Source organism: Anopheles stephensi, unplaced genomic scaffold, assembly GCF_013141755.1.
Source record: "Anopheles stephensi strain Indian unplaced genomic scaffold, UCI_ANSTEP_V1.0 ucontig336, whole genome shotgun sequence".
NCBI classification, from domain to species: Eukaryota; Metazoa; Arthropoda; class Insecta; order Diptera; family Culicidae; genus Anopheles; species Anopheles stephensi.
Window position 1 is genome coordinate 33,743 of NW_023405276.1, and position 72,089 is coordinate 105,831.

At 37.3% G+C, this 72,089-nt stretch overlaps 1 protein-coding gene and 4 long non-coding RNA genes across 22 annotated transcripts; 1 reads left to right on the forward strand and 4 right to left on the reverse strand.

Annotated features, from left to right (window-relative positions):
- Nucleotides 1-8,747: 8,747 nt before the first annotated feature.
- On the reverse strand, nucleotides 8,748-13,530 carry LOC118516580. 4 transcript variants are annotated; one of them, XR_004907930.1, is made up of 7 exons: nucleotides 13,330-13,530; nucleotides 10,976-11,143; nucleotides 9,638-9,754; nucleotides 9,476-9,561; nucleotides 9,206-9,259; nucleotides 8,909-9,111; nucleotides 8,748-8,833 (listed from the first exon to the last, which is right to left on the reverse strand). It is a non-coding gene; the product is annotated as an uncharacterized LOC118516580 (long non-coding RNA). The 4 variants fall into 4 exon arrangements; XR_004907931.1 differs by lacking the exon at nucleotides 9,476-9,561 and having other exon boundaries at nucleotides 9,168-9,259; XR_004907929.1 differs by lacking the exon at nucleotides 9,206-9,259 and having other exon boundaries at nucleotides 13,330-13,529.
- On the forward strand, nucleotides 8,822-28,324 carry LOC118516576 (uncharacterized protein DKFZp434B061-like). Of its 9 annotated transcripts, XM_036062541.1 has the most exons (9): nucleotides 8,822-8,858; nucleotides 8,923-9,105; nucleotides 9,188-9,253; nucleotides 9,339-9,404; nucleotides 9,490-9,555; nucleotides 27,019-27,084; nucleotides 27,170-27,235; nucleotides 27,321-27,386; nucleotides 27,484-28,324. In XM_036062541.1, the coding sequence occupies exons 2-9, from the start codon at nucleotides 8,928-8,930 to the stop codon at nucleotides 28,314-28,316; spliced, it is 1,407 nt and encodes a 468-aa protein (XP_035918434.1). In that variant the 5' UTR covers nucleotides 8,822-8,858; nucleotides 8,923-8,927; the 3' UTR covers nucleotides 28,317-28,324. The 9 variants fall into 9 exon arrangements, with proteins under 9 accessions (XP_035918434.1, XP_035918433.1, XP_035918435.1 ...); XM_036062540.1 differs by lacking the exon at nucleotides 8,822-8,858 and having other exon boundaries at nucleotides 8,865-9,105; XM_036062542.1 differs by lacking the exons at nucleotides 8,822-8,858; nucleotides 27,321-27,386 and having other exon boundaries at nucleotides 8,865-9,105.
- Nucleotides 17,966-18,842, reverse strand: LOC118516577. The gene is made up of 2 exons (XR_004907920.1): nucleotides 18,504-18,842; nucleotides 17,966-18,431 (listed from the first exon to the last, which is right to left on the reverse strand). It is a non-coding gene; the product is annotated as an uncharacterized LOC118516577 (long non-coding RNA).
- Nucleotides 26,579-31,361, reverse strand: LOC118516579. Of its 7 annotated transcripts, none has more exons than XR_004907925.1 (8): nucleotides 31,161-31,361; nucleotides 28,807-28,974; nucleotides 27,469-27,585; nucleotides 27,307-27,392; nucleotides 27,188-27,241; nucleotides 27,037-27,090; nucleotides 26,740-26,942; nucleotides 26,579-26,664 (listed from the first exon to the last, which is right to left on the reverse strand). It is a non-coding gene; the product is annotated as an uncharacterized LOC118516579 (long non-coding RNA). The 7 variants fall into 7 exon arrangements; XR_004907922.1 differs by having other exon boundaries at nucleotides 27,156-27,241; XR_004907927.1 differs by having other exon boundaries at nucleotides 26,999-27,090; nucleotides 27,156-27,241.
- A 4,435-nt stretch (nucleotides 31,362-35,796) lies between these two features.
- Nucleotides 35,797-36,673, reverse strand: LOC118516578. The gene is made up of 2 exons (XR_004907921.1): nucleotides 36,335-36,673; nucleotides 35,797-36,262 (listed from the first exon to the last, which is right to left on the reverse strand). It is a non-coding gene; the product is annotated as an uncharacterized LOC118516578 (long non-coding RNA).
- Between the last annotated feature and the right edge of the window lie 35,416 nt (nucleotides 36,674-72,089).

Genomic DNA, 72,089 nt, shown 5'->3' on the forward strand with positions numbered 1-72,089 from the left:
CTCGGTTTCCATACTGGCCATAGGCCATAGGGCACCGAACGGCCAACTTTTGGTCCGGGGTTAAAATTTTTTTTCACGTGATTTTGATGAAAATGGCTTCGGAACGCGTTTCTAATAATGAAAAGCGAAACCAAACAGTATTTGCGAAGAAAAAATTGTCCTATGAAAAAATCAATTTTTCATAGGGTACAGGTCAAAAATTTTCCAAGTCCCAAAAAATCACATTTTCTCGAATATCTCGAAAACTACGTATCGGACAGGGGTCAACCAAGGTGGTTTAGAAAGCTCTTTACAAGCTCTAATTTATGAGCCATAGCAACTTTCAAGTGATTTTTGACACTTTTTCGCACATCGGCATCCTTGGTTCCCATACTGGCCATAGGCCATAGGGCACCGAACGGCCAACTTTTGGTCCGGGGAAAAAATTTTTTTTTCACGAGATTTTGATGAAAATGGCTTCGGAACGCGTTTCTAATAATGAAAAGTGAAACCAAACAGTATTTGCGAAGAAAAAATTGTCCTATGAAAAAATCAATTTTTCTTAGGGTACAGGTCAAAAATTTTCCAAGTCCCAAAAAATCACATTTTCTCGAATATCTCGAAAACTACGTATCGGACAGGGGTCAACCAAGGTGTTTTAGAAAGGTCTCAACAAGCTCTAATTTATGAGCCATAGCGACTTTCAAGTGATTTTTTGACACTTTTTCGCATATCGGCATCCTTGGTTCCCATACTGGCCATAGGCCATAGGGCACCGAACGGCCAACTTTTGGTCCGGGGGTAAAATTTTTTTTTCACGAGATTTTGATGAAAATGGCTTCGGAACGCGTTTCTAATAATGAAAAGTGAAATCAAACAGTATTTGCGAAGAAAAAATTGTCCTATGAAAAAATCAATTTTTCATAGGGTACAGGTCAAAAATTTTCCAAGTCCCAAAAAATCCCATTTTCTCGAATATCTCGAAAACTACTTATCGGACAGGGGTCAACTGAGGTGTTTTAGAAAGGTCTCAACAAGCTCTAATTTATGAGCCATAGCGACTTTCAAGTGATTTTTTGACACTTTTTCGCATATCGGCATCCTTGGTTCCCATACTGGCCATAGGCCATAGAGCACCGAACGGCCAACTTTTGGTCCGGGGGTAAAATTTTTTTTTTACGAGATTTTGATGAAAATGGCTTCGGAACGCGTTTCCAATAATGAAAAGCGAAACCAAACAGTATTTGCGAAGAAAAAATTGTCCTATGAAAAAATCAATTTTTCTTAGGGTACGGGTCAAAAATTTTCCAAGTCCCAAAAAATCACATTTTCTCGAATATCTAGAAAACTACGTATCGGACAAGGGTCAACCAAGGTGGTTTAGAAAGAACTTTACAAGCTCTAATTTATGAGCCATAGCGACTTTCAAGTGATTTTTTGACACTTTTTCGCACATCGGCATCCTTGGTTCCCATACTGGCCATAGCCCATAGGGCACCGAACGGCCAACTTTTGGTCCGGGGGTAAAATTTTTTTTCTCGAAATTTTGATGAAAATGGCTTCGGAACGCGTTTCTAATAATGAAAAGTGAAATCAAACAGTGACACCTATCGCCAACCAAATTAACCATCAGTCGATAAATATATCGATCGATATAACGACTATCATGGCGGAATGGTATCGCAACGCAACAAATTTGTCAACCCGTAAAACGATGGTAACAACTGTCATGCCCGTCATACAAATCGTGAGGAAAAAGTCGAGCAGTGGTTAAAAAAGTCGTTAATTTGCATCGCGAACGACACAGTTTGGCACTACCGATCGATATATTTATCTACTGCCACGAACCAGTTGATAAACGGTACGGAGTCGGATTTGAGAGCTTACGTTGGATTTAGGAAAAAAAATTGTACTATTTATGTGCTATGTCAAAATTTTTCTAGTAAATTTAACGATTTTATTAGGTCGTAAAAGGAAAAAAAATGCTGAAAATTATATTTATCATGATTTTGCCGAGAATTTCAATGAATTTCGAATTTTGAATAAATCTAAACAATCAACATGTATTGTAATAATATTGAAAAACTTAAAATCATGAACACTTATAAAAATAGGCAACGGCTGTTCATCCAACAAGGATTAGTACACAACACGCATAATTTAAGTTGCTGGCAAACTACCAGTAACATAATGACCAACGGAACACTCAATCTCCTAATACCGGGCCACGCGCGCACCCGACATACGACACGCGCTCTGCGACACCCTTCGGAAGGCTCTTCATCAAAGTTCAGTGTGCGCTTCTCCGGGAACTAGAGCCAGTAACCACCTGACTAGCCATACTGTAAACCACTGCCCGTCTTCAGGGTGTACACCTCCTAGCATCCTTCCACGTATCAATGCAATCGATGGTCACTTCCACCACACATGTTTTCCCTTACGTTTTATCAGGTAATTCAAAATGCCTGATAACAAATGCCTTCGTTATGCTGCAAGATTTGTATGATCATCATCACCATCATCCGTTAAAAATAATGCATTAAACATTTTTAACCAAACTTTTCCCACTAGCAATAACAATCTTGTGTTGCTATTTGTAAACAAACAAGAGATTTTACAGCCAATTTGACAGATAGCGTAACTACTCGATCAGTATTTATAACGATCGTTATCTTTTTATCGACTCGTGAGCGGTAGGCGTTCGCGATGCCAATTCGAGTAGATAAATTTATTGGTCGATATAACCAAACCAGTGGTTTATTTTTATCGTTGGCTTCGCGATAGATGTCAGTATTTGCGAAGAAAAAATTGTCCTATGAAAAAATCAATTTTTCTTAGGGTACAGGTCAAAAATTTTCTAAGTCCCAAAAAATCACATTTTCTCGAATATCTCCAAAACTACGTATCGGACAGGGGTCAACCAAGGTGTTTTAGAAAGGTCTCAACAAGCTCTAATTTATGAGCCATAGCGACTTTCAAGTGATTTTTTGACACTTTTTCGCATAGATAGATAGATATATCAATATAGATATATCTCGTTGTCTAAAATGTCAATAACAAGCATCAAACCATAGTCTCCTCAAGAAATCGCCATAGTAATACAACTTTTAGCAGATCAAGGAGTTAAGACAGATGTTCCCGACGAAGCCATTACTTTCGTTACACCTAAAATCGCAGTTAATCGTGAGAAGCTGTTGTTCATCCTTAAGGTCCCTGAGTTACAAAAGGATGAATCAAAAATAATTGAAATCTTTGCGCTAGTTAACACATCTGTCGAACATCCGGTGACCCAGTAATTCCTGCGACGTCAGCTTATGTTTCGTACGGGACCACCAACAGCGTCGTCAGCTTATGCTTCGCACCGAACTTGCACCAACATCGTTTGCATCAAATGGCTTAGCAACCGAGATGCTGAATCAGCACCACCTCCGTTTCCTGTTCCAATCCAATTCTCCCAATCCACATACATGTATCAATAGTTCAAATAAATCACTCTTAATTTGACCAGCAGTAAAACCAGACGTCTTAAGTGTATATCCGCGTCCGAACCTTTATAAGTGTAAAGTACAATTTTTAACTGGCGCCCGATTAGGGACCTCTACGTTCAAAGTGAGGTGACAAGTTATCAAAGAAAGCCTACACAATAACGTTTAGAGGTACTAGCTGATTGTTCTACGTATACCTAAAAACGAAAGTGAGACGAAAAACAATACAAAAACTCTGCACAAAGTTTTAAGTGTCGTGACAAGCTAGTGAAATCAATTTAAGACGTGGACGTACAAGTACCAAAAAGTGAGGTGAACCAAGTGAATATAAAACCTGCACAAGTGTACGAGAAGTTGCTGTATTCGAGACTCTCATCCCGAACGACACCGAAGACCCCTAGTAGAAAGACATCCCAAAAGGACCACCTGAAGTGTTACATCAGCCTTCTATCTCGAGACGTTACGAAGACATCGCTACGAGTACAACGCTACGGGGACATCTCTTCGTAGACATCACTTCGTTAGCATCGCTACGTGGACAACGATGAGCTGCACTCGCTTCAAAGTCTTCATGGTTCTACTGTAAGTCATTTTGAGTCAATTGTTATTATTAGTTGCCGTATTTTTTTTTTCCTTCGTAAAATTTTAAGTTTTGAATAAGGGAATAATTAGAACTATTAGTGAACAATTAGGAAAAGTTAGAGAAGTGAGAATCTTGTCTGTTTCCATCATTTAAATTTTTAAATCACTAAATCGTTTAAGGCGACGAATTTGTCAAAATTTTCCGTAAAATCAAACGTTTTGAAATACAATCTAGAAACCGAAAAATGAATCCATCAGAACAGTCTCATATTGTGCCACCAGCACAAACTATGACTCATCACGAATACGTTGAATTAGGTAAAGTGCCAGATTTTGTGAAAGATCTTCCAGAATTTCACGGTCACCGAGCAAGCCTTCCTAGATGGTTTTTAGAAGTCGAAAATGTATTGAAAATCTATGAACGCTTGCCTTGAGATTCAATTGAATACCACATTATCGAGTCAACCATCAGAAGAAAAATGAAAGGTGAAGCTGCTGACGTTTTAGATTCCAATTGTATCGCCCCCGTTTGGCATACCATAAAAAGGACTCTTCTCCTTATTATAAGGATAAAAGAGACCTGAAAACATTTCATTATAAGGATAAAAAAGACCTGATCATAAATTAACCATGATACGAAAAAAATCGTCAGAGTCACTTAGTTGCTATTTTAGTAGGGTAAATGATCTACTTACAGCGATCGTGACGCATATTCAGTCAGATCCAAAGTATGCCGAAAATCATATAGTACACATCAATTATTTTAGAAAAAAGGCGTAGGACAGTTTTATACGAGGTCTTGAAAAACCATTAAGTAGCCTTTTAAAAAATTATAACCCAAAAACGCTGAGTAGTGCATTTCAATATTGCCTTGACTTCTACAATATGGACATGAGATTTGCTCCAATTAACGATAAACCCAACAACAATATTCCTAAACCTAGGGATTTACCCACAGTGCCAATAACACATAGGCAACAGCCCATACACCAACAAAATTTCTACCAACCTAGACATTATGTTCAACCTAGACCAATTTTCACACCGAACAGAAATCAATTTGTGACAAGGCATGGACATTATCAAAGAAATAATTATCCAACCCCACCACATCCACAGAAATTTCATCTCCCTCAAAATTACAACAGAGTGAATAATAATCTCCCAGTTCCTATGGAGGTTGATCAATCATTGCAGTCAAATGTTAGATCAAATTATAATGCTAAACGCCCCCGTTACGAACATGCAAATGCTATGGATAAAGCAACTACTAACAATACGAACACCCCTCTAGAGTATGTAGAAGGTTCACAACCATTAAACGAATCTTATCTAGATAGAAATGAGCAATCCTCTCAAAATCAAAAGCTTTACACAATTTCACAAAGTGTAAATTATCAATATCAAGCTTACGAGAGCCATTTTTTCGAATGGAACGCGGATTGGTGAGTTCATTCCTCCCTTTCGTCAATTTGCCAACCACACAGGGAGAGTACCCATTTTTGATCGATACAGGCGCTGATATTAATGTCGTATCATCAAAATTAGCAGCCAGTTATGGAGGTAACCGACCTTACAAAATATGTGCAAAAAATATAAGTTCAGTATGTGGAAAATTCAATACCACTCTTGCAATAGATATCAAATTTTTTGCTCCAAAATGCATGACCCCATTTCAATTTCTGGTACACGATTTTCATCCGTTCTTTGCTGGAATAATAGGCACCAACATTCTTGATAGCATTTGTGCTGATATATCATTTAAAAACTGTGCAATGACATTTAATACTGACGATAGCATACCGCTTACGATACCCCTCAGACGATACGAAAATGGAAAAGCAAGTGACCATATGACCGATTTTCGTACTGACCATTTAAGCAACGATGTGAAAAAAAGGTTATGCAAAATTCTCCACATGAACAAATCAGTTTTTTATGAACCCGACGCGAAGCTAACCTGTGCAACAAATGTTAAATGTTTTATAAATACCACTGACGAAATTCCAGTACACCAACGAGTTTACCCTTAACCCGCTGCTTATGTTGAAGAAGTAAATCTTCAAATAAAAAAATTTTTGAAAGATGGTATAATTAGACCATCGAGATCAGCTTGGACATCTCATCTTGAATCTTACAAATCTTAAAGTGCAGCTTAATAAATCGGAATTTGTTCCCCAAGAAGTAGAATTCCTTGGTCACATTTTTTCCCATGAAGGAGTAATACCTAATCCGCAAAAAATCGAAACGAATAAAAAGTTTCTGGAAGAAGGCAATAGTCCGGACGATAAGGAGTCTTATTTTTATGAAAACAAATCAGTTTAATATCGTGAAACATAACCGTTACAACGTAAAAAAAAAGGTAGAGAAAATGAAATTATTAGGGTTTATTTTCATTTTGATATTATGTAATACAAATGCACAAGAACTAAAATAACAAATTTAATAGATCAACCAATTCTCATACTAGAAAAACATCCATGTAAAATGCAAAAATGTAGTCCATGAAATCAACTTCGAACATCGAAAATACTATAAATCAGTTAACTCAAGTTGTTTACAGACCAACCAATAGTTCCCTATCCATAATCGCGAAACATAAAATCAGTAATTTGCATTCAAGTTTAATTCACATAAAACCAAGGAAACGTTTAACAAGGAGCATAGAAGCTATAGGGTCGGCTTGGAAATGGATCGGAGGAAGCCCAGGTGCTCATGACCTGCAGATTATTAATATTACAATGAACGAACTCATTGAAAGCAACAACATGCAATTTCCCGTCAACGAACAACTCGGAAACAAAATTAAAGCACTTACAAGCGAGATGGAGCAACTCATACTACGGAAAAACGACATCGTTCTGAATGAATTTGACATGTTGATGGTATTGATCAATATAGATACGATCAAAATATCGTTATATCTCGTTGTCTAAAATGTCAATAACAAGCATCAAACCATAGTCTCCTCAAGAAATCGGCATAGTAATACAACTTTTAGCAGATCAAGGAGTTAAGACAGATGTTCCCGACGAAGCCATTACTTTCGTTACACCTAAAATCGCAGTTAATCGTGAGAAGCTGTTGTTCATCCTTAAGGTCCCTGAGTTACAAAAGGATGAATCAAAAATAATTGAAATCTTTGCGCTAGTTAACACATCCGTCGAACATCCGGTGACCCAGTAATTCCTGCGACGTCAGCTTATGTTTCGTACGGGACCACCAACAGCGTCGTCAGCTTATGCTTCGCACCGAACTTGCACCAACATCGTTTGCATCAAATGGCTTAGCAACCGAGATGCTGAATCAGCACCACCTCCGTTTCCTGTTCCAATCCAATTCTCCTAATCCACATACATGTATCAATAGTTCAAATAAATCACTCTTAATTTGACCAGCAGTAAAACCAGACGTCTTAAGTGTATATCCGCGTCCGAACCTTTATAAGTGTAAAGTACAATTTTTAACTGGCGCCCGATTAGGGACCTCTACGTTCAAAGTGAGGTGACAAGTTATCAAAGAAAGCCTACACAATAACGTTTAGAGGTACTAGCTGATTGTTCTACGTATACCTAAAAACGAAAGTGAGACGAAAAACAATACAAAAACTCTGCACAAAGTTTTAAGTGTCGTGACAAGCTAGTGAAATCAATTTAAGACGTGGACGTACAAGTACCAAAAAGTGAGGTGAACCAAGTGAATATAAAACCTGCACAAGTGTACGAGAAGTTGCTGTATTCGAGACTCTCATCCCGAACGACACCGAAGACCCCTAGTAGAAAGACATCCCAAAAGGACCACCTGAAGTGTTACATCAGCCTTCTATCTCGAGACGTTACGAAGACATCGCTACGAGTACAACGCTACGGGGACATCTCTTCGTAGACATCACTTCGTTAGCATCGCAACGTGGACAACGATGAGCTGCACTCGCTTCAAAGTCTTCATGGTTCTACTGTAAGTCATTTTGAGTCAATTGTTATTATTAGCGGCCGTATTTTTTTTTTCCTTCGTAAAATTTTAAGTTTTGAATAAGGGAATAATTAGAACTATTAGTGAACAATTAGGAAAAGTTAGAGAAGTGAGAATCTTGTCTGTTTCCATCATTTAAATTTTCAAATCACTAAATCGTTTAAGGCGACGAATTTGTCAAAATTTTCCGTAAAATCAAACGTTTTGAAATACAATCTAGAAACCGAAAAATGAATCCATCAGAACAGTCTCATATTGTGCCACCAGCACAAACTATGACTCATCACGAATACGTTGAATTAGGTAAAGTGCCAGATTTTGTGAAAGATCTTCCAGAATTTCACGGTCACCGAGCAAGCCTTCCTAGATGGTTTTTAGAAGTCGAAAATGTATTGAAAATCTATGAACGCTTGCCTTGAGATTCAATTGAATACCACATTATCGAGTCAACCATCAGAAGAAAAATGAAAGGTGAAGCTGCTGACGTTTTAGATTCCAATCCCAACTGACATTTTATAGCAGGCTTATAGCGTTTTTCGAGTTCTTTTAGCTAAATCTCGATGCTTAATCTTGCCTTAGAGAGCAGCAGATTTAGCTAATTATAACAGTTCGAACACGTGGTTTCACGTAGTTTTTTCACCCATTTTCTTCGGATCCAAGCTGTCAAAGGCCAAAGGCGCAATGACAGCGCAAATCAAAACAAAATCAAACAATAACGCTCAAGCTTCCTTGTGATATTACGTCGGTGAATTTGGATTTATTATTTAAAATTAGTGTCCCATTGTTCCTCTGCCAGTGTGTGTGCGCCAGTGTTCCTTTAGAGAAGAAAACAATCGGAAGGTAAGTTGGAAAATGGTGCTGTACGTTGTAAATAAAGTGCTAAACCATACCTCATCTTTCGTAGAAAACATGTTTCGAGAAGCGGCAAACACGAATCGATCGTTAAAAAGTTGCACGTTGTCAGCTTTAAGGTCCAGATTGCCGCAGCTTACCATCAGGCCCAACAAAGTTGTGATACAGGCAGCTTCGATTACTCCAACCAGCAAAACATCACCCAGAATCAATGTTACTGCAGCACCGACTAAAGGTATACCTGAAAACAACAAAACATGATACAATTCAATTTTTTTAACAAAACTTTCAACTAACTCTTGCCATTTATGTTTCAGCAACAACCAGTGCAATACCTTCACGATTGTTAACACCAAACAGTTTTAACGCAGCTCCAGCCAAAGGTATACCTGAGAACAACAAAACATGATACAATTCAATATTTTGTAACAACACTATATCAACTAACTCTTACCATTTATGTTTCAGCAACAACCAGTGCAATACCTTCACGATTGTTACCACCAAACAGTTTTAAAGCAGCTCCAGCCAAAGGTATACCTGAGAACAACAAAACATGATACAATGCAATATTTTGTAACAACACTATATCAACTAACTCTTACCATTTATGTTTCAGCAACAACCAGTGCAATACCTTCACGATTGTTACCACCAAACAGTTTTAAAGCAGCTCCAGCCAAAGGTATACCTGAGAACAACAAAACATGATACAATGCAATATTTTGTAACAACACTATATCAACTAACTCTTACCATTTACTTACATTTACCGGATCCAGCAACAACCGCACAGTACAATCCTATGCTCCTCAATACATGTAAAATATATCGACCAACACCCACCGTTAAAAAGCCGGCACCATCCATCATCGATGCAACTTCTGAGAAAGAAAAACGAAATGTGTTAAATTTGAAAACGGGAAAATTGTACCGACCAAAACTTCTTATAAATACATCTCCTGAGACAGTGTCTGTAGCATCACGCAGTACACAAACATCTATGCTGGATGCCGCGCAGACAAATCCAGCTACAAGCTCAGCATTTGAAAGTCAAACCAGCGAGCAACTAACTGTACTGAATAAGTCTGTTGCACTGATCTGGGCTGAGCTGAATTATTTGACTGATCACCGTAACAAAACAACTTATGGAGCAGGTACGATGCAGGGGCCGGGGCATCCAATAACAACATCGATTATGACACTACCGTTCCTTACATCGGAAGCAGAGCTAACTGCTTTCAACGAAAACTTAGGTAATGATGACTTTTTTGAAAGCGTCCTTCTTCTTATTAATGATAAAGTATCGGGAAAGCCGTATGCTAAAAATCGCATGCATGACACATTCATGATGCTGTTCGATAGAACATTTTTAGCGACATGCAGTTGGCGTGGTGGCGGTAAAAACGGCCCTAAAACAAGACTGGACGATAAAGCCAATATTTGGCGATTATTAAAAACTGTAGGAGAACAGTTTGAAATAGTTACAATTGAAGACGTAGAACGTTTGGCAAAAACTAAAATTAGCAATGCGTCAAGCTTAAAAAAATATAAAGGTTTGGTTAAAAGCTCCACCAAGTGCTCGCACAAACGAGACAAAAATAATAATAAATAAAATTATTAAACGAATAAATTACATTAGTTTTCTTTTCGGTCAAACAACTTATATGAAACATAGCTATTCGGCCTGGTCGTTCATCGGTGATTAGAACAAAACATTATTAAAACAAAAGGTTATTATGTACGGCGTGGAAAAATGAAACCATCATCGAGTTGGCCATCATCGCAAGCTACCTAAATTCTCTTCGACAACATCGACTGTCTGATGCTTGTGATAACGAAGGGAAGTTCATATGAAATCCTACTTTATGCACATACATCTTATTCTAATCCCACGCAATTATATCAGGGTTTATATATGCTCGCTATTACTTTTCAATTTCGTAAAGTTTATCTTCATTTGTCCCTAACCACTTTCCATTCCTGTCATTGTCTATCACTGCCTAACGTGTCTTGTTTTAATTCCCTTAGTTCCTTCTTATTTGCTTGGTTAATGCTTTCACCTAACCGTTGACGCAAACTACTATGAAATATATTTTAATTACCCTAGCTTAATCGGTCCGGCTACGCATGGAAACTCCGGGATGCTTGGCAGGCATACTGCAATATGCTGACATGCTCCAATGTATGATGTTACTCCGCTAGCAATTTGGAGAATGAAGGAAGGAAGGAGCCAAGCCTCTCGTTATGTTTTCTGGCCGATCCGATGCACACTGAAAGAATGTAAAATTAAATGTTAGCATAAACGCATTGAGACACTTTTTCTCCGCGGCATACTTCCCCACTTTTCCTCTCCTCGATTAGATTCATGCTGGCAACGCTCCGTCATCGCAGTGTGTCCATTAAATGATATTTAAGAGCATGTAAGAGAAGGAGAAAGAAGAGAAAAACCATTTAGTGGGCTGTGACATGGTACTATTATTCAAGTGTAGATTTACCACAGAAGTCAGAATTAGTAAATGAACGATGACTCACTAAGAAATAGCTAATATAACCCAGAATCTGCAAACATCAAACGATACCTTCCGCAACACGGTACCGTATATTTCGCAAATCGCGACACAATGAGTAGTTAGTTGGATGATGGTTTATGAAAGAAATCCACCCGTACACCCAACAACAATTACAACTTTAACGCGTTTTTTGCCACAGGTTTAAATACCAACAATCAGTTGTAAAATTGTTCCAGATTTGGAAAACCAAACCCCAACTGAAAATGAAGAAGGAGGAAATAGGGCACTGATTGTACTCTCATATAACCATATGCATGTTTTTCATTGAGTGTGAAAGAATGCAAAATATTATCTGTTACGTAACATGTAATTACTTCTGAAATTGCTACAAAAATGAATATTACAAGTTTGTTTTAAATACATTGATTTGTATTATTTTTCTTTCCGTACCTAATATTAGAAACAGGTGGAAGAAAAAGTGCACCGAGTACAACCGATTTAATACAATCAAATGCTAGTTTAACAACTAAGATAAAACATTAATACAATTTTAATTCAAAAAGAGATAGATATAGCATTGTTCTGTCAGTATTTCTGGTAATATAGGTTGTTACGGTAGCGCTGGTCTTTAATATGACAGGAACGGTAACAAATTCTATATTTGATACTCCCCATTCGTTGAAATGACTATCTTGTTGGAGGTAGATAGAGTTCCGGCAAGCCAAATATAGTTAGAGCACAGTTGAAACCATGCAACAATCAGCGTCTCACAGTATCATTTACATGATAGGTGAGAGCCTATGCGCAAGAACTGATTGGCATCTTGCACTAATATCAGGATGATAGGCAAGAGCCGGTATCGCACCATTCAGTTCTGCGAAAATGAAGGTATGCGTTCCATATGTTTTGGCGTACCCGAACTTTATGTACACGCCCAGGATAATCGATATAACGTATGGGCAAATGGTACGGATTAGATTTGAATTTGGTAACGGTCGTGTCATGTGAAAGGTCGGCGCTAGCAATACCAATTCGATTATGAAATCAAATATGGAGAAAAAGACCTGGAGACCGAGTGCACTAATCGATCGGCGTCTCACACTATCATTTGCATTATAGGTGAGAGCCCTTGCTCGACACGGCAAGGCACACATTAAGTGGCATCTTGCACTATCATCCAAATTATGATAGGCAAGTGCCGGCGCCTATCATCCAGTCTCCAGGTCTCGGCAAACGTGCTATATTTGAAGCAAAAAATCATAATTAAAAAATAATTGATTATAGCTCCAGTTGTATGCCGATTGCAACCACAACCGGAATGGACAGCCAGAAATACTGACAGAACAATGCTATATCTATCTCTTTTTGAATTAAAATTGTATTAATGTTTTATCTTAGTTGTTAAACTAGCATTTGATTGTATTAAATCGGTTGTACTCGGTGCACTTTTTCTTCCACCTGTTTCTAATATTAGGTACGGAAAGAAAAATAATACAAATCAATGTATTTAAAACAAACTTGTAATATTCATTTTTGTAGCAATTTCAGAAGTAATTACATGTTACGTAACAGATAATATTTTGCATTCTTTCACACTCAATGAAAAACATGCATATGGTTATATGAGAGTACAATCAGTGCCCTATTTCCTCCTTCTTCATTTTCAGTTGGGGTTTGGTTTTCCAAATCTGGAACAATTTTACAACTGATTGTTGGTATTTAAACCTGTGGCAAAAAACGCGTTAAAGTTGTAATTGTTGTTGGGTGTACGGGTGGATTTCTTTCATAAACCATCATCCAACTAACTACTCATTGTGTCACGATTTGCGAAATATACGGTACCGTGTTGCGGAAGGTATCGTTTGAATTTTGCTGTTACCAGGTCATGTTGACTATGATGGTACAACATATAAGAAGCTCGAAGTATACATTGCAAATGTGCTTACCTTGTATCATGCGCGTGTTCCCTAAGGATGTGAATGCAAGCTCGATGTGGTTTACCTAAAAGTACAATACGTGTGTGGTTTGAGAATTGCATGTGGTGTTTGTTTAATTGTTTAAATACTTATCAATTTGTACGGCCAAATGAGAGGAGCAAATTTTACGTGTTTCCATCGAATGGTATGGTAGTGTACGGTTGAAGTTCAATTTTCTTCAAGAGCATTAAAAATGGCCACGATCCGCATCTGTGTTGACAATAAACGGAAAAGAAAGCAAAAGTAATTAAAGCAAAACAAAAATAGTCAAACAAATTCGGTTGCACGCTTGCTTTGTAAATAGATAACAATAGTTGTTACTGCTCTAGCAAAATAGAATCAAACATACGCACGTGAAGATGATGTTAGAGTGTGTTAACATGAAGTGTGAAGTGTGTTAACATAAACTTGGTTTCATACGTAGGAAATCAAAATTAACATAATTAGAGTGATCACAACTGTTAATTGAATTACTATACACATGTATTAGTTACATGTGCTATATATATGTATGTATTAATACAACTCCAAGAAACCAATTAAAACCTATTTCTAATAATAGAAATATTATTCGAATACTTATTACTTTGAGTGGGGATAATGTTGTTACGATCGGAAGCTCATAAAACTGTAATCTTTCATGAGCTTTGTTTGAAAACCGTTTATCTTTCTATCTGTAAAGAAAATATTAACATTAAACATGAGCAACAGTTTATAACATGCTCAGAGAGATAAACTCACTCAATCGGATCGAAGGGTGTGCAAAAGAGGTAGAAATACCGTTATTCCGGGTCTAGATGCTGGTTTAATGGCCACAAGTTTGCATCGAATACAGTCCAAATCCACTTCTACGGTTTGTGTCGGAACATCTTCGGGTATTTCGTAAATGAGAATGTCCGATGATGAAAATACTGATTCAGGATCATCCTCGTTGAAAAGAAACGAAAATAAATTAAAGTTATATTCATATTGTGTCCCTGTAATAGAAAAGGTATCATCATTTTGTGTAACATTTAAAAATTTTACTATCCCATTACCCTTTGTAAGAAACCATTCGTCTCTGGGTAATGGGCGCAAAACAAAATCAGAGGATAAAAAAATTCCTTTGCCGTTTGTAGTAAAGCGAGGGTAGCGACGATTTGAGCTTGTACTTGCGACTTCAATAGCAGATCGTTCTTCTGCGCGTGCCGCCACTTGAACACCGCACCGAAAGCCTGATCGAACTGAGCGTTTAATGAGTTGCAGGTGATTTTCAAAGCAGTACGTTGAAAATTCATCTAGAGGCCCGTACTGATAAACATCCTGTGCAATGTGTTGTAGATTATGGACGTTACTGGAAAGATGCTCCCGACCATAAATCTCCCCAAATTTTTTAACAAAAGAATTTAAAAAACCAGCTGCAATTTCCCAATGACGTCGATGAAATGAAGAAGAAAATATTGTCAGGGCACAAAAGTACAGCAAAAAATGACAATATGCTTCCCCGCTTAAAATTTCCTCCATCAGCACTGGACTGACGTAGTGCAAGTACGTGCGAAATTCTGTACCCTTCCAAAAACGGATTGCATTCAACCCTCTGAGTTTACGATGAATCTCAGAGGGAAGCTGCACTTTGGTTAGGAATTTTGTTATCCACTGTTTTGCTGCAAAAGATAATCTAATTATACGAAACTTATTTTCAACTAAATTCAACAAATGTTGGCGAGTAACCCCTAGATCACATGTATGAAGGCGATCACTCGTAGGTACGTTTTCAACCAAGTCGAAATCCGGTAATTCTTCTAACGGAGTCCGCCATGCTTGATGATGGCCAGGACATTCCCTCGCTCGAAATCCTGTATCAGTTCTTAGGGGAGCACCAACTGTGTCGAAAATTATTTTGTTTGCCACATATACTCCCACACAGGTACATCTCATACAGCCATGGTATCCGTTAAAGTAGGTTGTTGCTGCAAAAAATGCATCATTAGATTGATTTCTATACATTTCCAATTGTTCTACATTATATTACATACCTTTTATGAAAGCCCGCGCAGGTGAATCTGCAATTATAGCGCGAATTTTTAATTGCCGTACTTCCTCACCAATAAGCAATCCTCTTTCATGGATTTGTTTGCCCTCTTCTACCAACGGCCTTAGGAAAACTTCCAAACTTTCAGGTTTCGCCGGCCCACAGAACATTCCGATCATCATAATCGGAGCATTGGGCATCTGTTCAACTTTCATTAAGATGGGCCAAACTTGCATTGGTCCCCCTCTATGAAGAGGAAGCCCATCTATGGAAAGCTGAATGGAAATAATATGTGTTGACGGAGCTTTTGACCTAAAATATAATAAGATAAATACATAATTAAAGATATATTATTTTTCATCGTCTTACACATACTTACTGAAAGTAACTGTTGAGCTTATTTTCAATTCCTTTGTACCAAAACTCTCCTCCTGGTACGGTTCGTATCTCCTGGCCGATGGTTGTTGATGTTTTCAACAACGTACGCGAGTCCTTGGGAAGCGGTAGAGCGGTCCATTTTCTGAAAATATCTAAAATTTCATTTACTGATGAACGTGGTTGATTATGCACGATTGCCCAATCTCTTAAGCAATCACCAATATTTGAATGGTTTTTGCAGATATGGGCAGCCGTGGATTCGTCAACCCGTTCGTCAACTTCACTGTCAACGCTATTATCACTTTCGTGAACATCGTCGTTATCAACTTCTACACTACCTTCTAAATCTATTATCCCACCACCTTGCTCTACCGTACTACTGTCATCTATTTCTTCTACATCTAAATCCCCTTCTGAACCACCACCAAAAATATTAAAACTATTTTCGCCGAATGCTGCGTCGGTGCGATTAGCCAGCTGGAAAGAATCTTCCATCTCCTGGGGTTGATTTTCACCCTGGATAGTTGAATCTGCAAAAACGAAAAAAAATCTATTACTGGCTATACAATGCACCATATAATAATCTGTTTGGAAAGCAACTATTATTTAAAAAAAATATTCACAATTTCGAATGTTATGTACTCACTGGTACGTTTATTAATTCCAAAACTAACCTACTCTACTGCCTTGCTGGTTGGCTGTGCCTACAAGTTTAAATTGCTGATTTAGTAGCTCTCCTGGTGATCGAAGTCGATCGATTCGGTTGGGTGTGATTTGGGGTTGTCCTGGTTCGTTCCGAAGAGGGTGGATGTGAATAACCCGCTGTTCTGATTCGGCTGTTCTGCTGTCGCGTAGTCCTGGAGGTTATGTGCTTTTGGCTGGTTCGGGAGGTTCGGATGTAGGTCCGTGCATAACTATATATTAATACATAACAACACTAAGAGCAACTAATTTCCGGTCACTTGAATCCTTTGTACCTCCCACGATTGTTGTAACGTTGTTCCTAATGTTATCACTTTTTCCTGTACAATAAAGGCCATAACGATTTGAAGGGCTGTAAATCTGCTGGGATTAAATAGTTACCGGTGGCACCAAGCTTGCACTGCAATCAATCAACAAACTAGATGTTTGTTTTGCTGTGACTCTCTATTTCTTCACTATTACTTTGCCCTATAACCTTCACTGGCCAACCATTTATGGCTGTTTGTGGCTTAATTCTATACGTTGCTGAATACAAATCCCAGTGAACGGTACGGCACGCAGACGGTCCGGATTCAATACACGGTGCTACCGTAGGAAGACCCGGCCTGCTACCGCATCGGCCACAGGACCGCCAAACATTCACGGAGCGGAGTGTCACTTATTTTTCACTTATGATTAATCCCACAAATTTATTCACAGAAAGTACTATCGTTTGGCCCAACACGAGGGGAACACAACGCCGATCCGGTCTTTGTACGATTCTGCACCGGAACATTTTACGGCACACACAAACGTAAACAAAAGAAAAACATTACGCGCACAGGATATCACTTTTTTTCCTTATCACGATTTTTGTTCACAACTTCACAAACCTATATCTAGTATTAGTAAGCAATTATTGAAAAACTTACCAATGAGTCGAGGGACAATCCGGCTCGGTCCCGGCACTTCCTCATCCCGGTTTTGCTGGCGGACCTCCGAATGTAAGACCGCTAGCATCTTATTCGCCCGATTCATCACTTTTCGGCTTCTCTTTACCGGTGGCGTAGACATTGCGAACTTTTTACTTTCTTACCTTTTTACGTTCAATACTTTTCTGCTTTTTTACCCAAACACTTGAGCTAAGCTGGACGCTAGATTGAATTGACGCCAAAGTACAAAATGTCTAAATCAACAAATAAAAACATGGCAGGCCGAGTTGAATGCTTCATAAATCCGTTGCTCACGCACACATACACATTTTTTATTGATTCGAGTATGACGCGAGCAGTTATGGCGAAGATTATTCAATTTTTTTTTTAATTTTAAGCGTTTTTGTATAACAGATGTCAGTTGGGATTGTATCGCCCCCGATTGGCATACCATAAAAAGGACTCTTCTCCTTTTAGGATTATAGGATTATAACAAACAAACCATAAATGTGAAATGTTTCATACACGGTCCCGAAATTTTTCAGCTGAGTTTTGAAACGTTTCATCCAACCACTTTTGAAATGAAATAAATCAACAATTTAAATTATTCGTTCAATTTTTTTTAGACTTTTATTCGTTGACTTTCGATGAGTTTTTTGACACAACAATCGAACACATCGAAGCTATGCTTTTTCTCCTTCTTACACACGTTGCGCGGGCAAGACACCGTCGAAAGAATAAAAAACAATACCTACATTTCATGGTAATTTTCACCGACTAGAACCAGAAGAAGAAGCGATATGGTCTTCTACGTCGATGGCAGATGTATCGTCGATGGCAGATTCAACCGCATCTAAAAATTAATGAGAATATCAGCACATGAATCACAATTTCATCTAATCCTAGAGGACAAATAGAAGATGGACTAAAACTTCCCATGAACAGTGTGGTCAAAGGTTGACACTCCGACAGAATCGCACTGTTCTCTGAGTGCTGCTAATTGCCTTTTCCTTCTATACAAAATGCCACTCTTTTTCCAGTAACGTGCGTAATTTTCGTGTGACATTTCACTACAACCAATTGAAAAACATGATCATAGTTAATTAAGTCAAAAATGCACTTTTATAAACAACAAAACCTACACCACGCAATATGCACCAAAGCACGCCTACAATTGTCAATTGACGAAGCAAAATTTGTCAAAGCATTCTTCGATAAATCAAAAAGGCAACTGAACGAATTGGGAAAAAAAATCGAAGCTGATGAAATCATTCAAAAATCAGTTAAAAGGTGAAACATTTCCAGTCATTTCAGAAATATTTCAACAATTTATTTTTCTCCCATAATTTTTTTTTGCCGACATGAGATAAAATAGCACGTCTCGGAACCAATTTTCCTTTAAGACCACAAAGTCGGATAGTCAGTACAAGCTAAAATCTACCGACTTATATCAGACTTTGTGGTCGTAAGGAGGTTATGTGGGAATAACACATAGGCAACAACCCATACACCAACAAAATTTCTACCAACCTAGACATTATGTTCAACCTAGACCAATTTTCACACCGAACAGAAATCAATTTGTGACAAGGCATGGACATTATCAAAGAAATAATTATCCAACCCCACCACATTCACAGAAATTTCATCTCCCTCAAAATTACAACAGAGTGAATAATAATCTCCCAGTTCCTATGGAGGTTGATCAATCATTGCAGTCAAATGTTAGATCAAATTATAATGCTAAACGCCCCCGTTACGAACATGCAAATGCTATGGATAAAGCAACTACTAACAATACGAACACCCCTCTAGAGTATGTAGAAGGTTCACAACCATTAAACGAATCTTATCTAGATAGAAATGAGCAATCCTCTCAAAATCAAAAGCTTTACACAATTTCACAAAGTGTAAATTATCAATATCAAGCTTACGAGAGCCATTTTTTCGAATGGAACGCGAATTGGTGAGTTCACTCCTCCCTTTCGTCAATTTGCCAACCACACAGGGAGAGTACCCATTTTTGATCGATACAGGCACTGATATTAATGTCGTATCATCAAAATTAGCAGCCAGTTATGGAGGTAACCGACCTTACAAAATATGTTCAAAAAATATAAGTTCAGTATGTGGAAAATTCAATACCACTCTTGCAATAGATATCAAATTTTTTGCTCCAAAATGCATGGCCCCATTTCAATTTCTGGTACACGATTTTCATCCGTTCTTTGCTGGAATAATAGGCACCAACATTCTTGATAGCATTTGTGCTGATATATCATTTAAAAACTGTGCAATGACAATTAATACTGACGATAGCATACCGTTTACGATACCCCTCAGACGATACGAAAATGGAAAAGCAAGTGACCATATGACCGATTTTCGTACTGACCATTTAAGCAACGATGTGAAAAAAAGGTTATGCAAAATTCTCCACATGAACAAATCAGTTTTTTATGAACCCGACGCGAAGCTAACCTGTGCAACAAATGTTAAATGTTTTATATATACCACTGACGAAATTCCAGTACACCAACGAGTTTACCCTTAACCCGCTGCTTATGTTGAAGAAGTAAATCTTCAAATAAAAAAATTTTTGAAAGATGGTATAATTAGACCATCGAGATCAGCTTGGACATCTCATCTTGAATCTTACAAATCTTAAAGTGCAGCTTAATAAATCGGAATTTGTTCCCCAAGAAGTAGAATTCCTTGGTCACATTTTTTCCCATGAAGGAGTAATACCTAATCCGCAAAAAATCGAAACGAATAAAAAGTTTCTGGAAGTAGGCAATAGTCCGGACGATAAGGAGTCTTATTTTTATGAAAACAAATCAGTTTAATATCGTGAAACATAACCGTTACAAAGTAAAAAAAAAGGTAGAGAAAATGAAATTATTAGGGTTTATTTTCATTTTGATACTATGTAATACAAATGCACAAGAACTAAAATAACAAATTTAATAGATCAACCAATTCTCATACTAGAAAAACATCCATGTAAAATGCAAAAATGTAGTCCATGAAATCAACTTCGAACATCGAAAATACTATAAATCAGTTAACTCAAGTTGTTTACAGACCAACCAATAGTTCCCTATCCATAATCGCGAAACATAAAATCAGTAATTTGCATTCAAGTTTAATTCACATAAAACCAAGGAAACGTTTAACAAGGAGCATAGAAGCTATAGGGTCGGCTTGGAAATGGATCGGAGGAAGCCCAGGTGCTCATGACCTGCAGATTATTAATATTACAATGAACGAACTCATTGAAAGCAACAACATGCAATTTCCCGTCAACGAACAACTCGGAAACAAAATTAAAGCACTTACAAGCGAGATGGAGCAACTCATACTACGGAAAAACGACATCGTTCTGAATGAATTTGACATGTTGATGGTATTGATCAATATAGATACGATCAAAATATCGTTATATCTCGTTGTCTAAAATGTCAATAACAAGCATCAAACCATAGTCTCCTCAAGAAATCGGCATAGTAATACAACTTTTAGCAGATCAAGGAGTTAAGACAGATGTTCCCGATGAAGCCATTACTTTCGTTACACCTAAAATCGCAGTTAATCGTGAGAAGCTGTTGTTCATCCTTAAGGTCCCTGAGTTACAAAAGGATGAATCAAAAATAATTGAAATCTTTGCGCTAGTTAACCCGTCGAACCCGTCGAACATCCGGTGACCCAGTAATTCCTGCGACGTCAGCTTATGTTTCGTACGGGACCACCAACAGCGTCGTCAGCTTATGCTTCGCACCGAACTTGCACCAACATCGTTTGCATCAAATGGCTTAGCAACCGAGATGCTGAATCAGCACCACCTCCGTTTCCTGTTCCAATCCAATTCTCCCAATCCACATACATGTATCAATAGTTCAAATAAATCACTCTTAATTTGACCAGCAGTAAAACCAGACGTCTTAAGTGTATATCCGCGTCCGAACCTTTATAAGTGTAAAGTACAATTTTTAACTGGCGCCCGATTAGGGACCTCTACGTTCAAAGTGAGGTGACAAGTTATCAAAGAAAGCCTACACAATAACGTTTAGAGGTACTAGCTGATTGTTCTACGTATACCTAAAAACGAAAGTGAGACGAAAAACAATACAAAAACTCTGCACAAAGTTTTAAGTGTCGTGACAAGCTAGTGAAATCAATTTAAGACGTGGACGTACAAGTACCAAAAAGTGAGGTGAACCAAGTGAATATAAAACCTGCACAAGTGTACGAGAAGTTGCTGTATTCGAGACTCTCATCCCGAACGACACCGAAGACCCCTAGTAGAAAGACATCCCAAAAGGACCACCTGAAGTGTTACATCAGCCTTCTATCTCGAGACGTTACGAAGACATCGCTACGAGTACAACGCTACGGGGACATCTCTTCGTAGACATCACTTCGTTAGCATCGCTACGTGGACAACGATGAGCTGCACTCGCTTCAAAGTCTTCATGGTTCTACTGTAAGTCATTTTGAGTCAATTGTTATTATTAGTTGCCGTATTTTTTTTTTTCCTTCGTAAAATTTTAAGTTTTGAATAAGGGAATAATTAGAACTATTAGTGAACAATTAGGAAAAGTTAGAGAAGTGAGAATCTTGTCTGTTTCCATCATTTAAATTTTCAAATCACTAAATCGTTTAAGGCGACGAATTTGTCAAAATTTTCCGTAAAATCAAACGTTTTGAAATACAATCTAGAAACCGAAAAATGAATCCATCAGAACAGTCTCATATTGTGCCACCAGCACAAACTATGACTCATCACGAATACGTTGAATTAGGTAAAGTGCCAGATTTTGTGAAAGATCTTCCAGAATTTCACGGTCACCGAGCAAGCCTTCCTAGATGGTTTTTAGAAGTCGAAAATGTATTGAAAATCTATGAACGCTTGCCTTGAGATTCAATTGAATACCACATTATCGAGTCAACCATCAGAAGAAAAATGAAAGGTGAAGCTGCTGACGTTTTAGATTCCAATTGTATCGCCCCCGATTGGCATACCATAAAAAGGACTCTTCTCCTTATTATAAGGATAAAAGAGACCTGAAAACATTTCATTATAAGGATAAAAAAGACCTGATCATAAATTAACCATGATACGAAAAAAATCGTCAGAGTCACTTAGTTGCTATTTTAGTAGAGTAAATGATCTACTTACAGCGATCGTGACGCATATTCAGTCAGATCCAAAGTATGCCGAAAATCATATAGTACACATCAATTATTTTAGAAAAAAGGCGTAGGACAGTTTTATACGAGGACTTGAAAAACCATTAAGTAGCCTTTTAAAAAATTATAACCCAAAAACGCTGAGTAATGCATTTCAATATTGCCTTGACTTCTACAATATGGACATGAGATTTGCTCCAATTAACGATAAACCCAACAACAATATTCCTAAACCTAGGGATTTACCCACAGTGCCAATAACACATAGGCAACAACCCATACACCAACAAAATTTCTACCAACCTAGACATTATGTTCAACCTAGACCAATTTTCACACCGAACAGAAATCAATTTGTGACAAGGCATGGACATTATCAAAGAAATAATTATCCAACCCCACCACATCCACAGAAATTTCATCTCCCTCAAAATTACAACAGAGTGAATAATAATCTCCCAGTTCCTATGGAGGTTGATCAATCATTGCAGTCAAATGTTAGATCAAATTATAATGCTAAACGCCCCCGTTACGAACATGCAAATGCTATGGATAAAGCAACTACTAACAATACGAACACCCCTCTAGAGTATGTAGAAGGTTCACAACCATTAAACGAATCTTATCTAGATAGAAATGAGCAATCCTCTCAAAATCAAAAGCTTTACACAATTTCACAAAGTGTAAATTATCAATATCAAGCTTACGAGAGCCATTTTTTCGAATGGAACGCGAATTGGTGAGTTCATTCCTCCCTTTCGTCAATTTGCCAACCACACAGGGAGAGTACCCATTTTTGATCGATACAGGCGCTGATATTAATGCCGTATCATATATATATGTCGTATATTAATGTCGATATTAATGTCGTATCGCAGCCAGTTATGGAGGTAACCGACCTTACAAAATATGTGCAAAAAATATAAGTTCAGTATGTGGAAAATTCAATACCACTCTTGCAATAGATATCAAATTTTTTGCTCCAAAATGCATGACCCCATTTCAATTTCTGGTACACGATTTTCATCCGTTCTTTGCTGGAATAATAGGCACCAACATTCTTGATAGCATTTGTGCTGATATATCATTTAAAAACTGTGCAATGACAATTAATACTGACGATAGCATACCGTTTACGATACCCCTCAGACGATACGAAAATGGAAACGCAAGTGACCATATGACCGATTTTCGTACTGACCATTTAAGCAACGATGTGAAAAAAAGGTTATGCAAAATTCTCCACATGAACAAATCAGTTTTTTATGAACCCGACGCGAAGCTAACCTGTGCAACAAATGTTAAATGTTTTATAAATACCACTGACGAAATTCCAGTACACCAACGAGTTTACCCTTAACCCGCTGCTTATGTTGAAGAAGTAAATTTTCAAATAAAAAAATTTTTGGAAGATGGTATAATTAGACCATCGAGATCAGCTTGGACATCTCATCTTGAATCTTACAAATCTTAAAGTGCAGCTTAATAAATCGGAATTTGTTCCCCAAGAAGTAGAATTCCTTGGTCACATTTTTTCCCATGAAGGAGTAATACCTAATCCGAAAAAAATCGAAACGAATAAAAAGTTTCTGGAAGAAGGCAATAGTCCGGACGATAAGGAGTCTTATTTTTATGAAAACAAATCAGTTTAATATCGTGAAACATAACCGTTACAACGTAAAAAAAAGGTAGAGAAAATGAAATTATAAGGGTTTATTTTCATTTTGATACTATGTAATACAAATGCACAAGAACTAAAATAACAAATTTAATAGATCAACCAATTCTCATACTAGAAAAACATCCATGTAAAATGCAAAAATGTAGTCCATGAAATCAACTTCGAACATCGAAAATACTATAAATCAGTTAACTCAAGTTGTTTACAGACCAACCAATAGTTCCCTATCCATAATCGCGAAACATAAAATCAGTAATTTGCATTCAAGTTTAATTCACATAAAACCAAGGAAACGTTTAACAAGGAGCGTAGAAGCTATAGGGTCGGCTTGGAAATGGATCAGAGGAAGCCCAGGTGCTCATGACCTGCAGATTATTAATATTACAATGAACGAACTCATTGAAAGCAACAGCATGCAATTTCCCGTCAACGAACAACTCGGAAACAAAATTAAAGCACTTACAAGCGAGATGGAGCAACTCATAGTACGGAAAAACGACATCGTTCTGAATGAATTTGACATGTTGATGGTATTGATCAATATAGATACGATCAAAATATCGTTATATCTCGTTGTCTAAAATGTCAATAACAAGCATCAAACCATAGTCTCCTCAAGAAATCGCCATAGTAATACAACTTTTAGCAGATCAAGGAGTTAAGACAGATGTTCCCGACGAAGCCATTACTTTCGTTACACCTAAAATCGCAGTTAATCGTGAGAAGCTGTTGTTCATCCTTAAGGTCCCTGAGTTACAAAAGGATGAATCAAAAATAATTGAAATCTTTGCGCTAGTTAACACATCCGTCGAACATCCGGTGACCCAGTAATTCCTGCGACGTCAGCTTATGTTTCGTACGGGACCACCAACAGCGTCGTCAGCTTATGCTTCGCACCGAACTTGCACCAACATCGTTTGCATCAAATGGCTTAGCAACCGAGATGCTGAATCAGCACCACCTCCGTTTCCTGTTCCAATCCAATTCTCCTAATCCACATACATGTATCAATAGTTCAAATAAATCACTCTTAATTTGACCAGCAGTAAAACCAGACGTCTTAAGTGTATATCCGCGTCCGAACCTTTATAAGTGTAAAGTACAATTTTTAACTGGCGCCCGATTAGGGACCTCTACGTTCAAAGTGAGGTGACAAGTTATCAAAGAAAGCCTACACAATAACGTTTAGAGGTACTAGCTGATTGTTCTACGTATACCTAAAAACGAAAGTGAGACGAAAAACAATACAAAAACTCTGCACAAAGTTTTAAGTGTCGTGACAAGCTAGTGAAATCAATTTAAGACGTGGACGTACAAGTACCAAAAAGTGAGGTGAACCAAGTGAATATAAAACCTGCACAAGTGTACGAGAAGTTGCTGTATTCGAGACTCTCATCCCGAACGACACCGAAGACCCCTAGTAGAAAGACATCCCAAAAGGACCACCTGAAGTGTTACATCAGCCTTCTATCTCGAGACGTTACGAAGACATCGCTACGAGTACAACGCTACGGGGACATCTCTTCGTAGACATCACTTCGTTAGCATCGCAACGTGGACAACGATGAGCTGCACTCGCTTCAAAGTCTTCATGGTTCTACTGTAAGTCATTTTGAGTCAATTGTTATTATTAGCGGCCGTATTTTTTTTTTCCTTCGTAAAATTTTAAGTTTTGAATAAGGGAATAATTAGAACTATTAGTGAACAATTAGGAAAAGTTAGAGAAGTGAGAATCTTGTCTGTTTCCATCATTTAAATTTTCAAATCACTAAATCGTTTAAGGCGACGAATTTGTCAAAATTTTCCGTAAAATCAAACGTTTTGAAATACAATCTAGAAACCGAAAAATGAATCCATCAGAACAGTCTCATATTGTGCCACCAGCACAAACTATGACTCATCACGAATACGTTGAATTAGGTAAAGTGCCAGATTTTGTGAAAGATCTTCCAGAATTTCACGGTCACCGAGCAAGCCTTCCTAGATGGTTTTTAGAAGTCGAAAATGTATTGAAAATCTATGAACGCTTGCCTTGAGATTCAATTGAATACCACATTATCGAGTCAACCATCAGAAGAAAAATGAAAGGTGAAGCTGCTGACGTTTTAGATTCCAATCCCAACTGACATTTTATAGCAGGCTTATAGCGTTTTTCGAGTTCTTTTAGCTAAATCTCGATGCTTAATCTTGCCTTAGAGAGCAGCAGATTTAGCTAATTATAACAGTTCGAACACGTGGTTTCACGTAGTTTTTTCACCCATTTTCTTCGGATCCAAGCTGTCAAAGGCCAAAGGCGCAATGACAGCGCAAATCAAAACAAAATCAAACAATAACGCTCAAGCTTCCTTGTGATATTACGTCGGTGAATTTGGATTTATTATTTAAAATTAGTGTCCCATTGTTCCTCTGCCAGTGTGTGTGCGCCAGTGTTCCTTTAGAGAAGAAAACAATCGGAAGGTAAGTTGGAAAATGGTGCTGTACGTTGTAAATAAAGTGCTAAACCATACCTCATCTTTCGTAGAAAACATGTTTCGAGAAGCGGCAAACACGAATCGATCGTTAAAAAGTTGCACGTTGTCAGCTTTAAGGTCCAGATTGCCGCAGCTTACCATCAGGCCCAACAAAGTTGTGATACAGGCAGCTTCGATTACTCCAACCAGCAAAACATCACCCAGAATCAATGTTACTGCAGCACCGACTAAAGGTATACCTGAAAACAACAAAACATGATACAATTCAATTTTTTTAACAAAACTTTCAACTAACTCTTGCCATTTATGTTTCAGCAACAACCAGTGCAATACCTTCACGATTGTTAACACCAAACAGTTTTAACGCAGCTCCAGCCAAAGGTATACCTGAGAACAACAAAACATGATACAATTCAATATTTTGTAACAACACTATATCAACTAACTCTTACCATTTATGTTTCAGCAACAACCAGTGCAATACCTTCACGATTGTTACCACCAAACAGTTTTAAAGCAGCTCCAGCCAAAGGTATACCTGAGAACAACAAAACATGATACAATGCAATATTTTGTAACAACACTATATCAACTAACTCTTACCATTTATGTTTCAGCAACAACCAGTGCAATACCTTCACGATTGTTACCACCAAACAGTTTTAAAGCAGCTCCAGCCAAAGGTATACCTGAGAACAACAAAACATGATACAATGCAATATTTTGTAACAACACTATATCAACTAACTCTTACCATTTACTTACATTTACCGGATCCAGCAACAACCGCACAGTACAATCCTATGCTCCTCAATACATGTAAAATATATCGACCAACACCCACCGTTAAAAAGCCGGCACCATCCATCATCGATGCAACTTCTGAGAAAGAAAAACGAAATGTGTTAAATTTGAAAACGGGAAAATTGTACCGACCAAAACTTCTTATAAATACATCTCCTGAGACAGTGTCTGTAGCATCACGCAGTACACAAACATCTATGCTGGATGCCGCGCAGACAAATCCAGCTACAAGCTCAGCATTTGAAAGTCAAACCAGCGAGCAACTAACTGTACTGAATAAGTCTGTTGCACTGATCTGGGCTGAGCTGAATTATTTGACTGATCACCGTAACAAAACAACTTATGGAGCAGGTACGATGCAGGGGCCGGGGCATCCAATAACAACATCGATTATGACACTACCGTTCCTTACATCGGAAGCAGAGCTAACTGCTTTCAACGAAAACTTAGGTAATGATGACTTTTTTGAAAGCGTCCTTCTTCTTATTAATGATAAAGTATCGGGAAAGCCGTATGCTAAAAATCGCATGCATGACACATTCATGATGCTGTTCGATAGAACATTTTTAGCGACATGCAGTTGGCGTGGTGGCGGTAAAAACGGCCCTAAAACAAGACTGGACGATAAAGCCAATATTTGGCGATTATTAAAAACTGTAGGAGAACAGTTTGAAATAGTTACAATTGAAGACGTAGAACGTTTGGCAAAAACTAAAATTAGCAATGCGTCAAGCTTAAAAAAATATAAAGGTTTGGTTAAAAGCTCCACCAAGTGCTCGCACAAACGAGACAAAAATAATAATAAATAAAATTATTAAACGAATAAATTACATTAGTTTTCTTTTCGGTCAAACAACTTATATGAAACATAGCTATTCGGCCTGGTCGTTCATCGGTGATTAGAACAAAACATTATTAAAACAAAAGGTTATTATGTACGGCGTGGAAAAATGAAACCATCATCGAGTTGGCCATCATCGCAAGCTACCTAAATTCTCTTCGACAACATCGACTGTCTGATGCTTGTGATAACGAAGGGAAGTTCATATGAAATCCTACTTTATGCACATACATCTTATTCTAATCCCACGCAATTATATCAGGGTTTATATATGCTCGCTATTACTTTTCAATTTCGTAAAGTTTATCTTCATTTGTCCCTAACCACTTTCCATTCCTGTCATTGTCTATCACTGCCTAACGTGTCTTGTTTTAATTCCCTTAGTTCCTTCTTATTTGCTTGGTTAATGCTTTCACCTAACCGTTGACGCAAACTACTATGAAATATATTTTAATTACCCTAGCTTAATCGGTCCGGCTACGCATGGAAACTCCGGGATGCTTGGCAGGCATACTGCAATATGCTGACATGCTCCAATGTATGATGTTACTCCGCTAGCAATTTGGAGAATGAAGGAAGGAAGGAGCCAAGCCTCTCGTTATGTTTTCTGGCCGATCCGATGCACACTGAAAGAATGTAAAATTAAATGTTAGCATAAACGCATTGAGACACTTTTTCTCCGCGGCATACTTCCCCACTTTTCCTCTCCTCGATTAGATTCATGCTGGCAACGCTCCGTCATCGCAGTGTGTCCATTAAATGATATTTAAGAGCATGTAAGAGAAGGAGAAAGAAGAGAAAAACCATTTAGTGGGCTGTGACATGGTACTATTATTCAAGTGTAGATTTACCACAGAAGTCAGAATTAGTAAATGAACGATGACTCACTAAGAAATAGCTAATATAACCCAGAATCTGCAAACATCAAACGATACCTTCCGCAACACGGTACCGTATATTTCGCAAATCGCGACACAATGAGTAGTTAGTTGGATGATGGTTTATGAAAGAAATCCACCCGTACACCCAACAACAATTACAACTTTAACGCGTTTTTTGCCACAGGTTTAAATACCAACAATCAGTTGTAAAATTGTTCCAGATTTGGAAAACCAAACCCCAACTGAAAATGAAGAAGGAGGAAATAGGGCACTGATTGTACTCTCATATAACCATATGCATGTTTTTCATTGAGTGTGAAAGAATGCAAAATATTATCTGTTACGTAACATGTAATTACTTCTGAAATTGCTACAAAAATGAATATTACAAGTTTGTTTTAAATACATTGATTTGTATTATTTTTCTTTCCGTACCTAATATTAGAAACAGGTGGAAGAAAAAGTGCACCGAGTACAACCGATTTAATACAATCAAATGCTAGTTTAACAACTAAGATAAAACATTAATACAATTTTAATTCAAAAAGAGATAGATATAGCATTGTTCTGTCAGTATTTCTGGTAATATAGGTTGTTACGGTAGCGCTGGTCTTTAATATGACAGGAACGGTAACAAATTCTATATTTGATACTCCCCATTCGTTGAAATGACTATCTTGTTGGAGGTAGATAGAGTTCCGGCAAGCCAAATATAGTTAGAGCACAGTTGAAACCATGCAACAATCAGCGTCTCACAGTATCATTTACATGATAGGTGAGAGCCTATGCGCAAGAACTGATTGGCATCTTGCACTAATATCAGGATGATAGGCAAGAGCCGGTATCGCACCATTCAGTTCTGCGAAAATGAAGGTATGCGTTCCATATGTTTTGGCGTACCCGAACTTTATGTACACGCCCAGGATAATCGATATAACGTATGGGCAAATGGTACGGATTAGATTTGAATTTGGTAACGGTCGTGTCATGTGAAAGGTCGGCGCTAGCAATACCAATTCGATTATGAAATCAAATATGGAGAAAAAGACCTGGAGACCGAGTGCACTAATCGATCGGCGTCTCACACTATCATTTGCATTATAGGTGAGAGCCCTTGCTCGACACGGCAAGGCACACATTAAGTGGCATCTTGCACTATCATCCAAATTATGATAGGCAAGTGCCGGCGCCTATCATCCAGTCTCCAGGTCTCGGCAAACGTGCTATATTTGAAGCAAAAAATCATAATTAAAAAATAATTGATTATAGCTCCAGTTGTATGCCGATTGCAACCACAACCGGAATGGACAGCCAGAAATACTGACAGAACAATGCTATATCTATCTCTTTTTGAATTAAAATTGTATTAATGTTTTATCTTAGTTGTTAAACTAGCATTTGATTGTATTAAATCGGTTGTACTCGGTGCACTTTTTCTTCCACCTGTTTCTAATATTAGGTACGGAAAGAAAAATAATACAAATCAATGTATTTAAAACAAACTTGTAATATTCATTTTTGTAGCAATTTCAGAAGTAATTACATGTTACGTAACAGATAATATTTTGCATTCTTTCACACTCAATGAAAAACATGCATATGGTTATATGAGAGTACAATCAGTGCCCTATTTCCTCCTTCTTCATTTTCAGTTGGGGTTTGGTTTTCCAAATCTGGAACAATTTTACAACTGATTGTTGGTATTTAAACCTGTGGCAAAAAACGCGTTAAAGTTGTAATTGTTGTTGGGTGTACGGGTGGATTTCTTTCATAAACCATCATCCAACTAACTACTCATTGTGTCACGATTTGCGAAATATACGGTACCGTGTTGCGGAAGGTATCGTTTGAATTTTGCTGTTACCAGGTCATGTTGACTATGATGGTACAACATATAAGAAGCTCGAAGTATACATTGCAAATGTGCTTACCTTGTATCATGCGCGTGTTCCCTAAGGATGTGAATGCAAGCTCGATGTGGTTTACCTAAAAGTACAATACGTGTGTGGTTTGAGAATTGCATGTGGTGTTTGTTTAATTGTTTAAATACTTATCAATTTGTACGGCCAAATGAGAGGAGCAAATTTTACGTGTTTCCATCGAATGGTATGGTAGTGTACGGTTGAAGTTCAATTTTCTTCAAGAGCATTAAAAATGGCCACGATCCGCATCTGTGTTGACAATAAACGGAAAAGAAAGCAAAAGTAATTAAAGCAAAACAAAAATAGTCAAACAAATTCGGTTGCACGCTTGCTTTGTAAATAGATAACAATAGTTGTTACTGCTCTAGCAAAATAGAATCAAACATACGCACGTGAAGATGATGTTAGAGTGTGTTAACATGAAGTGTGAAGTGTGTTAACATAAACTTGGTTTCATACGTAGGAAATCAAAATTAACATAATTAGAGTGATCACAACTGTTAATTGAATTACTATACACATGTATTAGTTACATGTGCTATATATATGTATGTATTAATACAACTCCAAGAAACCAATTAAAACCTATTTCTAATAATAGAAATATTATTCGAATACTTATTACTTTGAGTGGGGATAATGTTGTTACGATCGGAAGCTCATAAAACTGTAATCTTTCATGAGCTTTGTTTGAAAACCGTTTATCTTTCTATCTGTAAAGAAAATATTAACATTAAACATGAGCAACAGTTTATAACATGCTCAGAGAGATAAACTCACTCAATCGGATCGAAGGGTGTGCAAAAGAGGTAGAAATACCGTTATTCCGGGTCTAGATGCTGGTTTAATGGCCACAAGTTTGCATCGAATACAGTCCAAATCCACTTCTACGGTTTGTGTCGGAACATCTTCGGGTATTTCGTAAATGAGAATGTCCGATGATGAAAATACTGATTCAGGATCATCCTCGTTGAAAAGAAACGAAAATAAATTAAAGTTATATTCATATTGTGTCCCTGTAATAGAAAAGGTATCATCATTTTGTGTAACATTTAAAAATTTTACTATCCCATTACCCTTTGTAAGAAACCATTCGTCTCTGGGTAATGGGCGCAAAACAAAATCAGAGGATAAAAAAATTCCTTTGCCGTTTGTAGTAAAGCGAGGGTAGCGACGATTTGAGCTTGTACTTGCGACTTCAATAGCAGATCGTTCTTCTGCGCGTGCCGCCACTTGAACACCGCACCGAAAGCCTGATCGAACTGAGCGTTTAATGAGTTGCAGGTGATTTTCAAAGCAGTACGTTGAAAATTCATCTAGAGGCCCGTACTGATAAACATCCTGTGCAATGTGTTGTAGATTATGGACGTTACTGGAAAGATGCTCCCGACCATAAATCTCCCCAAATTTTTTAACAAAAGAATTTAAAAAACCAGCTGCAATTTCCCAATGACGTCGATGAAATGAAGAAGAAAATATTGTCAGGGCACAAAAGTACAGCAAAAAATGACAATATGCTTCCCCGCTTAAAATTTCCTCCATCAGCACTGGACTGACGTAGTGCAAGTACGTGCGAAATTCTGTACCCTTCCAAAAACGGATTGCATTCAACCCTCTGAGTTTACGATGAATCTCAGAGGGAAGCTGCACTTTGGTTAGGAATTTTGTTATCCACTGTTTTGCTGCAAAAGATAATCTAATTATACGAAACTTATTTTCAACTAAATTCAACAAATGTTGGCGAGTAACCCCTAGATCACATGTATGAAGGCGATCACTCGTAGGTACGTTTTCAACCAAGTCGAAATCCGGTAATTCTTCTAACGGAGTCCGCCATGCTTGATGATGGCCAGGACATTCCCTCGCTCGAAATCCTGTATCAGTTCTTAGGGGAGCACCAACTGTGTCGAAAATTATTTTGTTTGCCACATATACTCCCACACAGGTACATCTCATACAGCCATGGTATCCGTTAAAGTAGGTTGTTGCTGCAAAAAATGCATCATTAGATTGATTTCTATACATTTCCAATTGTTCTACATTATATTACATACCTTTTATGAAAGCCCGCGCAGGTGAATCTGCAATTATAGCGCGAATTTTTAATTGCCGTACTTCCTCACCAATAAGCAATCCTCTTTCATGGATTTGTTTGCCCTCTTCTACCAACGGCCTTAGGAAAACTTCCAAACTTTCAGGTTTCGCCGGCCCACAGAACATTCCGATCATCATAATCGGAGCATTGGGCATCTGTTCAACTTTCATTAAGATGGGCCAAACTTGCATTGGTCCCCCTCTATGAAGAGGAAGCCCATCTATGGAAAGCTGAATGGAAATAATATGTGTTGACGGAGCTTTTGACCTAAAATATAATAAGATAAATACATAATTAAAGATATATTATTTTTCATCGTCTTACACATACTTACTGAAAGTAACTGTTGAGCTTATTTTCAATTCTTTTGTACCAAAACTCTCCTCCTGGTACGGTTCGTATCTCCTGGCCGATGGTTGTTGATGTTTTCAACAACGTACGCGAGTCCTTGGGAAGCGGTAGAGCGGTCCATTTTCTGAAAATATCTAAAATTTCATTTACTGATGAACGTGGTTGATTATGCACGATTGCCCAATCTCTTAAGCAATCACCAATATTTGAATGGTTTTTGCAGATATGGGCAGCCGTGGATTCGTCAACCCGTTCGTCAACTTCACTGTCAACGCTATTATCACTTTCGTGAACATCGTCGTTATCAACTTCTACACTACCTTCTAAATCTATTATCCCACCACCTTGCTCTACCGTACTACTGTCATCTATTTCTTCTACATCTAAATCCCCTTCTGAACCACCACCAAAAATATTAAAACTATTTTCGCCGAATGCTGCGTCGGTGCGATTAGCCAGCTGGAAAGAATCTTCCATCTCCTGGGGTTGATTTTCACCCTGGATAGTTGAATCTGCAAAAACGAAAAAAAATCTATTACTGGCTATACAATGCACCATATAATAATCTGTTTGGAAAGCAACTATTATTTAAAAAAAATATTCACAATTTCGAATGTTATGTACTCACTGGTACGTTTATTAATTCCAAAACTAACCTACTCTACTGCCTTGCTGGTTGGCTGTGCCTACAAGTTTAAATTGCTGATTTAGTAGCTCTCCTGGTGATCGAAGTCGATCGATTCGGTTGGGTGTGATTTGGGGTTGTCCTGGTTCGTTCCGAAGAGGGTGGATGTGAATAACCCGCTGTTCTGATTCGGCTGTTCTGCTGTCGCGTAGTCCTGGAGGTTATGTGCTTTTGGCTGGTTCGGGAGGTTCGGATGTAGGTCCGTGCATAACTATATATTAATACATAACAACACTAAGAGCAACTAATTTCCGGTCACTTGAATCCTTTGTACCTCCCACGATTGTTGTAACGTTGTTCCTAATGTTATCACTTTTTCCTGTACAATAAAGGCCATAACGATTTGAAGGGCTGTAAATCTGCTGGGATTAAATAGTTACCGGTGGCACCAAGCTTGCACTGCAATCAATCAACAAACTAGATGTTTGTTTTGCTGTGACTCTCTATTTCTTCACTATTACTTTGCCCTATAACCTTCACTGGCCAACCATTTATGGCTGTTTGTGGCTTAATTCTATACGTTGCTGAATACAAATCCCAGTGAACGGTACGGCACGCAGACGGTCCGGATTCAATACACGGTGCTACCGTAGGAAGACCCGGCCTGCTACCGCATCGGCCACAGGACCGCCAAACATTCACGGAGCGGAGTGTCACTTATTTTTCACTTATGATTAATCCCACAAATTTATTCACAGAAAGTACTATCGTTTGGCCCAACACGAGGGGAACACAACGCCGATCCGGTCTTTGTACGATTCTGCACCGGAACATTTTACGGCACACACAAACGTAAACAAAAGAAAAACATTACGCGCACAGGATATCACTTTTTTTCCTTATCACGATTTTTGTTCACAACTTCACAAACCTATATCTAGTATTAGTAAGCAATTATTGAAAAACTTACCAATGAGTCGAGGGACAATCCGGCTCGGTCCCGGCACTTCCTCATCCCGGTTTTGCTGGCGGACCTCCGAATGTAAGACCGCTAGCATCTTATTCGCCCGATTCATCACTTTTCGGCTTCTCTTTACCGGTGGCGTAGACATTGCGAACTTTTTACTTTCTTACCTTTTTACGTTCAATACTTTTCTGCTTTTTTACCCAAACACTTGAGCTAAGCTGGACGCTAGATTGAATTGACGCCAAAGTACAAAATGTCTAAATCAACAAATAAAAACATGGCAGGCCGAGTTGAATGCTTCATAAATCCGTTGCTCACGCACACATACACATTTTTTATTGATTCGAGTATGACGCGAGCAGTTATGGCGAAGATTATTCAATTTTTTTTTTAATTTTAAGCGTTTTTGTATAACAGATGTCAGTTGGGATTGTATCGCCCCCGATTGGCATACCATAAAAAGGACTCTTCTCCTTTTAGGATTATAGGATTATAACAAACAAACCATAAATGTGAAATGTTTCATACACGGTCCCGAAATTTTTCAGCTGAGTTTTGAAACGTTTCATCCAACCACTTTTGAAATGAAATAAATCAACAATTTAAATTATTCGTTCAATTTTTTTTAGACTTTTATTCGTTGACTTTCGATGAGTTTTTTGACACAACAATCGAACACATCGAAGCTATGCTTTTTCTCCTTCTTACACACGTTGCGCGGGCAAGACACCGTCGAAAGAATAAAAAACAATACCTACATTTCATGGTAATTTTCACCGACTAGAACCAGAAGAAGAAGCGATATGGTCTTCTACGTCGATGGCAGATGTATCGTCGATGGCAGATTCAACCGCATCTAAAAATTAATGAGAATATCAGCACATGAATCACAATTTCATCTAATCCTAGAGGACAAATAGAAGATGGACTAAAACTTCCCATGAACAGTGTGGTCAAAGGTTGACACTCCGACAGAATCGCACTGTTCTCTGAGTGCTGCTAATTGCCTTTTCCTTCTATACAAAATGCCACTCTTTTTCCAGTAACGTGCGTAATTTTCGTGTGACATTTCACTACAACCAATTGAAAAACATGATCATAGTTAATTAAGTCAAAAATGCACTTTTATAAACAACAAAACCTACACCACGCAATATGCACCAAAGCACGCCTACAATTGTCAATTGACGAAGCAAAATTTGTCAAAGCATTCTTCGATAAATCAAAAAGGCAACTGAACGAATTGGGAAAAAAAATCGAAGCTGATGAAATCATTCAAAAATCAGTTAAAAGGTGAAACATTTCCAGTCATTTCAGAAATATTTCAACAATTTATTTTTCTCCCATAATTTTTTTTTGCCGACATGAGATAAAATAGCACGTCTCGGAACCAATTTTCCTTTAAGACCACAAAGTCGGATAGTCAGTACAAGCTAAAATCTACCGACTTATATCAGACTTTGTGGTCGTAAGGAGGTTATGTGGGAATAACACATAGGCAACAACCCATACACCAACAAAATTTCTACCAACCTAGACATTATGTTCAACCTAGACCAATTTTCACACCGAACAGAAATCAATTTGTGACAAGGCATGGACATTATCAAAGAAATAATTATCCAACCCCACCACATTCACAGAAATTTCATCTCCCTCAAAATTACAACAGAGTGAATAATAATCTCCCAGTTCCTATGGAGGTTGATCAATCATTGCAGTCAAATGTTAGATCAAATTATAATGCTAAACGCCCCCGTTACGAACATGCAAATGCTATGGATAAAGCAACTACTAACAATACGAACACCCCTCTAGAGTATGTAGAAGGTTCACAACCATTAAACGAATCTTATCTAGATAGAAATGAGCAATCCTCTCAAAATCAAAAGCTTTACACAATTTCACAAAGTGTAAATTATCAATATCAAGCTTACGAGAGCCATTTTTTCGAATGGAACGCGAATTGGTGAGTTCACTCCTCCCTTTCGTCAATTTGCCAACCACACAGGGAGAGTACCCATTTTTGATCGATACAGGCACTGATATTAATGTCGTATCATCAAAATTAGCAGCCAGTTATGGAGGTAACCGACCTTACAAAATATGTTCAAAAAATATAAGTTCAGTATGTGGAAAATTCAATACCACTCTTGCAATAGATATCAAATTTTTTGCTCCAAAATGCATGGCCCCATTTCAATTTCTGGTACACGATTTTCATCCGTTCTTTGCTGGAATAATAGGCACCAACATTCTTGATAGCATTTGTGCTGATATATCATTTAAAAACTGTGCAATGACAATTAATACTGACGATAGCATACCGTTTACGATACCCCTCAGACGATACGAAAATGGAAAAGCAAGTGACCATATGACCGATTTTCGTACTGACCATTTAAGCAACGATGTGAAAAAAAGGTTATGCAAAATTCTCCACATGAACAAATCAGTTTTTTATGAACCCGACGCGAAGCTAACCTGTGCAACAAATGTTAAATGTTTTATATATACCACTGACGAAATTCCAGTACACCAACGAGTTTACCCTTAACCCGCTGCTTATGTTGAAGAAGTAAATCTTCAAATAAAAAAATTTTTGAAAGATGGTATAATTAGACCATCGAGATCAGCTTGGACATCTCATCTTGAATCTTACAAATCTTAAAGTGCAGCTTAATAAATCGGAATTTGTTCCCCAAGAAGTAGAATTCCTTGGTCACATTTTTTCCCATGAAGGAGTAATACCTAATCCGCAAAAAATCGAAACGAATAAAAAGTTTCTGGAAGTAGGCAATAGTCCGGACGATAAGGAGTCTTATTTTTATGAAAACAAATCAGTTTAATATCGTGAAACATAACCGTTACAAAGTAAAAAAAAAGGTAGAGAAAATGAAATTATTAGGGTTTATTTTCATTTTGATACTATGTAATACAAATGCACAAGAACTAAAATAACAAATTTAATAGATCAACCAATTCTCATACTAGAAAAACATCCATGTAAAATGCAAAAATGTAGTCCATGAAATCAACTTCGAACATCGAAAATACTATAAATCAGTTAACTCAAGTTGTTTACAGACCAACCAATAGTTCCCTATCCATAATCGCGAAACATAAAATCAGTAATTTGCATTCAAGTTTAATTCACATAAAACCAAGGAAACGTTTAACAAGGAGCATAGAAGCTATAGGGTCGGCTTGGAAATGGATCGGAGGAAGCCCAGGTGCTCATGACCTGCAGATTATTAATATTACAATGAACGAACTCATTGAAAGCAACAACATGCAATTTCCCGTCAACGAACAACTCGGAAACAAAATTAAAGCACTTACAAGCGAGATGGAGCAACTCATACTACGGAAAAACGACATCGTTCTGAATGAATTTGACATGTTGATGGTATTGATCAATATAGATACGATCAAAATATCGTTATATCTCGTTGTCTAAAATGTCAATAACAAGCATCAAACCATAGTCTCCTCAAGAAATCGGCATAGTAATACAACTTTTAGCAGATCAAGGAGTTAAGACAGATGTTCCCGATGAAGCCATTACTTTCGTTACACCTAAAATCGCAGTTAATCGTGAGAAGCTGTTGTTCATCCTTAAGGTCCCTGAGTTACAAAAGGATGAATCAAAAATAATTGAAATCTTTGCGCTAGTTAACCCGTCGAACCCGTCGAACATCCGGTGACCCAGTAATTCCTGCGACGTCAGCTTATGTTTCGTACGGGACCACCAACAGCGTCGTCAGCTTATGCTTCGCACCGAACTTGCACCAACATCGTTTGCATCAAATGGCTTAGCAACCGAGATGCTGAATCAGCACCACCTCCGTTTCCTGTTCCAATCCAATTCTCCCAATCCACATACATGTATCAATAGTTCAAATAAATCACTCTTAATTTGACCAGCAGTAAAACCAGACGTCTTAAGTGTATATCCGCGTCCGAACCTTTATAAGTGTAAAGTACAATTTTTAACTGGCGCCCGATTAGGGACCTCTACGTTCAAAGTGAGGTGACAAGTTATCAAAGAAAGCCTACACAATAACGTTTAGAGGTACTAGCTGATTGTTCTACGTATACCTAAAAACGAAAGTGAGACGAAAAACAATACAAAAACTCTGCACAAAGTTTTAAGTGTCGTGACAAGCTAGTGAAATCAATTTAAGACGTGGACGTACAAGTACCAAAAAGTGAGGTGAACCAAGTGAATATAAAACCTGCACAAGTGTACGAGAAGTTGCTGTATTCGAGACTCTCATCCCGAACGACACCGAAGACCCCTAGTAGAAAGACATCCCAAAAGGACCACCTGAAGTGTTACATCAGCCTTCTATCTCGAGACGTTACGAAGACATCGCTACGAGTACAACGCTACGGGGACATCTCTTCGTAGACATCACTTCGTTAGCATCGCTACGTGGACAACGATGAGCTGCACTCGCTTCAAAGTCTTCATGGTTCTACTGTAAGTCATTTTGAGTCAATTGTTATTATTAGTTGCCGTATTTTTTTTTTTTCCTTCGTAAAATTTTAAGTTTTGAATAAGGGAATAATTAGAACTATTAGTGAACAATTAGGAAAAGTTAGAGAAGTGAGAATCTTGTCTGTTTCCATCATTTAAATTTTCAAATCACTAAATCGTTTAAGGCGACGAATTTGTCAAAATTTTCCGTAAAATCAAACGTTTTGAAATACAATCTAGAAACCGAAAAATGAATCCATCAGAACAGTCTCATATTGTGCCACCAGCACAAACTATGACTCATCACGAATACGTTGAATTAGGTAAAGTGCCAGATTTTGTGAAAGATCTTCCAGAATTTCACGGTCACCGAGCAAGCCTTCCTAGATGGTTTTTAGAAGTCGAAAATGTATTGAAAATCTATGAACGCTTGCCTTGAGATTCAATTGAATACCACATTATCGAGTCAACCATCAGAAGAAAAATGAAAGGTGAAGCTGCTGACGTTTTAGATTCCAATTGTATCGCCCCCGATTGGCATACCATAAAAAGGACTCTTCTCCTTATTATAAGGATAAAAGAGACCTGAAAACATTTCATTATAAGGATAAAAAAGACCTGATCATAAATTAACCATGATACGAAAAAAATCGTCAGAGTCACTTAGTTGCTATTTTAGTAGAGTAAATGATCTACTTACAGCGATCGTGACGCATATTCAGTCAGATCCAAAGTATGCCGAAAATCATATAGTACACATCAATTATTTTAGAAAAAAGGCGTAGGACAGTTTTATACGAGGACTTGAAAAACCATTAAGTAGCCTTTTAAAAAATTATAACCCAAAAACGCTGAGTAATGCATTTCAATATTGCCTTGACTTCTACAATATGGACATGAGATTTGCTCCAATTAACGATAAACCCAACAACAATATTCCTAAACCTAGGGATTTACCCACAGTGCCAATAACACATAGGCAACAACCCATACACCAACAAAATTTCTACCAACCTAGACATTATGTTCAACCTAGACCAATTTTCACACCGAACAGAAATCAATTTGTGACAAGGCATGGACATTATCAAAGAAATAATTATCCAACCCCACCACATCCACAGAAATTTCATCTCCCTCAAAATTACAACAGAGTGAATAATAATCTCCCAGTTCCTATGGAGGTTGATCAATCATTGCAGTCAAATGTTAGATCAAATTATAATGCTAAACGCCCCCGTTACGAACATGCAAATGCTATGGATAAAGCAACTACTAACAATACGAACACCCCTCTAGAGTATGTAGAAGGTTCACAACCATTAAACGAATCTTATCTAGATAGAAATGAGCAATCCTCTCAAAATCAAAAGCTTTACACAATTTCACAAAGTGTAAATTATCAATATCAAGCTTACGAGAGCCATTTTTTCGAATGGAACGCGAATTGGTGAGTTCATTCCTCCCTTTCGTCAATTTGCCAACCACACAGGGAGAGTACCCATTTTTGATCGATACAGGCGCTGATATTAATGCCGTATCATATATATATGTCGTATATTAATGTCGATATTAATGTCGTATCGCAGCCAGTTATGGAGGTAACCGACCTTACAAAATATGTGCAAAAAATATAAGTTCAGTATGTGGAAAATTCAATACCACTCTTGCAATAGATATCAAATTTTTTGCTCCAAAATGCATGACCCCATTTCAATTTCTGGTACACGATTTTCATCCGTTCTTTGCTGGAATAATAGGCACCAACATTCTTGATAGCATTTGTGCTGATATATCATTTAAAAACTGTGCAATGACAATTAATACTGACGATAGCATACCGTTTACGATACCCCTCAGACGATACGAAAATGGAAACGCAAGTGACCATATGACCGATTTTCGTACTGACCATTTAAGCAACGATGTGAAAAAAAGGTTATGCAAAATTCTCCACATGAACAAATCAGTTTTTTATGAACCCGACGCGAAGCTAACCTGTGCAACAAATGTTAAATGTTTTATAAATACCACTGACGAAATTCCAGTACACCAACGAGTTTACCCTTAACCCGCTGCTTATGTTGAAGAAGTAAATTTTCAAATAAAAAAATTTTTGGAAGATGGTATAATTAGACCATCGAGATCAGCTTGGACATCTCATCTTGAATCTTACAAATCTTAAAGTGCAGCTTAATAAATCGGAATTTGTTCCCCAAGAAGTAGAATTCCTTGGTCACATTTTTTCCCATGAAGGAGTAATACCTAATCCGAAAAAAATCGAAACGAATAAAAAGTTTCTGGAAGAAGGCAATAGTCCGGACGATAAGGAGTCTTATTTTTATGAAAACAAATCAGTTTAATATCGTGAAACATAACCGTTACAACGTAAAAAAAAGGTAGAGAAAATGAAATTATAAGGGTTTATTTTCATTTTGATACTATGTAATACAAATGCACAAGAACTAAAATAACAAATTTAATAGATCAACCAATTCTCATACTAGAAAAACATCCATGTAAAATGCAAAAATGTAGTCCATGAAATCAACTTCGAACATCGAAAATACTATAAATCAGTTAACTCAAGTTGTTTACAGACCAACCAATAGTTCCCTATCCATAATCGCGAAACATAAAATCAGTAATTTGCATTCAAGTTTAATTCACATAAAACCAAGGAAACGTTTAACAAGGAGCGTAGAAGCTATAGGGTCGGCTTGGAAATGGATCAGAGGAAGCCCAGGTGCTCATGACCTGCAGATTATTAATATTACAATGAACGAACTCATTGAAAGCAACAGCATGCAATTTCCCGTCAACGAACAACTCGGAAACAAAATTAAAGCACTTACAAGCGAGATGGAGCAACTCATAGTACGGAAAAACGACATCGTTCTGAATGAATTTGACATGTTGATGGTATTGATCAATATAGATACGATCAAAATATCGTTATATCTCGTTGTCTAAAATGTCAATAACAAGCATCAAACCATAGTCTCCTCAAGAAATCGCCATAGTAATACAACTTTTAGCAGATCAAGGAGTTAAGACAGATGTTCCCGACGAAGCCATTACTTTCGTTACACCTAAAATCGCAGTTAATCGTGAGAAGCGTTTGTTCATCCTTAAGGTCCCTGAGTTACAAAAGGATGAATCAAAAATAATTGAAATCTTTGCGCTAGTTAACACATCCGTCGAACATCCGGTGACCCAGTAATTCCTGCGACGTCAGCTTATGTTTCGTACGGGACCACCAACAGCGTCGTCAGCTTATGCTTCGCACCGAACTTGCACCAACATCGTTTGCATCAAATGGCTTAGCAACCGAGATGCTGAATCAGCACCACCTCCGTTTCCTGTTCCAATCCAATTCTCCCAATCCACATACATGTATCAATAGTTCAAATAAATCACTCTTAATTTGACCAGCAGTAAAACCAGACGTCTTAAGTGTATATCCGCGTCCGAACCTTTATAAGTGTAAAGTACAATTTTTAACTGGCGCCCGATTAGGGACCTCTACGTTCAAAGTGAGGTGACAAGTTATCAAAGAAAGCCTACACAATAACGTTTAGAGGTACTAGCTGATCGTTCTACGTATACCTAAAAACGAAAGTGAGACGAAAAACAATACAAAAACTCTGCACAAAGTTTTAAGTGTCGTGACAAGCTAGTGAAATCAATTTAAGACGTGGACGTACAAGTACCAAAAAGTGAGGTGAACCAAGTGAATATAAAACCTGCACAAGTGTACGAGAAGTTGCTGTATTCGAGACTCTCATCCCGAACGACACCGAAGACCCCTAGTAGAAAGACATCCCAAAAGGACCACCTGAAGTGTTACATCAGCCTTCTATCTCGAGACGTTACGAAGACATCGCTACGAGTACAACGCTACGGGGACATCTCTTCGTAGACATCACTTCGTTAGCATCGCTACGTGGACAACGATGAGCTGCACTCGCTTCAAAGTCTTCATGGTTCTACTGTAAGTCATTTTGAGTCAATTGTTATTATTAGCGGCCGTTTTTTTTTTCCTTCGTAAAATTTTAAGTTTTGAATAAGGGAATAATTAGAACTATTAGTGAACAATTAGGAAAAGTTAGAGAAGTGAGAATCTTGTCTGTTTCCATCATTTAAATTTTTAAATCACTAAATCGTTTAAGGCGACGAATTTGTCAAAATTTTCCGTAAAATCAAACGTTTTGAAATACAATCTAGAAACCGAAAAATGAATCCATCAGAACAGTCTCATATTGTGCCACCAGCACAAACTATGACTCATCACGAATACGTTGAATTAGGTAAAGTGCCAGATTTTGTGAAAGATCTTCCAGAATTTCACGGTCACCGAGCAAGCCTTCCTAGATGGTTTTTAGAAGTCGAAAATGTATTGAAAATCTATGAACGCTTGCCTTGAGATTCAATTGAATACCACATTATCGAGTCAACCATCAGAAGAAAAATGAAAGGTGAAGCTGCTGACGTTTTAGATTCCAATTGTATCGCCCCCGATTGGCATACCATAAAAAGGACTCTTCTCCTTATTATAAGGATAAAAGAGACCTGAAAACATTTCATTATAAGGATAAAAAAGACCTGATCATAAATTAACCATGATACGAAAAAAATCGTCAGAGTCACTTAGTTGCTATTTTAGTAGAGTAAATGATCTACTTACAGCGATCGTGACGCATATTCAGTCAGATCCAAAGTATGCCGAAAATCATATAGTACACATCAATTATTTTAGAAAAAAGGCGTAGGACAGTTTTATACGAGGACTTGAAAAACCATTAAGTAGCCTTTTAAAAAATTATAACCCAAAAACGCTGAGTAGTGCATTTCAATATTGCCTTGACTTCTACAATATGGACATGAGATTTGCTCCAATTAACGATAAACCCAACAACAATATTCCTAAACCTAGGGATTTACCCACAGTGCCAATAACACATAGGCAACAACCCATACACCAACAAAATTTCTACCAACCTAGACATTATGTTCAACCTAGACCAATTTTCACACCGAACAGAAATCAATTTGTGACAAGGCATGGACATTATCAAAGAAATAATTATCCAACCCCACCACATCCACAGAAATTTCATCTCCCTCAAAATTACAACCAAGTGAATAATAATCTCCCAGTTCCTATGGAGGTTGATCAATCATTGCAGTCAAATGTTAGATCAAATTATAATGCTAAACGCCCCCGTTACGAACATGCAAATGCTATGGATAAAGCAACTACTAACAATACGAACACCCCTCTAGAGTATGTAGAAGGTTCACAACCATTAAACGAATCTTATCTAGATAGAAATGAGCAATCCTCTCAAAATCAAAAGCTTTACACAATTTCACAAAGTGTAAATTATCAATATCAAGCTTACGAGAGCCATTTTTTCGAATGGAACGCGAATTGGTGAGTTCATTCCTCCCTTTCGTCAATTTGCCAACCACACAGGGAGAGTACCCATTTTTGATCGATACTGGCGCTGATATTAATGTCGTATCATCAAAATTAGCAGCCAGTTATGGAGGTAACCGACCTTACAAAATATGTGCAAAAAATATAAGTTTAGTATGTGGAAAATTCAATACCACTCTTGCAATAGATATCAAATTTTTTGCTCCAAAATGCATGACCCCATTTCAATTTCTGGTACACGATTTTCATCCGTTCTTTGCTGGAATAATAGGCACCAACATTCTTGATAGCATTTGTGCTGATATATCATTTAAAAACTGTGCAATGACAATTAATACTGGCGATAGCATACCGTTTACGATACCCCTCAGACGATACGAAAATGGAAAAGCAAGTGACCATATGACCGATTTTCGTACTGACCATTTAAGCAACGATGTGAAAAAAAGGTTATGCAAAATTCTCCACAAGAACAAATCAGTTTTTTATGAACCCGACGCGAAGCTAACCTGTGCAACAAATGTTAAATGTTTTATAAATACCACTGACGAAATTCCAGTACACCAACGAGTTTACCCTTACCCCGCTGCTTATGTTGAAGAAGTAAATCTTCAAATAAAAAAATTTTTGGAAGATGGTATAATTAGACCATCGAGATCAGCTTGGACATCTCATCTTGAATCTTACAAATCTTAAAGTGCAGCCTAATAAATCGGAATTTGTTCTCCAAGAAGTAGAATGTCTTGATCACATTTTTTCCCATGAAGGAGTAATACCTAATCCGAAAAAGATCGAAACGAATAAAAAGTTTCTGGAAGAAGGCAATAGTCCGGACGATAAGGAGTCTTATTTTTATGAAAACAAATCAGTTTAATATCGTGAAACATAACCGTTACAACGTAAAAAAAAAGGTAAAGAAAATGAAATTATTAGGGTTTATTTTCATTTTGATACTATGTAATACAAATGCACAAGAACTAAAATAACAAATTTAATAGATCAACCAATTCTCATACTAGAAAAACATCCATGTAAAATGCAAAAATGTAGTCCATGAAATCAACTTCGAACATCGAAAATACTATAAATCAGTTAACTCAAGTTGTTTACAGACCAACCAATAGTTCCCTATCCATAATCGCGAAACATAAAATCAGTAATTTGCATTCAAGTTTAATTCACATAAAACCAAGGAAACGTTTAACAAGGAGCATAGAAGCTATAGGGTCGGCTTGGAAATGGATCGGAGGAAGCCCAGATGCTCATGACCTGCAGATTATTAATATTACAATGAACGAACTCATTGAAAGCAACAACATGCAATTTCCCGTCAACGAACAACTCGGAAACAAAATTAAAGCACTTACAAGCGAGATGGAGCAACTCATAGTACGGAAAAACGACATCGTTCTGAATGAATTTGACATGTTGATGGTATTGATCAATATAGATACGATCAACATATCGTTATATCTCGTTGTCTAAAATGTCAATAACAAGCATCAAACCATAGTCTCCTCAAGAAATCGGCATAGTAATACAACTTTTAGCAAATCAAGGAGTTAAGACAGATGTTCCCGACGAAGCCATTACTTTCGTTACACCTAAAATCGCAGTTAATCGTGAGAAGCTGTTGTTCATCCTTAAGGTCCCTGAGTTACAAAAGGATGAATCAAAAATAATTGAAATCTTTGCGCTAGTTAACACATCCGTCGAACATCCGGTGACCCAGTAATTCCTGCGACGTCAGCTTATGTTTCGTACGGGACCACCAACAGCGTCGTCAGCTTATGCTTCGCACCGAACTTGCACCAACATCGTTTGCATCAAATGGCTTAGCAACCGAGATGCTGAATCAGCACCACCTCCGTTTCCTGTTCCAATCCAATTCTCCCAATCCACATACATGTATCAATAGTTCAAATAAATCACTCTTAATTTGACCAGCAGTAAAACCAGACGTCTTAAGTGTATATCCGCGTCCGAACCTTTATAAGTGTAAAGTACAATTTTTAACTGGCGCCCGATTAGGGACCTCTACGTTCAAAGTGAGGTGACAAGTTATCAAAGAAAGCCTACACAATAACGTTTAGAGGTACTAGCTGATTGTTCTACGTATACCTAAAAACGAAAGTGAGACGAAAAACAATACAAAAACTCTGCACAAAGTTTTAAGTGTCGTGACAAGCTAGTGAAATCAATTTAAGACGTGGACGTACAAGTACCAAAAAGTGAGGTGAACCAAGTGAATATAAAACCTGCACAAGTGTACGAGAAGTTGCTGTATTCGAGACTCTCATCCCGAACGACACCGAAGACCCCTAGTAGAAAGACATCCCAAAAGGACCACCTGAAGTGTTACATCAGCCTTCTATCTCGAGACGTTACGAAGACATCGCTACGAGTACAACGCTACGGGGACATCTCTTCGTAGACATCACTTCGTTAGCATCGCTACGTGGACAACGATGAGCTGCACTCGCTTCAAAGTCTTCATGGTTCTACTGTAAGTCATTTTGAGTCAATTGTTATTATTAGCGGCCGTATTTTTTTTTCCTTCGTAAAATTTTAAGTTTTGAATAAGGGAATAATTAGTGAACAATTAGGAAAAGTTAGAGAAGTGAGAATCTTGTCTGTTTCCATCATTTAAATTTTTAAATCACTAAATCGTTTAAGGCGACGAATTTGTCAAAATTTTCCGTAAAATCAAACGTTTTGAAATACAATCTAGAAACCGAAAAATGAATCCATCAGAACAGTCTCATATTGTGCCACCAGCACAAACTATGACTCATCACGAATACGTTGAATTAGGTAAAGTGCCAGATTTTGTGAAAGATCTTCCAGAATTTCACGGTCACCGAGCAAGCCTTCCTAGATGGTTTTTAGAAGTCGAAAATGTATTGAAAATCTATGAACGCTTGCCTTGAGATTCAATTGAATACCACATTATCGAGTCAACCATCAGAAGAAAAATGAAAGGTGAAGCTGCTGACGTTTTAGATTCCAATTGTATCGCCCCCGATTGGCATACCATAAAAAGGACTCTTCTCCTTATTATAAGGATAAAAGAGACCTGAAAACATTTCATTATAAGGATAAAAAAGACCTGATCATAAATTAACCATGATACGAAAAAAATCGTCAGAGTCACTTAGTTGCTATTTTAGTAGAGTAAATGATCTACTTACAGCGATCGTGACGCATATTCAGTCAGATCCAAAGTATGCCGAAAATCATATAGTACACATCAATTATTTTAGAAAAAAGGCGTAGGACAGTTTTATACGAGGACTTGAAAAACCATTAAGTAGCCTTTTAAAAAATTATAACCCAAAAACGCTGAGTAGTGCATTTCAATATTGCCTTGACTTCTACAATATGGACATGAGATTTGCTCCAATTAACGATAAACCCAACAACAATATTCCTAAACCTAGGGATTTACCCACAGTGCCAATAACACATAGGCAACAACCCATACACCAACAAAATTTCTACCAACCTAGACATTATGTTCAACCTAGACCAATTTTCACACCGAACAGAAATCAATTTGTGACAAGGCATGGACATTATCAAAGAAATAATTATCCAACCCCACCACATCCACAGAAATTTCATCTCCCTCAAAATTACAACAGAGTGAATAATAATCTCCCAGTTCCTATGGAGGTTGATCAATCATTGCAGTCAAATGTTAGATCAAATTATAATGCTAAACGCCCCCGTTACGAACATGCAAATGCTATGGATAAAGCAACTACTAACAATACGAACACCCCTCTAGAGTATGTAGAAGGTTCACAACCATTAAACGAATCTTATCTAGATAGTAATGAGCAATCCTCTCAAAATCAAAAGCTTTACACAATTTCACAAAGTGTAAATTATCAATATCAAGCTTACGAGAGCCATTTTTTCGAATGGAACGCGAATTGGTGAGTTCATTCCTCCCTTTCGTCAATTTGCCAACCACACAGGGAGAGTACCCATTTTTGATCGATACAGGCGCTGATATTAATGTCGTATCATCAAAATTAACAGCCAGTTATGGAGGTAACCGACCTTACAAAATATGTGCAAAAAATATAAGTTCAGTATGTGGAAAATTCAATGCCACTCTTGCAATAGATATCAAATTTTTTGCTCCAAAATGCATGACCCCATTTCAATTTCTGGTACACGATTTTCATCCGTTCTTTGCTGGAATAATAGGCACCAACATTCTTGATAGCATTTGTGCTGATATATCATTTAAAAACTGTGCAATGACAATTAATACTGGCGATAGCATACCGTTTACGATACCCCTCAGACGATACGAAAATGGAAAAGCAAGTGACCATATGACCGATTTTCGTACTGACCATTTAAGCAACGATGTGAAAAAAAGGTTATGCAAAATTCTCCACAAGAACAAATCAGTTTTTTATGAACCCGACGCGAAGCTAACCTGTGCAACAAATGTTAAATGTTTTATAAATACCACTGACGAAATTCCAGTACACCAACGAGTTTACCCTTACCCCGCTGCTTATGTTGAAGAAGTAAATCTTCAAATAAAAAATTTTTTGAAAGATGGTATAATTAGACCATCGAGATCAGCTTGGACATCTCATCTTGAATTTTGCAAATCTTAAAGTGCAGCCTAATAAATCGGAATTTGTTCTCCAAGAAGTAGAATGTCTTGATCACATTTTTTTCCCATGAAGGAGTAATACCTAATCCGAAAAAAATCGAAACGAATAAAAAGTTTCTGGAAGAAGGCAATAGTCCGGACGATAAGGAGTCTTATTTTTATGAAAACAAATCAGTTTAATATCGTGAAACATAACCGTTACAACGTAAAAAAAAGGTAGAGAAAATGAAATTATTAGGGTTTATTTTCATTTTGATATTATGTAATACAAATGCACAAGAACTAAAATAACAAATTTAATAGATCAACCAATTCTCATACTAGAAAAACATCCATGTAAAATGCAAAAATGTAGTCCATGAAATCAACTTCGAACATCGAAAATACTATAAATCAGTTAACTCAAGTTGTTTACAGACCAACCAATAGTTCCCTATCCATAATCGCGAAACATAAAATCAGTAATTTGCATTCAAGTTTAATTCACATAAAACCAAGGAAACGTTTAACAAGGAGCATAGAAGCTATAGGGTCGGCTTGGAAATGGATCAGAGGAAGCCCAGGTGCTCATGACCTGCAGATTATTAATATTACAATGAACGAACTCATTGAAAGCAACAACATGCAATTTCCCGTCAACGAACAACTCGGAAACAAAATTAAAGCACTTACAAGCGAGATGGAGCAACTCATAGTACGGAAAAACGACATCGTTCTGAATGAATTTGACATGTTGATGGTATTGATCAATATAGATACGATCAAAATATCGTTATATCTCGTTGTCTAAAATGTCAATAACAAGCATCAAACCATAGTCTCCTCAAGAAATCGGCATAGTAATACAACTTTTAGCAGATCAAGGAGTTAAGACAGATGTTCCCGACGAAGCCATTACTTTCGTTACACCTAGCTGTTGTTCATCCTTAAGGTCCCTGAGTTACAAAAGGATGAATCAAAAATAATTGAAATCTTTGCGCTAGTTAACACATCCGTCGAACATCCGGTGACCCAGTAATTCCTGCGACGTCAGCTTATGTTTCGTACGGGACCACCAACAGCGTCGTCAGCTTATGCTTCGCACCGAACTTGCACCAACATCGTTTGCATCAAATGGCTTAGCAACCGAGATGCTGAATCAGCACCACCTCCGTTTCCTGTTCCAATCCAATTCTCCCAATCCACATACATGTATCAATAGTTCAAATAAATCACTCTTAATTTGACCAGCAGTAAAACCAGACGTCTTAAGTGTATATCCGCGTCCGAACCTTTATAAGTGTAAAGTACAATTTTTAACTGGCGCCCGATTAGGGACCTCTACGTTCAAAGTGAGGTGACAAGTTATCAAAGAAAGCCTACACAATAACGTTTAGAGGTACTAGCTGATTGTTCTACGTATACCTAAAAACGAAAGTGAGACGAAAAACAATACAAAAACTCTGCACAAAGTTTTAAGTGTCGTGACAAGCTAGTAAAATCAATTTAAGACGTGGACGTACAAGTACCAAAAAGTGAGGTGAACCAAGTGAATATAAAACCTGCACAAGTGTACGAGAAGTTGCTGTATTCGAGACTCTCATCCCGAACGACACCGAAGACCCCTAGTAGAAAGACATCCCAAAAGGACCACCTGAAGTGTTACATCAGCCTTCTATCTCGAGACGTTACGAAGACATCGCTACGAGTACAACGCTACGGGGACATCTCTTCGTAGACATCACTTCGTTAGCATCGCTACGTGGACAACGATGAGCTGCACTCGCTTCAAAGTCTTCATGGTTCTACTGTAAGTCATTTTGAGTCAATTGTTATTATTAGTTGCCGTATTTTTTTTTTCCTTCGTAAAATTTTAAGTTTTGAATAAGGGAATAATTAGAACTATTAGTGAACAATTAGGAAAAGTTAGAGAAGTGAGAATCTTGTCTGTTTCCATCATTTAAATTTTTAAATCACTAAATCGTTTAAGGCGACGAATTTGTCAAAATTTTCCGTAAAATCAAACGTTTTGAAATACAATCTAGAAACCGAAAAATGAATCCATCAGAACAGTCTCATATTGTGCCACCAGCACAAACTATGACTCATCACGAATACGTTGAATTAGGTAAAGTGCCAGATTTTGTGAAAGATCTTCCAGAATTTCACGGTCACGGAGCAAGCCTTCCTACATGGTTTTTAGAAGTCGAAAATGTATTGAAAATCTATGAACGCTTGCCTTGAGATTCAATTGAATACCACATTATCGAGTCAACCATCAGAAGAAAAATGAAAGGTGAAGCTGCTGACGTTTTAGATTCCAATTGTATCGCCCCCGATTGGCATACCATAAAAAGGACTCTTCTCCTTATTATAAGGATAAAAGAGACCTGAAAACATTTCATTATAAGGATAAAAAAGACCTGATCATAAATTAACCATGATACGAAAAAAATCGTCAGAGTCACTTAGTTGCTATTTTAGTAGAGTAAATGATCTACTTACAGCGATCGTGACGCATATTCAGTCAGATCCAAAGTATGCCGAAAATCATATAGTACACATCAATTATTTTAGAAAAAAGGCGTAGGACAGTTTTATACGAGGACTTGAAAAACCATTAAGTAGCCTTTTAAAAAACTATAACCCAAAAACGCTGAGTAGTGCATTTCAATATTGCCTTGACTTCTACAATATGGACATGAGATTTGCTCCAATTAACGATAAACCCAACAACAATATTCCTAAACCTAGGGATTTACCCACAGTGCCAATAACACATAGGCAACAACCCATACACCAACAAAATTTCTACCAACCTAGACATTATGTTCAACCTAGACCAATTTTCACACCGAACAGAAATCAATTTGTGACAAGGCATGGACATTATCAAAGAAATAATTATCCAACCCCACCACATCCACAGAAATTTCATCTCCCTCAAAATTACAACAGAGTGAATAATAATCTCCCAGTTCCTATGGAGGTTGATCAATCATTGCAGTCAAATGTTAGATCAAATTATAATGCTAAACGCCCCCGTTACGAACATGCAAATGCTATGGATAAAGCAACTACTAACAATACGAACACCCCTCTAGAGTATGTAGAAGGTTCACAACCATTAAACGAATCTTATCTAGATAGAAATGAGCAATCCTCTCAAAATCAAAAGCTTTACACAATTTCACAAAGTGTAAATTATCAATATCAAGCTTACGAGAGCCATTTTTTCGAATGGAACGCGAATTGGTGAGTTCATTCCTCCCTTTCGTCAATTTGCCAACCACACAGGGAGAGTACCCATTTTTGATCGATACAGGCGCTGATATTAATGTCGTATCATCAAAATTAGCAGCCAGTTATGGAGGTAACCGACCTTACAAAATATGTGCAAAAAATATAAGTTCAGTATGTGGAAAATTCAATACCACTCTTGCAATAGATATCAAATTTTTTGCTCCAAAATGCATGGCCCCATTTCAATTTCTGGTACACGATTTTCATCCGTTCTTTGCTGGAATAATAGGCACCAACATTCTTGATAGCATTTGTGCTGATATATCATTTAAAAACTGTGCAATGACAATTAATACTGACGATAGCATACCGTTTACGATACCCCTCAGACGATACGAAAATGGAAAAGCAAGTGACCATATGACCGATTTTCGTACTGACCATTTAAGCAACGATGTGAAAAAAAGGTTATGCAAAATTCTCCACACGAACAAATCAGTTTTTTATGAACCCGACGCGAAGCTAACCTGTGCAACAAATGTTAAATGTTTTATAAATACCACTGACGAAATTCCAGTACACCAACGAGTTTACCCTTAACCCGCTGCTTATGTTGAAGAAGTAAATCTTCAAATAAAAAATTTTTGGAAGATGGTATAATTAGACCATCGAGATCAGCTTGGACATCTCATCTTGAATCTTACAAATCTTAAAGTGCAGCTTAATAAATCGGAATTTGTTCCCCAAGAAGTAGAATTCCTTGGTCACATTTTTTCCCATGAAGGAGTAATACCTAATCCGAAAAAAATCGAAACGAATAAAAAGTTTCTGGAAGAAGGCAATAGTCCGGACGATAAGGAGTCTTATTTTTATGAAAACAAATCAGTTTAATATCGTGAAACATAACCGTTACAACGTAAAAAAAAGGTAGAGAAAATGAAATTATAAGGGTTTATTTTCATTTTGATACTATGTAATACAAATGCATAAGAACTAAAATAACAAATTTAATAGATCAACCAATTCTCATACTAGAAAAACATCCATGTAAAATGCAAAAATGTAGTCCATGAAATCAACTTCGAACATCGAAAATACTATAAATCAGTTAACTCAAGTTGTTTACAGACCAACCAATAGTTCCCTATCCATAATCGCGAAACATAAAATCAGTAATTTGCATTCAAGTTTAATTCACATAAAACCAAGGAAACGTTTAACAAGGAGCATAGAAGCTATAGGGTCGGCTTGGAAATGGATCGGAGGAAGCCCAGGTGCTCATGACCTGCAGATTATTAATATTACAATGAACGAACTCATTGAAAGCAACAACATGCAATTTCCCGTCAACGAACAACTCGGAAACAAAATTAAAGCACTTACAAGCGAGATGGAGCAACTCATAGTACGGAAAAACGACATCGTCTGAATGAATTTGACATGTTGATGGTATTGATCAATATAGATACGATCAAAATATCGTTATATCTCGTTGTCTAAAATGTCAATAACAAGCATCAAACCATAGTCTCCTCAAGAAATCGGCATAGTGATACAACTTTTAGCAGATCAAGGAGTTAAGACAGATGTTTCCGACGAAGCCATTACTTTCGTTACACCTAAAATCGCAGTTAATCGTGAGAAGCTGTTGTTCATCCTTAAGGTCCCTGAGTTACAAAAGGATGAATCAAAAATAATTGAAATCTTTGCGCTAGTTAACACATCCGTCGAACATCCGGTGACCCAGTAATTCCTGCGACGTCAGCTTATGTTTCGTACGGGACCACCAACAGCGTCGTCAGCTTATGCTTCGCACCGAACTTGCACCAACATCGTTTGCATCAAATGGCTTAGCAACCGAGATGCTGAATCAGCACCACCTCCGTTCCTGTTCCAATCCAATTCTCCCAATCCACATACATGTATCAATAGTTCAAATAAATCACTCTTAATTTGACCAGCAGTAAAACCAGACGTCTTAAGTGTATATCCGCGTCCGAACCTTTATAAGTGTAAAGTACAATTTTTAACTGGCGCCCGATTAGGGACCTCTACGTTCAAAGTGAGGTGACAAGTTATCAAAGAAAGCCTACACAATAACGTTTAGAGGTACTGGCTGATTGTTCTACGTATACCTAAAAACGAAAGTGAGACGAAAAACAATACAAAAACTCTGCACAAAGTTTTAAGTGTCGTGACAAGCTAGTGAAATCAATTTAAGACGTGGACGTACAAGTACCAAAAAGTGAGGTGAACCAAGTGAATATAAAACCAGCACAAGTGTACGAGAAGTTGCTGTATTCGAGACTCTCATCCCGAACGACACCGAAGACCCCTAGTAGAAAGACATCCCAAAAGGACCACCTGAAGTGTTACATCAGCCTTCTATCTCGAGACGTTACGAAGACATCGCTACGAGTACAACGCTACGGGGACATCTCTTCGTAGACATCACTTCGTTAGCATCGCTACGTGGACAACGATGAGCTGCACTCGCTTCAAAGTCTTCATGGTTCTACTGTAAGTCATTTTGAGTCAATTGTTATTATTAGTTGCCGTATTTTTTTTTCCTTCGTAAAATTTTAAGTTTTGAATAAGGGAATAATTAGAACTATTAGTGAACAATTAGGAAAAGTTAAAGAAGTGAGAATCTTGTCTGTTTCCATCATTTAAATTTTCAAATCACTAAATCATTTAAGGCGACGAATTTGTCAAAATTTTCCGTAAAATCAAACGTTTTGAAATACAATCTAGAAACCGAAAAATGAATTCATCAGAACAGTCTCATATTGTGCCACCAGCACAAACTATGACTCATCACGAATACGTTGAATTAGGTAAAGTGCCAGATTTTGTGAAAGATCTTCCAGAATTTCACGGTCACAGAGCAAGCCTTCCTAGATGGTTTTTAGAAGTCGAAAATGTATTGAAAATCTATGAACGCTTGCCTTGAGATTCAATTGAATACTACATTATCGAGTCAACCATCAGAAGAAAAATGAAAGGTGAAGCTGCTGACGTTTTAGATTCCAATTGTATCGCCCCCGATTGGCATACCATAAAAAGGACTCTTCTCCTTATTATAAGGATAAAAGAGACCTGAAAACATTTCATTATAAGGATAAAAAAGACCTGATCATAAATTAACCATGATACGAAAAAAATCGTCAGAGTCACTTAGTTGCTATTTTAGTAGGGTAAATGATCTACTTACAGCGATCGTGACGCATATTCAGTCAGATTTAAAGTATGCCGAAAATCATATAGTACACATCAATTATTTTAGAAAAAAGGCGTAGGACAGTTTTATACGAGGACTTGAAAAACCATTAAGTAGCCTTTTAAAAAACTATAACCCAAAAACGCTGAGTAGTGCATTTCAATATTGCCTTGACTTCTACAATATGGACATGAGATTTGCTCCAATTAACGATAAACCCAACAACAATATTCCTAAACCTAGGGATTTACCCACAGTGCCAATAACACATAGGCAACAACCCATACACCAACAAAATTTCTACCAACCTAGACATTATGTTCAACCTAGACCAATTTTCACACCGAACAGAAATCAATTTGTGACAAGGCATGGACATTATCAAAGAAATAATTATCCAACCCCACCATATCCACAGAAATTTTATCTCCCTCAAAATTACAACCAAGTGAATAATAATCTCCCAGTTCCTATGGATTTTGATCAATCATTGCAGTCTAATGTTAGATCAAATTATAATGCTAAACGCCCCCGTTACGAACATGCAAATGCTATGGATAAAGCAACTACTAACAATACGAACACCCCTCTAGAGTATGTAGAAGGTTCACAACCATTAAACGAATCTTATCTAGATAGAAATGAGCAATCCTCTCAAAATCAAAAGCTTTACACAATTTCACAAAGTGTAAATTATCAATATCAAGCTTACGAGAGCCATTTTTTCGAATGGAACGCGAATTGGTGAGTTCATTCCTCCCTTTCGTCAATTTGCCAACCACACAGGGAGAGTACCCATTTTTGATCGATACAGGCGCTGATATTAATGTCGTATCATCAAAATTAGCAGCCAGTTATGGAGGTAACCGACCTTACAAAATATGTGCAAAAAATATAAGTTCAGTATGTGGAAAATTCAATACCACTCTTGCAATAGATATCAAATTTTTTGCTCCAAAATGCATGACCCCATTTCAATTTCTGGTACACGATTTTCATCCGTTCTTTGCTGGAATAATAGGCACCAACATTCTTGATAGCATTTGTGCTGATATATCATTTAAAAACTGTGCAATGACAATTAATACTGACGATAGCATACCGTTTACGATACCCCTCAGACGATACGAAAATGGAAAAGCAAGTGACCATATGACCGATTTTCGTACTGACCATTTAAGCAACGATGTGAAAAAAAGGTTATGCAAAATTCTCCACATGAACAAATCAGTTTTTTATGAACCCGACGCGAAGCTAACCTGTGCAACAAATGTTAAATGTTTTATAAATACCACTGACGAAATTCCAGTACACCAACGAGTTTACCCTTAACCCGCTGCTTATGTTGAAGAAGTAAATCTTCAAATAAAAAAATTTTTGGAAGATGGTATAATTAGACCATCGAGATCAGCTTGGACATCTCATCTTGAATCTTACAAATCTTAAAGTGCAGCTTAATAAATCGGAATTTGTTCCCCAAGAAGTAGAATTCCTTGGTCACATTTTTTCCCATGAAGGAGTAATACCTAATCCGCAAAAAATCGAAACGAATAAAAAGTTTCTGGAAGAAGGCAATAGTCCGGACGATAAGGAGTCTTAATTTTATTGAAAACATATCAGTTTAATATCGTGAAACATAACCGTTACAACGTAAAAAAAAGGTAGAGAAAATGAAATTATTAGGGTTTATTTTCATTATGATACTATGTAATACAAATGCACAAGAACTAAAATAACAAATTTAATAGATCAACCAATTCTCATACTAGAAAAACATCCATGTAAAATGCAAAAATGTAGTCCATGAAATCAACTTCGAACATCGAAAATACTATAAATCAGTTAACTCAAGTTGTTTACAGACCAACCAATAGTTCCCTATCCATAATCGCGAAACATAAAATCAGTAATTTGCATTCAAGTTTAATTCACATAAAACCAAGGAAACGTTTAACAAGGAGCATAGAAGCTATAGGGTCGGCTTGGAAATGGATCGGAGGAAGCCCAGGTGCTCATGACCTGCAGATTATTAATATTACAATGAACGAACTCATTGAAAGCAACAACATGCAATTTCCCGTCAACGAACAACTCGGAAACAAAATTAAAGCACTTACAAGCGAGATGGAGCAACTCATAGTACGGAAAAACGACATCGTTCTGAATGAATTTGACATGTTGATGGTATTGATCAATATAGATACGATCAAAATATCGTTATATCTCGTTGTCTAAAATGTCAATAACAAGCATCAAACCATAGTCTCCTCAAGAAATCGGCATAGTAATACAACTTTTAGCAGATCAAGGAGTTAAGACAGATGTTCCCGACGAAGCCATTACTTTCGTTACACCTAAAATCGCAGTTAATCGTGAGAAGCTGTTGTTCATCCTTAAGGTCCCTGAGTTACAAAAGGATGAATCAAAAATAATTGAAATCTTTGCGCTAGTTAACACATCCGTCGAACATCCGGTGACCCAGTAATTGACCCAATACGGGACCACCAACAGCGTCGTCAGCTTATGCTTCGCACCGAACTTGCACCAACATCGTTTGCATCAAATGGCTTAGCAACCGAGATGCTGAATCAGCACCACCTCCGTTTCCTGTTCCAATCCAATTCTCCCAATCCACATACATGTATCAATAGTTCAAATAAATCACTCTTAATTTGACCAGCAGTAAAACCAGACGTCTTAAGTGTATATCCGCGTCCGAACCTTTATAAGTGTAAAGTACAATTTTTAACTGGCGCCCGATTAGGGACCTCTACGTTCAAAGTGAGGTGACAAGTTATCAAAGAAAGCCTACACAATAACGTTTAGAGGTACTAGCTGATTGTTTTACGTATACCTAAAAACGAAAGTGAGACGAAAAACAATACAAAAACTCTGCACAAAGTTTTAAGTGTCGTGACAAGCTAGTGAAATCAATTTAAGACGTGGACGTACAAGTACCAAAAAGTGAGGTGAACCAAGTGAATATAAAACCTGCACAAGTGTACGAGAAGTTGCTGTATTCGAGACTCTCATCCCGCACGACACCGAAGACCCCTAGTAGAAAGACATCCCAAAAGGACCACCTGAAGTGTTACATCAGCCTTCTATCTCGAGACGTTACGAAGACATCGCTACGAGTACAACACTACGGGGACATCTCTTCGTAGACATCACTTCGTTAGCATCGTTACGTGGACAACGATGAGCTGCACTCGCTTCAAAGTCTTCATGGTTCTACTGTAAGTCATTTTGAGTCAATTGTTATTATTAGTTGCCGTATTTTTTTTTCCTTCGTAAAATTTTAAGTTTTGAATAAGGGAATAATTAGAACTATTAGTGAACAATTAGGAAAAGTTAGAGAAGTGAGAATCTTGTCTGTTTCCATCATTTAAATTTTCAAATCACTAAATCATTTAAGGCGACGAATTTGTCAAAATTTTCCGTAAAATCAAACGTTTTGAAATACAATCTAGAAACCGAAAAATGAATCCATCAGAACAGTCTCATATTGTGCCACCAGCACAAACTATGACTCATCACGAATACGTTGAATTAGGTAAAGTAACAGATTTTGTGAAAGATCTTCCAGAATTTCACGGTCACCGAGCAAGCCTTCCTAGATGGTTTTTAGAAGTCGAAAATGTATTGAAAATCTATGAACGCTTGCCTTGAGATTCAATTGAATACCACATTATCGAGTCAACCATCAGAAGAAAAATGAAAGGTGAAGCTGCTGACGTTTTAGATTCCAATTGTATCGCCCCCGATTGGCATACCATAAAAAGGACTCTTCTCCTTATTATAAGGATAAAAGAGACCTGAAAACATTTCATTATAAGGATAAAAAAGACCTGATCATAAATTAACCATGATACGAAAAAAATCGTCAGAGTCACTTAGTTGCTATTTTAGTAGAGTAAATGATCTACTTACAGCGATCGTGACGCATATTCAGTCAGATCCAAAGTATGCCGAAAATCATATAGTACACATCAATTATTTTAGAAAAAAGGCGAAGGACAGTTTTATACGAGGACTTGAAAAACCATTAAGTTAACCATTAAAAAACCATTAAATTAACAAAATTTCTACCAACCTAGACATTATGTTCAACCTAGACCAATTTTCACACCGAACAGAAATCAATTTGTGACAAGGCATGGACATTATCAAAGAAATAATTATCCAACCCCACCACATCCACAGAAATTTTATCTCCCTCAAAATTACAACAGAGTGAATAATAATCTCCCAGTTCCTATGGAGGTTGATCAATCATTGCAGTCAAATGTTAGATCAAATTATAATGCTAAACGCCCCCGTTACGAACATGCAAATGCTATGGATAAAGCAACTACTAACAATACGAACACCCCTCTAGAGTATGTAGAAGGTTCACAACCATTAAACGAATCTTATCTAGATAGAAATGAGCAATCCTCTCAAAATCAAAAGCTTTACACAATTTCACAAAGTGTAAATTATCAATATCAAGCTTACGAGAGCCATTTTTTCGAATGGAACGCGAATTGGTGAGTTCATTCCTCCCTTTCGTCAATTTGCCAACCACACAGGGAGAGTACCCATTTTTGATCGATACAGGCGCTGATATTAATGTCGTATCATCAAAATTAGCAGCCAGTTATGGAGGTAACCGACCTTACAAAATATGTGCAAAAAATATAAGTTCAGTATGTGGAAAATTCAATACCACTCTTGCAATAGATATCAAATTTTTTGCTCCAAAATGCATGACCCCATTTCAATTTCTGGTACACGATTTTCATCCGTTCTTTGCTGGAATAATAGGCACCAACATTCTTGATAGCATTTGTGCTGATATATCATTTAAAAACTGTGCAATGACAATTAATACTGACGATAGCATACCGTTTACGATACCCCTCAGACGATACGAAAATGGAAAAGCAAGTGACCATATGACCGATTTTCGTACTGACCATTTAAGCAACGATGTGAAAAAAAGGTTATGCAAAATTCTCCACATGAACAAATCAGTTTTTTATGAACCCGACGCGAAGCTAACCTGTGCAACAAATGTTAAATGTTTTATAAATACCACTGACGAAATTCCAGTACACCAACGAGTTTACCCTTAACCCGCTGCTTATGTTGAAGAAGTAAATCTTCAAATAAAAAATTTTTTGGAAGATGGTATAATTAGACCATCGAGATCAGCTTGGACATCTCATCTTGAATCTTACAAATCTTAAAGTGCAGCTTAATAAATCGGAATTTGTTCCCCAAGAAGTAGAATTCCTTGGTCACATTTTTTCCCATGAAGGAGTAATACCTAATCCGAAAAAAATCGAAACGAATAAAAAGTTTCTGGAAGAAGGCAATAGTCCGGACGATAAGGAGTCTTATTTTTATGAAAACAAATCAGTTTAATATCGTGAAACATAACCGTTACAACGTAAAAAAAAGGTAGAGAAAATGAAATTATAAGGGTTTATTTTCATTTTGATACTATGTAATACAAATGCACAAGAACTAAAATAACAAATTTAATAGATCAACCAATTCTCATACTAGAAAAACATCCATGTAAAATGCAAAAATGTAGTCCATGAAATCAACTTCGAACATCGAAAATACTATAAATCAGTTAACTCAAGTTGTTTACAGACCAACCAATAGTTCCCTATCCATAATCGCGAAACATAAAATCAGTAATTTGCATTCAAGTTTAATTCACATAAAACCAAGGAAACGTTTAACAAGGAGCATAGAATCTATAGGGTCGGCTTGGAAATGGATCAGAGGAAGCCCAGGTGCTCATGACCTGCAGATTATTAATATTACAATGAACGAACTCATTGAAAGCAACAGCATGCAATTTCCCGTCAACGAACAACTCGGAAACAAAATTAAAGCACTTACAAGCGAGATGGAGCAACTCATAGTACGGAAAAACGACATCGTTCTGAATGAATTTGACATGTTGATGGTATTGATCAATATAGATACGATCAAAATATCGTTATATCTCGTTGTCTAAAATGTCAATAACAAGCATCAAACCATAGTCTCCTCAAGAAATCGCCATAGTAATACAACTTTTAGCAGATCAAGGAGTTAAGACAGATGTTCCCGACGAAGCCATTACTTTCGTTACACCTAAAATCGCAGTTAATCGTGAGAAGCTGTTGTTCATCCTTAAGGTCCCTGAGTTACAAAAGGATGAATCAAAAATAATTGAAATCTTTGCGCTAGTTGAAACACATCCGTCGAACATCCGGTGACCCAGTAATTCCTGCGACGTCAGCTTATGTTTCGTACGGGACCACCAACAGCGTCGTCAGCTTATGCTTCGCACCGAACTTGCACCAACACCGTTTGCATCAAATGGCTTAGCAACCGAGATGCTGAATCAGCACCACCTCCGTTTCCTGTTCCAATCCAATTCTCCCAATCCACATACATGTATCAATAGTTCAAATAAATCACTCTTAATTTGACCAGCAGTAAAACCAGACGTCTTAAGTGTATATCCGCGTCCGAACCTTTATAAGTGTAAAGTACAATTTTTAACTGGCGCCCGATTAGGGACCTCTACGTTCAAAGTGAGGTGACAAGTTATCAAAGAAAGCCTACACAATAACGTTTAGAGGTACTGGCTGATTGTTCTACGTATACCTAAAAACGAAAGTGAGACGAAAAACAATACAAAAACTCTGCACAAAGTTTTAAGTGTCGTGAAAAGCTAGTGAAATCAATTTAAGACGTGGACGTACAAGTACCAAAAAGTGAGGTGAACCAAGTGAATATAAAACCTGCACAAGTGTACGAGAAGTTGCTGTTTTCGAGACTCTCATCCCGAACGACACCGAAGACCCCTAGTAGAAAGACATCCCAAAAGGACCACCTGAAGTGTTACATCAGCCTTCTATCTCGAGACGTTACGAAGACATCGCTACGAGTACAACGCTACGGGGACATCTCTTCGTAGACATCACTTCGTTAGCATCGCTACGTGGACAACGATGAGCTGCACTCGCTTCAAAGTCTTCATGGTACTACTGTAAGTCATTTTGAGTCAATTGTTATTATTAGTTGCCGTATTTTTTTTTCCTTCGTAAAATTTTAAGTTTTGAATAAGGGAATAATTAGAACTATTAGTGAACAATTAGGAAAAGTTAAAGAAGTGAGAATCTTGTCTGTTTCCATCATTTAAATTTTCAAATCACTAAATCATTTAAGGCGACGAATTTGTCAAAATTTTCCGTAAAATCAAACGTTTTGAAATACAATCTAGAAACCGAAAAATGAATCCATCAGAACAGTCTCATATTGTGCCACCAGCACAAACTATGACTCATCACGAATACGTTGAATTAGGTAAAGTGCCAGATTTTGTGAAAGATCTTCCAGAATTTCACGGTCACAGAGCAAGCCTTCCTAGATGGTTTTTAGAAGTCGAAAATGTATTGAAAATCTATGAACGCTTGCCTTGAGATTCAATTGAATACTACATTATCGAGTCAACCATCAGAAGAAAAATGAAAGGTGAAGCTGCTGACGTTTTAGATTCCAATTGTATCGCCCCCGATTGGCATACCATAAAAAGGACTCTTCTCCTTATTATAAGGATAAAAGAGACCTGAAAACATTTCATTATAAGGATAAAAAAGACCTGATCATAAATTAACCATGATACGAAAAAAATCGTCAGAGTCACTTAGTTGCTATTTTAGTAGGGTAAATGATCTACTTACAGCGATCGTGACGCATATTCAGTCAGATTTAAAGTATGCCAAAAATCATATAGTACACATCAATTATTTTAGAAAAAAGGCGTAGGACAGTTTTATACGAGGACTTGAAAAACCATTAAGTAGCCTTTTAAAAAACTATAACCCAAAAACGCTGAGTAGTGCATTTCAATATTGCCTTGACTTCTACAATATGGACATGAGATTTGCTCCAATTAACGATAAACCCAACAACAATATTCCTAAACCTAGGGATTTACCCACAGTGCCAATAACACATAGGCAACAACCCATACACCAACAAAATTTCTACCAACCTAGACATTATGTTCAACCTAGACCAATTTTCACACCGAACAGAAATCAATTTGTGACAAGGCATGCACATTATCAAAGAAATAATTATCCAACCCCACCACATCCACAGAAATTTTATCTCCCTCAAAATTACAACCAAGTGAATAATAATCTCCCAGTTCCTATGGAGTTTGATCAATCATTGCAGTCTAATGTTAGATCAAATTATAATGCTAAACGCCCCCGTTACGAACATGCAAATGCTATGGATAAAGCAACTACTAACAATACGAACACCCCTCTAGAGTATGTAGAAGGTTCACAACCATTAAACGAATCTTATCTAGATAGAAATGAGCAATCCTCTCAAAATCAAAAGCTTTACACAATTTCACAAAGTGTAAATTATCAATATCAAGCTTACGAGAGCCATTTTTTCGAATGGAACGCGAATTGGTGAGTTCATTCCTCCCTTTCGTCAATTTGCCAACCACACAGGGAGAGTACCCATTTTTGATCGATACAGGCGCTGATATTAATGTCGTATCATCAAAATTAGCAGCCAGTTATGGAGGTAACCGACCTTACAAAATATGTGCAAAAAATATAAGTTCAGTATGTGGAAAATTCAATACCACTCTTGCAATAGATATCAAATTTTTTGCTCCAAAATGCATGACCCCATTTCAATTTCTGGTACACGATTTTCATCCGTTCTTTGCTGGAATAATAGGCACCAACATTCTTGATAGCATTTGTGCTGATATATCATTTAAAAACTGTGCAATGACAATTAATACTGACGATAGCATACCGTTTACGATACCCCTCAGACGATACGAAAATGGAAAAGCAAGTGACCATATGACCGATTTTCGTACTGACCATTTAAGCAACGATGTGAAAAAAAGGTTATGCAAAATTCTCCACATGAACAAATCAGTTTTTTATGAACCCGACGCGAAGCTAACCTGTGCAACAAATGTTAAATGTTTTATAAATACCACTGACGAAATTCCAGTACACCAACGAGTTTACCCTTAACCCGCTGCTTATGTTGAAGAAGTAAATCTTCAAATAAAAAAATTTTTGGAAGATGGTATAATTAGACCATCGAGATCAGCTTGGACATCTCATCTTGAATCTTACAAATCTTAAAGTGCAGCTTAATAAATCGGAATTTGTTCCCCAAGAAGTAGAATTCCTTGGTCACATTTTTTCCCATGAAGGAGTAATACCTAATCCGCAAAAAATCGAAACGAATAAAAAGTTTCTGGAAGAAGGCAATAGTCCGGACGATAAGGAGTCTTAATTTTATTGAAAACAAATCAGTTTAATATCGTGAAACATAACCGTTACAACGTAAAAAAAGGTAGAGAAAATGAAATTATTAGGGTTTATTTTCATTTTGATACTATGTAATACAAATGCACAAGAACTAAAATAACAAATTTAATAGATCAACCAATTCTCATACTAGAAAAACATCCATGTAAAATGCAAAAATGTAGTCCATGAAATCAACTTCGAACATCGAAAATACTATAAATCAGTTAACTCAAGTTGTTTACAGACCAACCAATAGTTCCCTATCCATAATCGCGAAACATAAAATCAGTAATTTGCATTCAAGTTTAATTCACATAAAACCAAGGAAACGTTTAACAAGGAGCATAGAAGCTATAGGGTCGGCTTGGAAATGGATCGGAGGAAGCCCAGGTGCTCATGACCTGCAGATTATTAATATTACAATGAACGAACTCATTGAAAGCAACAACATGCAATTTCCCGTCAACGAACAACTCGGAAACAAAATTAAAGCACTTACAAGCGAGATGGAGCAACTCATAGTACGGAAAAACGACATCGTTCTGAATGAATTTGACATGTTGATGGTATTGATCAATATAGATACGATCAAAATATCGTTATATCTCGTTGTCTAAAATGTCAATAACAAGCATCAAACCATAGTCTCCTCAAGAAATCGGCATAGTAATACAACTTTTAGCAGATCAAGGAGTTAAGACAGATGTTCCCGACGAAGCCATTACTTTCGTTACACCTAAAATCGCAGTTAATCGTGAGAAGCTGTTGTTCATCCTTAAGGTCCCTGAGTTACAAAAGGATGAATCAAAAATAATTGAAATCTTTGCGCTAGTTAACACATCCGTCGAACATCCGGTGACCCAGTAATTGACCCAGTACGGGACCACCAACAGCGTCGTCAGCTTATGCTTCGCACCGAACTTGCACCAACATCGTTTGCATCAAATGGCTTAGCAACCGAGATGCTGAATCAGCACCACCTCCGTTTCCTGTTCCAATCCAATTCTCCCAATCCACATACATGTATCAATAGTTCAAATAAATCACTCTTAATTTGACCAGCAGTAAAACCAGACGTCTTAAGTGTATATCCGCGTCCGAACCTTTATAAGTGTAAAGTACAATTTTTAACTGGCGCCCGATTAGGGACCTCTACGTTCAAAGTGAGGTGACAAGTTATCAAAGAAAGCCTACACAATAACGTTTAGAGGTACTGGCTGATTGTTCTACGTATACCTAAAAACGAAAGTGAGACGAAAAACAATACAAAAACTCTGCACAAAGTTTTAAGTGTCGTGAAAAGCTAGTGAAATCAATTTAAGACGTGGACGTACAAGTACCAAAAAGTGAGGTGAACCAAGTGAATATAAAACCTGCACAAGTGTACGAGAAGTTGCTGTATTCGAGACTCTCATCCCGAACGACACCGAAGACCCCTAGTAGAAAGACATCCCAAAAGGACCACCTGAAGTGTTACATCAGCCTTCTATCTCGAGACGTTACGAAGACATCGCTACGAGTACAACGCTACGGGGACATCTCTTCGTAGACATCACTTCGTTAGCATCGCTACGTGGACAACGATGAGCTGCACTCGCTTCAAAGTCTTCATGGTTCTACTGTAAGTCATTTTGAGTCAATTGTTATTATTAGTTGCCGTATTTTTTTTTCCTTCGTAAAATTTTAAGTTTTGAATAAGGGAATAATTAGAACTATTAGTGAACAATTAGGAAAAGTTAGAGAAGTGAGAATCTTGTCTGTTTCCATCATTTAAATTTTCAAATCACTAAATCATTTAAGGCGACGAATTTGTCAAAATTTTCCGTAAAATCAAACGTTTTGAAATACAATCTAGAAACCGAAAAATGAATCCATCAGAACAGTCTCATATTGTGCCACCAGCACAAACTATGACTCATCACGAATACGTTGAATTAGGTAAAGTAACAGATTTTGTGAAAGATCTTCCAGAATTTCACGGTCACCGAGCAAGCCTTCCTAGATGGTTTTTAGAAGTCGAAAATGTATTGAAAATCTATGAACGCTTGCCTTGAGATTCAATTGAATACCACATTATCGAGTCAACCATCAGAAGAAAAATGAAAGGTGAAGCTGCTGACGTTTTAGATTCCAATTGTATCGCCCCCGATTGGCATACCATAAAAAGGACTCTTCTCCTTATTATAAGGATAAAAGAGACCTGAAAACATTTCATTATAAGGATAAAAAAGACCTGATCATAAATTAACCATGATACGAAAAAAATCGTCAGAGTCACTTAGTTGCTATTTTAGTAGAGTAAATGATCTACTTACAGCGATCGTGACGCATATTCAGTCAGATCCAAAGTATGCCGAAAATCATATAGTACACATCAATTATTTTAGAAAAAAGGCGAAGGACAGTTTTATACGAGGACTTGAAAAACCATTAAGTTAACCATTAAAAAACCATTAAATTAACAAAATTTCTACCAACCTAGACATTATGTTCAACCTAGACCAATTTTCACACCGAACAGAAATCAATTTGTGACAAGGCATGGACATTATCAAAGAAATAATTATCCAACCCCACCACATCCACAGAAATTTTATCTCCCTCAAAATTACAACAGAGTGAATAATAATCTCCCAGTTCCTATGGAGGTTGATCAATCATTGCAGTCAAATGTTAGATCAAATTATAATGCTAAACGCCCCCGTTACGAACATGCAAATGCTATGGATAAAGCAACTACTAACAATACGAACACCCCTCTAGAGTATGTAGAAGGTTCACAACCATTAAACGAATCTTATCTAGATAGAAATGAGCAATCCTCTCAAAATCAAAAGCTTTACACAATTTCACAAAGTGTAAATTATCAATATCAAGCTTACGAGAGCCATTTTTTCGAATGGAACGCGAATTGGTGAGTTCATTCCTCCCTTTCGTCAATTTGCCAACCACACAGGGAGAGTACCCATTTTTGATCGATACAGGCGCTGATATTAATGTCGTATCATCAAAATTAGCAGCCAGTTATGGAGGTAACCGACCTTACAAAATATGTGCAAAAAATATAAGTTCAGTATGTGGAAAATTCAATACCACTCTTGCAATAGATATCAAATTTTTTGCTCCAAAATGCATGACCCCATTTCAATTTCTGGTACACGATTTTCATCCGTTCTTTGCTGGAATAATAGGCACCAACATTCTTGATAGCATTTGTGCTGATATATCATTTAAAAACTGTGCAATGACAATTAATACTGACGATAGCATACCGTTTACGATACCCCTCAGACGATACGAAAATGGAAAAGCAAGTGACCATATGACCGATTTTCGTACTGACCATTTAAGCAACGATGTGAAAAAAAGGTTATGCAAAATTCTCCACATGAACAAATCAGTTTTTTATGAACCCGACGCGAAGCTAACCTGTGCAACAAATGTTAAATGTTTTATAAATACCACTGACGAAATTCCAGTACACCAACGAGTTTACCCTTAACCCGCTGCTTATGTTGAAGAAGTAAATCTTCAAATAAAAAATTTTTGGAAGATGGTATAATTAGACCATCGAGATCAGCTTGGACATCTCATCTTGAATCTTACAAATCTTAAAGTGCAGCTTAATAAATCGGAATTTGTTCCCCAAGAAGTAGAATTCCTTGGTCACATTTTTTCCCATGAAGGAGTAATACCTAATCCGAAAAAAATCGAAACGAATAAAAAGTTTCTGGAAGAAGGCAATAGTCCGGACGATAAGGAGTCTTATTTTTATGAAAACAAATCAGTTTAATATCGTGAAACATAACCGTTACAACGTAAAAAAAAGGTAGAGAAAATGAAATTATAAGGGTTTATTTTCATTTTGATACTATGTAATACAAATGCACAAGAACTAAAATAACAAATTTAATAGATCAACCAATTCTCATACTAGAAAAACATCCATGTAAAATGCAAAAATGTAGTCCATGAAATCAACTTCGAACATCGAAAATACTATAAATCAGTTAACTCAAGTTGTTTACAGACCAACCAATAGTTCCCTATCCATAATCGCGAAACATAAAATCAGTAATTTGCATTCAAGTTTAATTCACATAAAACCAAGGAAACGTTTAACAAGGAGCATAGAATCTATAGGGTCGGCTTGGAAATGGATCAGAGGAAGCCCAGGTGCTCATGACCTGCAGATTATTAATATTACAATGAACGAACTCATTGAAAGCAACAGCATGCAATTTCCCGTCAACGAACAACTCGGAAACAAAATTAAAGCACTTACAAGCGAGATGGAGCAACTCATAGTACGGAAAAACGACATCGTTCTGAATGAATTTGACATGTTGATGGTATTGATCAATATAGATACGATCAAAATATCGTTATATCTCGTTGTCTAAAATGTCAATAACAAGCATCAAACCATAGTCTCCTCAAGAAATCGCCATAGTAATACAACTTTTAGCAGATCAAGGAGTTAAGACAGATGTTCCCGACGAAGCCATTACTTTCGTTACACCTAAAATCGCAGTTAATCGTGAGAAGCTGTTGTTCATCCTTAAGGTCCCTGAGTTACAAAAGGATGAATCAAAAATAATTGAAATCTTTGCGCTAGTTAACACATCCGTCGAACATCCGGTGACCCAGTAATTCCTGCGACGTCAGCTTATGTTTCGTACGGGACCACCAACAGCGTCGTCAGCTTATGCTTCGCACCGAACTTGCACCAACACCGTTTGCATCAAATGGCTTAGCAACCGAGATGCTGAATCAGCACCACCTCCGTTTCCTGTTCCAATCCAATTCTCCCAATCCACATACATGTATCAATAGTTCAAATAAATCACTCTTAATTTGACCAGCAGTAAAACCAGACGTCTTAAGTGTATATCCGCGTCCGAACCTTTATAAGTGTAAAGTACAATTTTTAACTGGCGCCCGATTAGGGACCTCTACGTTCAAAGTGAGGTGACAAGTTATCAAAGAAAGCCTACACAATAACGTTTAGAGGTACTGGCTGATTGTTCTACGTATACCTAAAAACGAAAGTGAGACGAAAAACAATACAAAAACTCTGCACAAAGTTTTAAGTGTCGTGAAAAGCTAGTGAAATCAATTTAAGACGTGGACGTACAAGTACCAAAAAGTGAGGTGAACCAAGTGAATATAAAACCTGCACAAGTGTACGAGAAGTTGCTGTATTCGAGACTCTCATCCCGAACGACACCGAAGACCCCTAGTAGAAAGACATCCCAAAAGGACCACCTGAAGTGTTACATCAGCCTTCTATCTCGAGACGTTACGAAGACATCGCTACGAGTACAACGCTACGGGGACATCTCTTCGTAGACATCACTTCGTTAGCATCGCTACGTGGACAACGATGAGCTGCACTCGCTTCAAAGTCTTCATGGTTCTACTGTAAGTCATTTTGAGTCAATTGTTATTATTAGTTGCCGTATTTTTTTTTCCTTCGTAAAATTTTAAGTTTTGAATAAGGGAATAATTAGAACTATTAGTGAACAATTAGGAAAAGTTAGAGAAGTGAGAATCTTGTCTGTTTCCATCATTTAAATTTTCAAATCACTAAATCATTTAAGGCGACGAATTTGTCAAAATTTTCCGTAAAATCAAACGTTTTGAAATACAATCTAGAAACCGAAAAATGAATCCATCAGAACAGTCTCATATTGTGCCACCAGCACAAACTTTGACTCATCACGAATACGTTGAATTAGGTAAAGTGCCAGATTTTGTGAAAGATCTTCCAGAATTTCACGGTCACCGAGCAAGCCTTCCTAGATGGTTTTTAGAAGTCGAAAATGTATTGAAAATCTATGAACGCTTGCCTTGAGATTCAATTGAATACCACATTATCGAGTCAACCATCAGAAGAAAAATGAAAGGTGAAGCTGCTGACTTTTTAGATTCCAATTGTATCGCCCCCGATTGGCATACCATAAAAAGAACTCTTCTCCTTATTATAACGATAAAAGAGACCTGAAAACATTTCATTATAAGGATAAAAAAGACCTGATCATAAATTAACCATGATACGAAAAAAATCGTAAGAGTCACGTAGTTGCTATTTTAGTAGGGTAAATGATCTACTTACAGCGATCGTGACGCATATTCAGTCAGATTTAAAGTATGCCAAAAATCATATAGTACACATCAATTATTTTAGAAAAAAGGCGTAGGACAGTTTTATACGAGGACTTGAAAAACCATTAAGTAGCCTTTTAAAAAACTATAACCCAAAAACGCTGAGTAGTGCATTTCAATATTGCCTTGACTTCTACAATATGGACATGAGATTTGCTCCAATTAACGATAAACCCAACAACAATATTCCTAAACCTAGGGATTTACCCACAGTGCCAATAACACATAGGCAACAACCCATACACCAACAAAATTTCTACCAACCTAGACATTATGTTCAACCTAGACCAATTTTCACACCGAACAGAAATCAATTTGTGACAAGGCATGGACATTATCAAAGAAATAATTATCCAACCC

Coding starts and splice junctions, on each gene's coding strand:
- LOC118516576 (XM_036062540.1), top strand. CDS start 8,871: ATGGTGCTGTACGTTGTAAATAAAGTGCTAAACCATACCTCATCTTTC. Junction 9,106..9,187: donor TACTGCAGCACCGACTAAAG/GTATACCTGAAA, acceptor TTTATGTTTCAG/CAACAACCAGTGCAATACCT. Junction 27,387..27,483: donor TAAAGCAGCTCCAGCCAAAG/GTATACCTGAGA, acceptor TACCGGATCCAG/CAACAACCGCACAGTACAAT.